This window comes from Fusarium coffeatum (genome assembly GCF_003316985.1).
Source record: "Fusarium coffeatum strain FIESC_28 chromosome Unknown BRIP53273_contig_154, whole genome shotgun sequence".
In the NCBI taxonomy this organism is placed as follows: Eukaryota; Fungi; Ascomycota; class Sordariomycetes; order Hypocreales; family Nectriaceae; genus Fusarium; species Fusarium coffeatum.
The window spans coordinates 1-50,690 of record NW_022157947.1 but is presented as its reverse complement, the minus strand read 5'-3'; the positions used below and the strand labels follow the sequence as shown (position 1 = coordinate 50,690).

The 50,690-nt window shown below is 48.8% G+C and overlaps 8 protein-coding genes across 8 annotated transcripts; 3 read left to right on the top strand and 5 right to left on the bottom strand.

Moving 5' to 3' along the window:
- Positions 1 to 22,710: 22,710 nt before the first annotated feature.
- Positions 22,711 to 24,491, bottom strand: FIESC28_07114 (uncharacterized protein; the record flags this gene model as incomplete). The annotated part of the gene is made up of 3 exons (XM_031161255.1): positions 22,711 to 23,874; positions 23,922 to 24,159; positions 24,214 to 24,491. The coding sequence occupies 3 exons, from the start codon at positions 24,489 to 24,491 to the stop codon at positions 22,711 to 22,713; spliced, it is 1,680 nt and encodes a 559-aa protein (XP_031014693.1).
- A 1,688-nt stretch (positions 24,492 to 26,179) lies between these two features.
- On the bottom strand, positions 26,180 to 27,722 carry FIESC28_07113 (uncharacterized protein; the record flags this gene model as incomplete). The annotated part of the gene is made up of 3 exons (XM_031161254.1): positions 26,180 to 26,490; positions 26,562 to 27,536; positions 27,632 to 27,722. 3 exons carry the CDS (start codon positions 27,720 to 27,722, stop codon positions 26,180 to 26,182), a joined length of 1,377 nt encoding a protein of 458 aa, XP_031014692.1.
- A 681-nt stretch (positions 27,723 to 28,403) lies between these two features.
- On the top strand, positions 28,404 to 29,290 carry FIESC28_07112 (uncharacterized protein; the record flags this gene model as incomplete). The annotated part of the gene is made up of 2 exons (XM_031161253.1): positions 28,404 to 28,846; positions 28,894 to 29,290. 2 exons carry the CDS (start codon positions 28,404 to 28,406, stop codon positions 29,288 to 29,290), a joined length of 840 nt encoding a protein of 279 aa, XP_031014691.1.
- Positions 29,291 to 29,544: 254 nt separating this feature from the next.
- On the bottom strand, positions 29,545 to 30,368 carry FIESC28_07111 (uncharacterized protein; the record flags this gene model as incomplete). The annotated part of the gene is made up of 4 exons (XM_031161252.1): positions 29,545 to 29,576; positions 29,628 to 30,068; positions 30,198 to 30,222; positions 30,270 to 30,368. 4 exons carry the CDS (start codon positions 30,366 to 30,368, stop codon positions 29,545 to 29,547), a joined length of 597 nt encoding a protein of 198 aa, XP_031014690.1.
- Positions 30,369 to 31,310: 942 nt separating this feature from the next.
- FIESC28_07110 (uncharacterized protein) lies at positions 31,311 to 38,539 on the bottom strand (the record flags this gene model as incomplete). Its single annotated transcript, XM_031161251.1, has 11 exons — positions 31,311 to 31,329; positions 31,369 to 32,084; positions 32,159 to 32,307; positions 32,881 to 33,001; positions 33,059 to 33,364; positions 33,418 to 34,561; positions 34,609 to 35,229; positions 35,277 to 35,617; positions 35,774 to 37,384; positions 37,449 to 38,286; positions 38,343 to 38,539. The coding sequence occupies 11 exons, from the start codon at positions 38,537 to 38,539 to the stop codon at positions 31,311 to 31,313; spliced, it is 6,063 nt and encodes a 2,020-aa protein (XP_031014689.1).
- An 863-nt stretch (positions 38,540 to 39,402) lies between these two features.
- Positions 39,403 to 40,468, bottom strand: FIESC28_07109 (uncharacterized protein; the record flags this gene model as incomplete). The annotated part of the gene is made up of 2 exons (XM_031161250.1): positions 39,403 to 39,692; positions 39,751 to 40,468. The coding sequence occupies 2 exons, from the start codon at positions 40,466 to 40,468 to the stop codon at positions 39,403 to 39,405; spliced, it is 1,008 nt and encodes a 335-aa protein (XP_031014688.1).
- Positions 40,469 to 43,521: 3,053 nt separating this feature from the next.
- FIESC28_07108 (uncharacterized protein) lies at positions 43,522 to 45,616 on the top strand (the record flags this gene model as incomplete). Its single annotated transcript, XM_031161249.1, has 4 exons — positions 43,522 to 43,971; positions 44,022 to 44,218; positions 44,265 to 44,769; positions 44,825 to 45,616. 4 exons carry the CDS (start codon positions 43,522 to 43,524, stop codon positions 45,614 to 45,616), a joined length of 1,944 nt encoding a protein of 647 aa, XP_031014687.1.
- Positions 45,617 to 46,439: 823 nt separating this feature from the next.
- FIESC28_07107 (uncharacterized protein) lies at positions 46,440 to 48,700 on the top strand (the record flags this gene model as incomplete). The annotated part of the gene is made up of 5 exons (XM_031161248.1): positions 46,440 to 46,907; positions 46,959 to 47,373; positions 47,426 to 47,533; positions 47,594 to 47,874; positions 47,924 to 48,700. The coding sequence occupies 5 exons, from the start codon at positions 46,440 to 46,442 to the stop codon at positions 48,698 to 48,700; spliced, it is 2,049 nt and encodes a 682-aa protein (XP_031014686.1).
- Between the last annotated feature and the right edge of the window lie 1,990 nt (positions 48,701 to 50,690).

Genomic DNA, 50,690 nt, shown 5'->3' with positions numbered 1-50,690 from the left:
AAAAAAAAAAAAAAAAAGGAAACAAAGTTAAGGTTAAGATTTAAAAAAGAAAATATATGAAAGGAAAAAAAAGTTAAAATAAGAAGACCTAAAAAAAAAGAGAAAAAAACGAAAATAAGGTTACAGTTCACAGAAGCGAAACCATCGAGCACAACGACGACCGGACATTGGGCCCAATCGAACCTACGAGCGAACCTTCGATCCTCCTCCTCCTACCTCCTGAACTAACTACCTCTTCTGAACAATCTTTACATACTAACCTTCTTAGGCGGATTCTTTTTGCTGAATGACACAAATATATATATACGAGCGTCCGTCAGCAATCGCCGCACAGAGGACGAGAGCATCGAAACCATTCCTCTCGTTTGCTTGACATCTCCTTTTTGCGCCCCTTGGGACTGATGGGAGCTTTTTATATATATCCCACTCAAGGCCCGAGACCGAGACGGTGATCTTTGTCGCCAATGCACAAGCAATGAACGCGGGCGTGGAATTGCACGAGGCATGCCATGCTGTGGTCTATCTCGACAGGCATTGGAATGTAATCGTCGTCGACCAGACTTTTGATCGGATCGCAACTTGTACAAAAGCTGGCGTTATTTGTCTCTTCTGGAGACGTCTCCCTACCATACAAGAGCACCACAGCTACCAATGTGGTTCGTGGTACGGCTTCGATCTGAACGTGCCAGCCGATCCGTTTCATTTAACCTATACTTATATATATCGGCACGATGGAAAGGCCGAACGTCTTACGCCGGGCCTCTCCACGCTCAGAAGAAGAATTGGCTGTATAAACAGTGTCTCTATATAGATACCTGACGGGTCTCGTGTGGCCCAGAGGTTTCAGCACCAAGCACCTACGACCTGTTGGCGACTGGTAGCTCGCTCAGCCATGCAGTCGTGTTTTGGCGAGGAGACGACCTAAGTCGCGCGATAGGGTATATTTCACCAAATTCCATGCCTGTTTGAGACTTTACTGATACTTTTTTGTAGTCAGGCAGCACATTGCTCTTGCTCAACTCTTCATTGAATGGCACGATTAGGTGGTGAGATTCTGCGGACCAGTCCCGACCAGCCTTCTTCCGTTCATTTCTGCTTGGCAGCCCTTTCTTCGCTTGTCCGATAGCACAATTCGTCTGCGCACCTCGGCCAAGTTCTGGAAGACTTGTGATCAGAATGAACATACCCGATATACGTGCTTGCTTCTTGGGGAAATCTTCTGACTTGGGTCTATTCTAATTTAAGGAGGCCCTGAATGTTGCGCGACTGAACCAGTCAAGGTTCCCCCACAGAGGACATGGAAGATGAATCCAGTACATCCTCTGGTGGCCAAAACGTGCGACCAGCAGCGACGGCCCCCTCGTGGTTCGCCGTAAGGCAAGAGGAGTTGGGTGAGGTTCTGGCCTCCACTGCACATTTAACCTGGGGCGGGGAAGAATCGTTCGCGAGTTCCGAAAGCACCTGTCGCCGCAAGACCTCCCACGAAATGCCCATCCGTCCGTTCTCCGTGCTTTTCCACCGTCATCCAAAGGAGTATACTCACAACTACTTCCAAAAGTTCCTTTAAACTATATAAAATGAGACCGATGAAGTTCAACGAACATGAACAGAAGTCGATGATCACGGTCTTCGCGAGGTTCGCCACGTTCATTGCTCGAGGCTACGTATATCTTTTGGCGGCCCGAAAGTTTGCGCTCGAGAGATTCACTGCCTAGTATACCTATACACCACTAACAACTTCGAAAGTTCGACACTCCTCCGGCAATTCGCTGCTTCGCGTATATCAAGACATTTACTGTTGGTGCACACCCCTGAGAACTGGAAGCTGTCGCTAATATTTTCCATAGATGCTCAAGGAGAAGGAAGAGGACTTCGTCGAGGTGCCGACTTCTGGTCACCCCTTCGAGGAAGACGATCTTATCGCCCTATGAGCATGATCGGGGGCCAACTTACTCCAATACCACCCAAAGAAACAACACAGTCTCAGAACCACGAAAAGAAGAGACCTCTCACATCTGCTCTATATACCCCATCGCAAATAATGCAAGAGATCGGGGGCAAGACTAAACCCTTGTATTCAATAATCCAGAGAACAAGCGCCACGACGAGCAAATGCCCGACCCTCTCGATTTGCTGGGAAAATAGCCGCTTACAGCAGAGATGGTCAAGACAGCGAATTCCCAACGCCCTTTCGCTAGGGTGAATATTATATTGTTTCCACGTTTCCTTGCCACAAGCCACTGTGGCAAGTACAATCACCTGTTGGTAACCTCAATCTCCTAACTACAAAATGTTCAATGACTAACATTCTTGAAACGCAATCAGCTCGCGTGGAATATATATATAGATATCCATGGGACTTTCGGCGGTGCGAAACCATAAACAACCACATCGCACAAGTCATCAACCACGCGGATCAGTTACCGTACAACTACCAGAACCCGAGCAGCATTAAGTGATCATCAAGCGAGTTCACGCATCATGCTTGCCTCCTGCTCTTTTTAACGGGCGACATAGGTCGAAGGATAATGCTCCCTCTCCTTCAGGTGAGCGGATTCGTCAATTGCTTTCAAACCTCGAACGACGCTTTCTCGACCTCAAGGATTACTGAGAGAAGAATGAGCGCAACAATGACCAACGAGAAACATGGGGGCAAAATGCCATTGCAGAGAAGCTCATGAGCAACAAACCTAGCGAATGCCACGTCGCACGAAGACTAGTGGTCGAACAAAACACGTCTTCCGCACCCAGGATCTAGTTGCCATCCATCGCAAAAGCCGGCCAACTGACCTCTGAGTTACCAGTGCGGATTCATATATACAAGGCCTCGCTATATAGAGAAAAGCTCTGGTCGAAACCACTGATCCACCTTCCTCCCCCAAAGCCAGATCAGAGACCCTGCCGTTCTGCTGGAGACTCGGATGTCAGCAAAGGGTGGAGGCGGCCCTACCCTATACCCCGAGATCTGTCCATGCGAGATGATGAAGGCAGAGGGGAACAAACTTTTCACATATCTGCCCAATGGTGCCGCAATCATCGCGACGAAGCTCAGTTGCGCGACGTAGCCTGATAGCACGTGGATGGCATCTCCCTCCAAATGGCACCATCACCTATTCCCGCTGCCGCAGAGGGAGACCCTAACCATCCTCAACCACCTGCCGGGATACTACCACCACTGAACGAACTTGTCGCATTTGTGAAGATAGAAGACATATCCGTCCGAAAAACGGATGCTACAATGTTTGTTTGCTCCCTCTCAACATTTTAACTTGCCGTGCTCAATCAGCATTATGGCCTCCTCTGTATACACCTGGAGAGATTGTGAACTCGTTCGCTGTCGCCGGACATCAACGCAAGTTACCAACATAGCGACCCAGGACCATTGTCCCAAATGCGCTCAGGTCCTGTTCAAGATGAGCGACACGCCCACGCGTGCGTCTTCGGTAGCGTAGAGGCAACTCAACCCAACCCAGCAAACAGGTCCGAACCTGACATATCAAGGAGAGGAGAACGATTCGTACTATTATATACTGACGGCCACTTGAGAAATTCTCAATCAAGTCACACTCGTTTGGATGTGCGGCGTCGAGCATTCGTCGTCTATTTCCCGCACATGCTCAAATTCGTCGAATTGTCAAAACTGAAAGCTCTTATCGATCCAATGGCGTGGGCCTTATAGATTCTATTGATATATTAGAGTTCTGTCAATTGTGGTCTCGTCTGCTGACAGCAATCAAGTCACAACCTACAGCTGGCCGTATTTGCAGAAGGTGTGGGCAACCTGTTTGGCCTATACTTCAACCAACCCAGCAAACCTTTCATGCCGAGATCAACAAGCTCGGTATCAACCTCGTCCTGCTCATCTTACCCAACAACCAACATGCAGCCGTGGCACATCTGTTGGGTCGCGGTGACTAGGTGAAGACAGGCTCCCAAGAGCGCTGTAGGTGAGAAATGTAAGTTCAACATATATATACTCTTATCTCTGACAATATAAAGAGACCAGAACACAAAAGGATCGACGAAATGTGTCTGCTGCTTTTACAGGTACGTCGAGGCCATCGTCTTCACATTATTTGGAGAAGAGAAAAAACTGACAACGTCATAGTGCTATCTATATATTATATTGCTTTTCAACGGGAAGAGAAACTCACCTGTACAAGCACCCGAACCAAGCACTTCTTTATCGAGTTGAAGCTGCATGAAAGGCTCATAGCCGTTGAAGTCCGGTCTGGTTTCAGGTTTGCTGCAAGCCACCATACAGCTTTGGTTCGTGTCCTCATGAATGGGGAGACTATCTTCAGCAAATGTCACTCGAAGAGCAAATCGCCCCAGCGAGTCACATATCATTCTTGACTACCAGCCCAGGAAAACATGTTCACCGTCTCGCCAGTGACGCAGTGTACGGTAAGCTACTTACTGTTTGGGGAATCCTTACTCACGATATCCACAGATGAGACATACTATAAAGAGCGTATAGGTTGAGAAGCCTTGCTCGTCGCGTCTCGGGAGCAGTTGAAGTCATCACACAAAGTGAATGGCCGCGAAAGGAAAACGATGTACAAGCAATGGCCATGTAAAGCACAGAATGTCGCTGCGACCAAACAGCTGTGCAAAGCGTATGACCGAAGAATGGATGCCAATTGGATCTCGGTCCTGCAAGGTTCAGATCATCTACAGGCCCTGTACCACGTACAGACACATCTGACGATGCTGTTCGACCCGAGTGCACACATACCGGAACATAGCCTTCGCCGGATAGCACGAAGAGTCACCATGGTCTACCTGCTGGAGTCTTCTCAACCTCTTACGCTCGCACCATCGAAGTCCTTCAAAGCCCGACGAGGGAATTTAAAGGTCCAACCTCTTTCTAGTACCTGCTAGAGAGATTCCAGTGCCACACCGCAGTCAAGAATTACCTGGCCGTACATCTGTGCCTTCCGATACAACGTGGAATTTATATGGCTTATAGGACCTCGACGCTGAGACGATATCGCATGAAGCGAGCCACACCTACCCGCAGACTTGGACCCGAGCTTCTCGGGTCCTGGTGCTGTCTGCCGCGCCCGTCTATGGAGATCCGCATTGCAGCTGGAAGTAAAGTTCCCAGTTCTATACCTTGATGCGACAATCACACCGACAAGAAGAAGGATGCCAGCCCCAGGGTGCCGGAGTGGAAGCAAGTCTTCTCGCTTTCGATTCTGCTCACCTGAAGATACGGTCGCTGATAGAATGACTGGACCCTCAAGTAAATCGCCTTCCGAGTGAGATAACCGAGAGAGCTTCTCCTTTCATGGCAAGCATATTGCAGAGCAGCGGCTCATCCACCCTGGAGCCACTGCTCCTGCTGCGCCAGATTCTGTTTCTGGCCTCTTCCTCGCCGTCTCCTGCCGCTCCGTCTCCGGATTGTCTTCATGCCCTTGCTCTCTCGGTTCCTGGAGTGTCTCGTACTTTCTTCAACTGACACACGGCTGTGCGACAACCGCTTTGCAAGAAGACACAGCAACATCTTATATACAATTCGCCATCTCAAGTGTTGGCGTCCTGTACAAAGCCTCGGCGAAACTCAGATTGTGGCGCTTGCGTTTTCCCAGTCAGGCTTCAGTCAAACTAGCATCTCCGAACCACTATATATACACCTTTGTACTCGGGGCACATGTCTGTTCGCGGTCCCTTGTTGCTTCCCCACGTCAAATCTTCACTGCCGGTCACTTCATGACTACATCAGTGTAAACCAACTACCTGCGTCTTTTTGGTATTGCGGTAGTGCAACTACCGAGACACGGTGCTGGAAGTATAGCCAAAGGTCCACTACTAGATCAAGTGGATCTATTTTCTGTGATTCATGCACAATCAGCTCCAGTCTAATACGCTCGAAGACGGCAAAGCCAATCCAACGGTGTCTGTCTTTCTATATATTGCCAAGGCTCCCATGAGTCCTTCGTTGCGTCCTAATCCTAAGGTCGATATTCCGGACACAAAGCTTATATACAACAGTGGACAGAGTGAGCCCTTGATGTTACTCGGCAACGCGTGAAGCACTGCTGACGGTAAAGGCACAGAAGTACTAAGATCCACCCCAATGCCTTGTCTCAAGCCCGAAGGCAATGCTTTCTTCAGATCTTGGATTCACATCCAGAAGCGGTGGCGCCGACTGAACCACGTTCCAGATGTCGCATCTTGACACCTTACAGAAGCCGAATCCACTCATTTATCCGGGCATCAGCCTTCGATAGCGCAATCGCGGCGATTAAAAGTTTCCGTGTCCTTTTGAGACCTGCAGAGACGCCATCACCCTGGGTTTTGACTTGACTCTGCAAGAAAGCCGGATTGGAATCTTCCGCTGTGGGCGGACGCCTGATGGCACGAGAATGCTAGGGAAACACGATGCTCAATATGTTCGACAGTCCTGCGTTTCGTGGTTCTCAGAACCCCGCCGGAGCCGAATGATCCAAGTGCACCACCCAATGGAGGGACATCGATCGGCCACACTTTGGCCTATAACCTACACTATCAGCCCTTAGACTGATCTTATGTCTCCTGTCATGGTTACCTCCTTTCCAGAATCAGTTTGATTCGCTTTCGTCCCTGGCTCTTGAGTCATAAGACCCTAGTGGATTCAGAAGCGACTTCACCGACCGGAGACAGAGTAAGACTCGAAGCAATGCTGTAAGCATCTACTACAACATTAAAGGTTCTATACTATATATATATATATATTAGATACGAAGCTATCCGAGCCTGGTACCTGGCAGCGAACGGAACCGAGACCAGTCGCGAAAGTCGGTGTTCGGCCTGCACTCAAAGCATTGTCCTACAACGGAATGCTTTCGTCTGCTTTCTTCTTGAACTATGACGCTTACCAGTACAAATACTTCCTCAAGTATCATATTAAAAGCAGACCCTGACTCCTTGGGTTATTGTTGCCCCTCAGTGGTCTTCGTTCCTGACGGCAGCCAGGGCGAGAGGTAGGTATAACGATTTACTTATGCATATTCACAACGTGCCATCTATATGTTATACGCAGCCCCTTTCTACCCCAACCTGAAGCGGCTCTTAGTCACTCTTGACGTCGAGGCTTCGTTTTGAGATGTCATACTTATACAATACCGTCAAATGACGAGATCAGAGCAGTCCCACTTCGCACTTGGCTATCAATGGTATCTAACAGCAGAGACAAGTTCGTGGAAGAGTTCAAGGCCAGCATTAGAACCATGATCCCCTCTCACCTCAACTGTCTCGGGCGCGGGAACTACCGACTCAATTTCCCCAAGCTCGACAAACTCGATTTACAGCCTACCCACCTATTCTCTAGACATCATCGATGGGAGTGGCGCTTTCTTACAGAACGCTGTCTTGGAGACCTTCGTTAGTATCATTCTATTTAACCTCCGTTGTCAACGTGGTGATAGAATACCACGGAGTTGGGAACAGACGAATCGTTCCCTAAACAAGGAGGGGACATACTCCATTTTCTCAGCACTACAGCAGGCTATGCTCGCCATGGGCCATGATTGCCGAAGCATTATTAAGAAGATGCTGAAAATGATGTACTATAACTACCAGTATGAGACGATGTTTCGCTTCTTCGAAGCATTTCTGTCAATACTCCGGGGGTAATCGTGGACCCCAGATATGCTCTGGAAGCGATATTCGATCTCCCAAGAACACTTCTTCAGTCGCGTCTGACGCACAGGGCCAAAATGCCTGACGAAGATAACTTACTTCTATACTATATAAGCCCAGGAGTCTGAGACACCATGTGGAAAACCACCACGCGTCGGATATGGATATATGCAAATGCTCCGATTGGGTCAATTGTCTATACAAGGGCGATCGCGACACCTATTCCTGACAGATCATGAACAGCCATCCCTCGACGAATTGGATCCTCAAAACTATATAGAACGCCCCTGCTGCGGGAGCGGTTCTCAAGTACTAGCGTGAGGAAGACCAACTAGCCAAGGCTGTTAGATGCCTTTCGGAGCCGGCCCTGGATGTGATGCCAAGACCCAGACTCGAATCGGTCTCATCCCTAGATCCCAATCTCCCAGTTGAAACGAAAAGAAGTGCTAAAACGGAAGCTAAAACGGAACACATCAGCATCTTGTTGAGTTATATGAGTGTTACCTCTGCAGGGGAAAGTCTTCCCTGTGTACTACGCTAGACAGACACGTCAAATTTGTCCAGGCAGTTGTACTGGGTGCGAAGGGCTGCGTTGGAAGGACCAGCAAAGGCCTTTCCTCATCGTCTATATATATAAACCCTTTGCCAACGGGTGCCAGTATGTACCATTGTTGGTATATCGGCATCTTATTGATTGACATCACAACATGAAACAAACTGGCAATACTGTGGTCGGTTCGATCATGACTTTGGTGAAAACCCAGTGCGGTGGGTGGTTGTCTTTGGGTTGTTCTGTGGTAGACTTGTTGCTTTTCCTTTGCCTGCTGTGGATATGTCTCGAGCAGACTTCTATATCTCTCTTCTCTCCTTTCACTCCCCATCTCGCGTCAATGCAGACCATGCAATCGCCTCTATCTGTCTGTTTTTATTCAAGATTAATTCGCGTCACTGCAACGGTTGAAGACACCCACGACAGCACCCTAGTCCTGCCCAGATATTATATTTTCACTACGACGACCGGAACATACAACACTCTGTCCGGCTATCATTATGTACAGAGAGCCACAGTACACCAATCTCAAACATGCCCCAGTCAACGTCATTCCTTCGAAGGAGGATATGCGACTGATCAACTGGCCATCAGCTGCAGCATGTAATGGTGCGGTGCCAAAATATGCGCCGCAAGTTGCCATTTGAAGACCCCTTATATCACCCACACGAACATACAGTTTCCAATGTTCGAGTGGCCTAGGCCAGACAGATGATGATCAGTCACGTCAGCAGTTCAACAAGCCAAGATACAGAGTCATCTGGATGGTAGAAATGAGCAACCAAACGTTCAGCTTCTGTGTGCATCACGTCTTGGAGAAACGAAGTCACGAAGTCAAACAGACCAGAGACAGGGGAAGATGTGACAAGCCAATGTCACATATGGATTTCCCATCCAAGGATCTATACTATATACTCATGGGGGACCTCGGCTGGATTGTTCATATAGGACACCAGGTTGTCAAACAAATCTACAAAGACATGCACATACGTCGTGTCTGGTTAGTCTCTTTTAGCTGCAATACAACGTCAGGCAATCAGTCGAGATGCCGCTGCAGAGGATGAAAGATCCAGCATGTGGCCTCAAATTCAACAAGCATTGTGATTGAAGCAGCTTCATTGACAAACCTTTTCCCTGTTGACCTGCGAGGAACAGACCAAACTCAACAACGGAAAGTACAATCAAGCCGTCATCGGCAAGAATAACGGCATGTACCTTGAGGGGTACGAGTAGGAGACCATGTTTCTGTTCTTCTCAGGGTACAACGCGAAGGCTTTGAGATCTTCCAAGTGAGGTGTAGACGTGAAGCTCACACTTCTCCGGAAACATCCAACCAAGGAATATTATATATAAATGCCCAACAGGTCCGACTAGTCGGCTGTTGTCAGACTCGACACTCGAGCGCGTTTCATTATGGGGTATCCTTCCATATCCTCTTGACCAACAGAGTGCTCTTCATCATACACGATCGAGATGGACCTTCTCTCACACAGAGAACTCGATAAGCAGCTCAAACATTACCAGGAAGCTGCCAACACAAGCTATTATAAATCTGATCTACCAGCGGGGCCGTTACTCCCCGGTGGCAGATGCCACAAATGTTGGAGTTACTTCCACAAATGGGGGCGAGGAAAGGCAGTTTGATGAAAGGCAACATGGTACAACACAAGAAAGTGAAGCGAGGTTGAGATGCCATCAAGAGTCAACAAGGAGATCATGTCGGCCAAGAATATATGAGTTAAATTCGAGAGCTTACAGGGCCTGCGATCAAGATTTCGCAGACGACATTTCACGATGGAAAAACGAAATTCAGGACCTGATCGACAAAGCCCAAGGCCGCTATGAAATCCGTCCCGCCAGCCTTTCCAATATATACATTTGTCGTCGTCTCTCTCTTTGGACCGACTCAGTCTATTACTCATACCCTTCACACAAGGACGTGCTGGGAAGGTACAGCAGCCCCTACCAGCAGAAGTACTACAGCTCTAGCAGCCGACAGACGATAACGATGCTGGACTAGGTCCGCGACTACACAGTCGTCTGCATGGCATCCTCCATTGGTCCTGGCTCTTCCACACCCCTGCATCATTTCGCAGCGCTATATGTTCATCTTTATATAAAGGCTCTTACCCCTCTCTACCATCCCAATGGGCTTTCCTGCGACATAGGCACGCGATGGAGGCCCAAATGGCTGGGGTTTGCAATATATATGGATGGGAGCAGAAATACCAGACTCCCAGGACTCTCAGGCTATGCGACCATGAGAAAGTGGGGTTTATGATCGCCAAAAGAATGAGAGGTTACAACATTGCAAAGACCTTTAGTGTCTTTGTTACTGACAAAGATAGATCAAAAGGCACGCCTGGGTCTTCTTTGAGGATGAGAAAGTCTTTTCACTCTTCACTTGCAAAGATCAAGATAGATCTCAAAGTGAAAGTACAATCAGTCAGTCATCGATAAGATGAGCGCAGTAACTTTCATCGATTTTGAAAAGGAGTTGATGTTTAAGTTCTTTGCGCGGGAGAGTGCGCGGATCGACGTGGAGGTTGGGCCATCGCCTCCGTGCCGCGTCGACTACTATAGCCGCGAGACGCACACCCCTATGCGCTTAGCAAGCCATCAGTGCAAACAGGATATACATATCCTTCCTCACATGAACTTCACTATATTATACTCCGAGCATTGACGTCAAGAAGGTAGAGTCGCCTCCTCGCTCGATAGATGTCAAAGTGCCGTTGCCCAGTAAACCACACGTCGAGCAATGTCACAGAGCCGTTCTATGGCTTGGAAACACAGCTGCACCGATCGGGAGACGGTTTTATCTGCACAATGTACTCGGCTTCAGGAGAGACTTATAGTCATTGTAATGTCCATCAGACTCGGCGACGATGAAATCGCTGCGGATATCGCCTCAAAGGTGATAAGCTCAATTGAGACAATGGAGGTAAGCAGTTCCTGAAAGTATTGTACAAGACAAGTACTAATATCAAGTTTAGACATGCCTGTTTGGTGGCCTCAGGACATCCAAAACGCCTCCACCGCTGGCATCTCCAAGCAGGACTATTAACCCTGACTTTAAATACGTTGTTCGCTATGCAACACCAGATACATGTTGACGCAATTTTCGAGGTCAAGTTGCGGATTCGCGTTGACTCTTTCTTCGATACGACCACTAAACATTATGTTCCACTATATAACAACGACCTACGGCATACTTAGGTAGCGAGTACAAATTCAGGCTCTTCGATCTTGATGATCCGAAGCTACCAACTTTCATTGATGTTTTCATTTCCCTATCGCTATACAACGGAATAGAATTATTGGGTTGACAGCAAACCCTTTTCTACATTCTCCCCACCATTTACGATCTCGACTATGGCTCAGATAAAGCTTTTTACAACAGAGGAGGAGCAGTTGCTGGCCGACAGCCTTTACACCGAGACACTCGCCGAGACAATAAATCGAGTTTAAACTATATATAGTTGTTGCCATGGCGCGAATTCCATCACAGCAACTCGTATGGGTTGTTCAGCGCCACAGCCATCTTTTCGGACGAAGGACCCGAGCAGTTCATCGCTTGACGGGCTATGACACCGATAAATCCAATTTGGATGTACTGGTGGCTTCGGTTCGTGGGAGGGCTTACAACATCGGGTTTCTGTCGAGGTCGTACACATACCCGAATCATGGTCTGATGATACCTATCACATCACTTCTTCCATCAGGTTTCGACGCGACGCAAGCCAGAAGCCACCTATATGTATAAAGCGCTTCAAGAGTCCAGGGGATGTTATCGATGATAGGCCTCCTTGTCGTTGACTCTATTTACTGAAGCGAACATATCGCTCTTGAGGACAGTGTGATCAATCCTATGACTGAGGTCACACGGCCAACGTGGGTGTCTCGGTAGTTGCAGTCAATGCTACTCTTGCCGAACTCCTTATATAGACTCTTCACAAAGGTCCGCCTTGTCTTCCCGGCAATCTACATCCATCCTGGAAGAAGAAACTTTACTATATACACAAGCATCCCATATTCGTTTTTTGCCAATGATATGGGAACCGGCAAGACTGTTGTGTGCCTGTCTGCCGTCTCATCGGCCGAAGATTGTAAATATTGGACATGTCAAGATTGGGCACGTCGAGAGAGTGTTCACATCCGAAGCACGACAGCGGCCTTCAAACGGAGTAGCCCACGTCGAAGAACTTACCTCACTTCCACCGCTCTTGTTTTCTTATATATGGCAAGCTCAGGTTAAGGAGTCACCTGACAAAAATGCTGCATTCGTAAGCTTCCCGAACATATCGAAGAAAGACATATCGAACCACTCTACTGGATGCTGATCCGTCCTTTTATATAAAGAGATACAGTCAGACTCTCATGATGACCCTCGGGAATTGTAGGGGAAACGTAGCATCTCCTCCTGCCTGCCCCTTCAATGGCACTGTATACGTGGATATGACTAGAATCTTCTGGTTCTGGGGTGTGTTATGCCCCGGACATCATACGTCTCTACCCTCTACTCACTTGACGGCGAAGTGCGGTCCAGTTCCCATCATGCCAACTCTGGGCTGAGACATAAGCAAGCAAAGTGTTGCACGCGTGCCTTGCAGATACCTGGTATACGATCTGACCATCCTTCTATTAGGGGCAACAGCTCATCGGCAATGATTTCTAAGTCGGTCGCTACCGTTTCGCGGCACATCCTTCTTGGAGAAGATCTCATTGCCTTCTGGGGTCTACGACATTCGCTTCAGGATTTAGAAGAGTTACCGTTGCGCTGGGTCATACTATCCGGCCGTCCCGAACCATTGCCAGACATAAATTCCACCTGATGGTCTTAGTGCTAAATCAAGTCACTTGTTCGAAGGTGTTGCAATGTCAATCTTGCCGGGTCCAATCGCATTTTACTCCTGTCTCCTAACACATCAACACCAAGATCCCTTTAGGGTTGCCTCCAAGCTTCGGTTCACGTTAGACGTGGAAGATCGCCTCCATTCATATAAACTATATACTTCCCAAGGCTTGGCTCAGCTAGACTGGATGAGAGAGAATTCAACCGGTTCATCATCTGCAGAAAAGCGGGAATGGAATCACACGACGTCTTCCTGGGGAGACGGATGACAAGGGCAACGACTATACCAACCCAGCGACAGCGCACTTGTCCGCCGCCGCCGCCATTCACATTGACCTTCAAGGTAACATATATAATATATGCCAAAGACACAGAGTTGGATCAGCAAGGTCTAATCGGGTCGATTTTCCGACTGTGAGGCATACGATCGTTACACAGCATCAGCATTCAAGCCATTACCTTTTTTCTCGCTATGCTATCTATATTTACGGGTTCACTCTCAGACGGATGAACCATACCTAGATGCCGACCGCATCTCCCGCCAAGGATGAGCAAACCGGCTTTGGCTCATGGGAATGCTGTGAATGGTCGCATACCTTTTCACGTTCAAGATCCAACAGACGAAGCGCCTGTCTCGTTGTCCTCGTCACCTGGTGTGGCGAAAGAACGCGACTCCAACGGTTCATTCTGTGTCTTGTTCGCCGCCGATTAGCTTCTCCTACACTCCTTCAAGTTACACCTTTTTCGGAGATAACATGATTGTCTTCTAGACAAGGGAGCAGATGTCGTCAATTGGGAGTGTAGTCAAGTTACAAGCTATCTTTCTTATACTCAAGTAATGTTTTCTCGCAAGAGAAGGCTCAGTAAAGCGGATTATTAGCACTTTGACTGCATGCACGAGATAATTATACGACGCGCCGCCAACAACCACAGGAATATCACTCTTGTCGTAACGGTTATACAATTGGCAGAGCTTCACAGGAGACGAAAAGATTGCAACCGCCCATCCAACGCCGTTTACCAAGGTACTTTTCCAAAAGGTCGATCTGCGAAGAGACAGACGAGCATCAGCATCCTATATTATACTGCTCTGCGAGCGCCACGTTTGGAACGGCGGATGGGAGATAGCGTTTCTGTAGATGGCTTAGAAAGGCAAAGAACGCGGTACCAGACGGCCCATCTCGGCAACAGACATGCGCGATCGACTTTCGGAACAAATCGCCTTCAAATTGGTACACAATCGCTTCCACAGGTTGGGGTCGAATACGATGAGAGCCCGACCCAAGGGTTGATACGCCACCTGAAGCATCTGGGGTGCTCGGAAGAGCCTTTCAGTTATCAGTACAAGGGCAAGACGCTGATGTGTTGGGATTGGCAAGCCTGGGACCATTACGTCCACGTCCTGGAGCGTCGCATGATTGGATTCCATACAACGGCTGACCGATCGTTCTGTGAAGGGCAGGTCCAAGTCGACATTCAGGACAAGCTGGCGCAGAAGTGCAAAGCGGACTTGAACACAATCATTGCCATTTGCGACGACTGGGCCTCAGTATTTGGGGGACCATACTGTGAGGTTTGTTGTGGCAACCAGGGTTCCGAACAGCCAGCGAAACGAACAAATGTCGACACTCGACAGCAATACAATACTATTTTACTCGTCCTGAGAATAGTTCCACGGTTCAGTGAGCAACTCCAACCCTCACAATGAGGTGTCGAAGTGTTCGTTGCGAATGGCAATGCCATGAGTGCCGGCATCAACTTATATATAGCCTGCTGGTGGAATATTCTTCAGATGTCATCCTCCCGCCAGGACTATGGGATAGGCCACTCCCCACCGTCTCCATCGAAGTAGAAGGAGAAATATTTTCTATCTTCACGGAACTCAAACAGGTCAAACTGCGCCGGCGTCAGCACACTCCAGCCATCATTAACAAGCTGGGTGTCATGGGATTCCGATAATTCCAATTCGAAAGCAACTTTAGCTGCTTTTGGTGGTTCCCTCAAATGATTTGACGGCGCTGGGCCCCCAATACCATTCACCGATTCTGCCGTGCAAAGAGTAAGAAATAAGGAGTGGCTGTGGCATCCAGTTCCATATATATCTATAACAACAACATGTGCATAAAATGTATAGGGCCGTGTCAGCTCGTTGTGGTTATACTATATCTGCCGTATCTGTTGCGGTCTCGTCTTTTTCTGCGAATCGATAAAGAAGTGATGTTGTCGGGTGAATGATGGCAGGGTGTCGAGTTGGACAGCCAGTGTTTAGAAGAAGCTACGATGTGAAAGGACCTAAGCTTATTCCAGACAGGCCTCCGGACAATGAAGTTTCACTAGGCTCTCTCTGGTCTGGAAAATATGTACGTGTGTTCTACGTATTTCATGAGGTTATACTAATTTCCCGACAGATATAAAGTTATTGGCTATAGTCAGATTACTGACACTATCGCTCGGCTACAAAGAAACTGTACTTCCCATGCGGTGGGCCGTTACGAATATCTCAAGGACTATATACCGCTGGCCCTTGAGCTACATCGCACAGCGACTGTACCCTGGTGCTCCTCAGGGCCTATGAACACCACCATCAGCTTTCCACATGTTGCCTTCAATCTCTATACAGCTATTGCGGCCGCAATCATCTACCGTCCTCTATATAAAGCTCAATAGCCTCTAACTTAGTATATTGGGGACATGATGCTGTATCTTCGCTTATAACTGCTTATCTGGACTTCCATACGGCCATGCTAACAGCTCCCTTCTTCGATCACGAGGAGATCACCGGTTTAACGATATTTATTATTTAACCAGCTGCACAACACAGGTCGAGATGTGAATCTCTTGCCTAAGCTTCCATCGCTGCTGCCTTTCATCCTTCGTTCTCCTCTGCAATCTCCTTTATTCCTGACAACCACTGGATCGTTGACATTCTGTCGCGAGGGAGCCTTTCTTGAAGCGTTAACTGCGCGGAGCATAACACGACCTCACACTCAACCTTTTGTTTACAAATCCTACCAAACTATCGCAGCGATACCTACCGCGCGTGACGGCTGCGTAGACCTCTCTATACGTACTGGCTAGCGTGTGAGAGACCAGTTTCACGGTTAACAAGACAATGGGCGAGGGTCATTGTGTCATATAATATATGCCCATCGCCATTCCATCAGCCGCTTTCTTGTCATCCTTAGAGCAACGAAGAGGTCTGGACTGAATTGAGAATACACCCGCTCTCCAGGGACAACTCGCTGGTGAGTAGGACGCCAATGAGGAGTTCTGACGCTTTCGGAGCATATACTGCTGCAATGAACCCAAACTTTCAACACTCTAGAGAGCAGGGGACTAATAACTCTCTGATACCCACCATACCAACCTGGATGTAGAAGCCAACGAAGACGGTCTATCTCATGCGGGGTCTTTCATCTGCAGAGACACACGGAACATGCTGTGCCTGAACAAGCGTCGTCTGTTCGGTCGTCTCTTCTGATATATCAAGTATTCATTCTTATACTATCGATATACTGTAGCGCGCTCGATGCAGAAAAAGCGTCTACACAGTCTGTGGACCAATCACTCTCCCAGACGGTCCACGAGACGATCTTGGCTAAAGCCAACTATAGAGAAGACCTAAAATGTCACTTCTACTCTGTATATCGGGGGCCTTTAGCATATTGCGGCAATGCAACTGGCTTATTTGATCTCCTGGGCCGAGCCTGTTTCAAGTTCAGATCCTGAGTCCACAAACTCCTATATCAACTTGGCTTACATCCAGACCGCTGCAGCCTTTATCTACTATACTACTATCCCCTTCTATCAGTGGACGCGAGGGGTCTGAAAAGCGGTCAGCAGGATCTGGATTGTGAACCAACCACCCTTCCCTTCCCATCTGCATCGGAGCATACTTCTTCTTTCAACGGCACTACTGCGGCGAACATCTGGGTCGATCTCAACAGACCTTCGCTTTCGACAAGGTATGCAGAAAATGCAAAACGAGTTCTTTGTCGGTTATATATAAACCTGGTCTGCTACCGACAGCTACACCCCACTGGTGGGCGCATGTTAGTAGGCTCTCATTCGAGTTTGGGCATTTCCCATTTCGGAACAGAGATCGCTGCGATTCGTCGTCGACGCACGAGGTACAATACCTCCTGTGCTACGCTACGCAATGGCGCTCGATGCACGAACACTAACAGACACAACACGTCGGGGTTTGGGAAGCAAAAACTCCCGATGGTTTGTCACCAGACAGCCCACACGCAGAGGACCCCGAGTCCGTCGCGGGTCGCCGTTCTGAATCACATGGGTATGGCAGATCTCATGAAACTTCTGGGAAACTCGGTCGACTTCGCCAAAGCAACATCGCTCTTCGAGCAACTGGGTGGTCTTCATGGTACCCAATATGGAATCATTACTCAATTGATCACCCAAAGCTTCCAGATGTAGACCTGTCAGTAACACTGAACGCTCATTGTCGGGAACAAAGCATCGGTGACAAGGAGAATATTAAACTTGATATTCAGCAACGCAAGCGCGCCTGCGTCAAACGGCAAAAGGTAAACAGGGCAAAATTGCCGAACGTCGACAACTCCGTTGTCTCGGCGGGGGCAAAAGGATATGCACGAGTCGAGATGGCTATCCGCCCATGTTAGACCGAAATCAGCGGACGAGTAGCAGAACAATTTCAAGCCTGCGAAGAAGCCAGGTGGTCTGCTTCGCTTCATCATATTACAGTCTTCCAAAAGTCACATTGGGAAACATGTGCCCCAACAGACTTCCTTGCCGTGCGTTCGGTGATAACAGCGATGGCACCGGACCCCAAAACGCGTTCCACAATATATATACATATCCATTTATATGCTGGCATTATCACGACCTCCGTCGCTTGATACGAATGCGGAATGGCGGCGCAGTTGGTCGTTTATCATATCGCCGTATTGACCTTCTGCCCGCAAATGAACCCCATCAACAGCATATTGAAGTCGATCACAAAGCGATCTGACTTATTTGAAAGGCTAATTTAGCCAATGCTGGAAGATGGCTTAGAAACGAATGCCTCGGTCCTGTGACCCTGAGGGGAACATTCCAGATTCTCGGGAAGAAGAACAGCCACGGGGTCTGATCTTTGACAAAAGGCTGGCAGACTCTTCGCCCACGAAATACAACTATCGAAGTCTATCAATAGTATGACTGAAGATTTGGCGGGATAACCGGAAATCCCGCAATATATATAAATAAATCAGGATATGGAAGCAGGACACGGAGCTGTCTCATTGTCGCTATCCTTGCAGAGTGCTAAATGGGCTTCCATCGCAGTAAGTATAGTCCTTCGATCTCCTATGTTTTCAGTCTGAATCAAGTACTAACCTTCTTCGAGGAAGCCTTTCCAGATCGTACTCTGGAAGCGCTCAAGCAGACGTCTTATACTAGATCCATCAGCAAATGGAGGCAAGGTACAGGTACTGACATTCCTTGTCGCAGCATGGCTTCTAAGCTTCGTTTTTGTTCCTGTTCTTTCTCAACTCGGCATTTCTACAACCAGAAGAGCTGGTCTGAGAGATTCTCGCCCACATTGGCTCTGATGATTATCGATGCTGCGCTAGAGTATGCTAGAAATGGAAAGATACTTGGAGACAAGAGGCAGTACTCACCAAAGCGCCGAATCGCGGTCGACGACACGACCATGTCAGCAAGAGGTTCTTATCAGATGGAGAGATTCCCGTCCCTCCCTTGCAGTCTTCGTCGCAAACATCAACGAAATCAGCGTGGGCGCCGATCGACATCTTCGTCTCTTCAAGGGCATCTTTTTGCCATCGCATCACCTTTGGATGTTCTCTTAACGCCACGAACAAGACGAGTTATTCACCCTATGGCTGCAGTCTCATTTGACTTAGAGTCCACAAGCCACAATTTGAACAACCTCCTATATATATATATTATGAATGATGACAGCATGACCTGAGCCTCTGACCGTTAGACCATAAGGTCCAACCGTCCCAAATGTGTCTATTGGGAATTTCAACCACCTGTCCTGAGATTGTCGCAATGGCCCTGGCATTATGGCCATCGTGGGCGGTGGTGGTCCCTTCTCTCTGGTGACTCTTGTCAAATGGGCTACCTCCTCCTCCTCCTCCTTCCACAATACCTCCCGGGTTACGAAGAGCCAGAAGAACAAGAAGGGCAATAAGGGCAAGGGTGGGGGTGCGGCTGAGCTAACCGTCCTTACTGGTACAAGGCCTATGTATGTTCTCGTACTTACACTGAGGACATCTGTACGACAGACCAACACTTCAAGGAAGGCTTGCCAGTTTCTTGAGTTCATTCAACGGTCATTCTGGCCGACCAGCCCGGATTCGGCAAAACCTTGTTGTCGCTCTACACACAGTGGAGATGATCCATTTCGTCGAGACGACATAGATATATTATACGATACCGACAACCCCAAGAGTGTCTACCCAGTCTCTTGTCTTCTTGAACCCGTCAAGAGGCGGCACATGTTCCGGTCTCTACATCAAAGGAGAAATGGACAGCAACTCCTCGACGAAGAAGATTCCTGACTTCCGCTCTCGTCGGAATAATCAAGAGCAAATGATCAGGAGTGGCTTATTATGTTGATGTCGAATGGTGATTGGAGAGTCAAGCCACTGGTACACGTACAAATGCATCATTCCAATCTTGCTTTTTCGACTTGATCAACATATAGCCTTACACGCTCGAGGCCCTTGAGCGCCAAACGAAAGAAGGCCTTTAGTTGCAAACCCACCTGAAGCAATGCAGAAAACGAAGGCAGAGATTCTGCATCACTTTTGTAACAGATTCGCAACAAGCTATATACTTCTTATCTCCTCGTCTAGTACAACGAAACTGCCGGCGCCATTAGGGTGTACATTGGCAAGACTTTGTCTCAAAAGGCGACTGCAAGCACACGTCTGGTGCCTATCAGCCTCGAAGATTTCGCTGCATTACGGAATGGCCTCCCTGTCGGACCGGGATTGTCGACTATAACAGGGCAAGATACTGTGCCACTATTCCATATCAGCATTGAGGCTCAACTTCTACATCCCCTTTCACCACAACTCTGTATCTCCAACAAGCCTATTCGATCTCCAAAATATCTTTGGCTGCTGAGAAGATGTCAACCAGCGGAAATGACATTTTCTGGTGATCTCCCGGCACTATATATATTGCAATAACTCTATAGACTCCTCTACAACGGTGTCTCTATTATATCCTCACTTTATACACTTGGGTGGACTGGACTGATTCCTCAATCGATAGTGCATGCCATGCTCTCTCCACAGAAGAGCTAGTTCTATCTCCGATTGAAGGTTCCAGAGGCTACCCGTGGAGGTAGCCTAACACCTAAACGCCATCAACCTAAGATCAGCTGCATCTACATCACGAAGAATCAACGGTGCTATATTTTACAAAACTTTCTACCGAAATCAACGATCATAGATAGATTCACAAAACCGCTCACCTACGACATCGTGAGTCACGACAGCCTGGCGGCAACTGTGACGGAACACCTGGCTTCGAAGCTTATCCTGACTTGGCACACATCTCTCATGTCTGGTGCGAAGGACAAGACATTCGTCGACATGGAACTTCTTTTTTTTTCTCTCTCCTCCAAGCTTACACTCGACAAACCCTTATTATGAGCCAGTGGGAGCAAGATGAATATGAGGAAGGGGATGAGAAACAGTCTACTGGTCTTCCCCAGTTATATTCTATATCCTGATCGCGCTAGTATCACTGACTACCTCATTACACTCTTGGAAAGGCAGTGGCCTGGACCCCTCGCTGACAGTACCATCGAGTTGGTGCCGGTATTATCTATATATCGTAACAGCTTCGACCAGCAGGTGCTCGATCCACCTTGGCATCCCTCTTATACTTCTATTCTACATTGGCTGGCCCCCTTGGCTGCACAGTAAGTAGTCGGGATGCGACATGCTTCCCGTCAGAGGATGGGCCGGCGATCCACATTCAAGAGTAGCGGTTTGCAACGAGACGTGGCCGTACAAACTGTCCCGGTATACATGAAATGGTACCCCAAAGCCTTACAAAAGGGTCAATTTGAACTCAAAGTTAACTTACTCGGTATCAATAAACGGATGCATTCTTAGCTTAATATGGGGCTCTGGATGTTCAAGCCCCTTGGCATATACCAATCTGGAACCCAGTATTGTGCTCGCATGGCCCTATACTGGTTACCAGCATGCAGTGGGGAGGCCGCCATTTATTAAGCGTCCGACTGCCCAGGCCCCCGTTACTACAGTTCCAGCTCCTCGCGCCCCTGCCTGCTCCTGCCGCAGCAGCCCAGCCAGTCTGACGCATCTTCCGCGATCCCATTCCTCTCAATCTTACCCCTGTGCAGAGTGGTAGTGCTACTACTGCTACTGTACCATCATCATATACAAGTCTAGGACATGGAGATTCTTCGTATAGGAAGATTGGAACCACCCAATTTTACACTGCTCCAAAGTTCACCACAGGCGTAGTCGCCCAGTCGAGGAGCTTTTCACTTGCGCCCTGTGGGGGCCACTCTACAAATAGAAACAGTAAGCTTCCAAGCTAAACCTGCTGGGCCGTACCACCTTGTATATATCTCTGGGCCACACCTTGGGTCAAGAACATGTCAGCTCCTGAACCAAACTCCTGGGAGCAAGTGAGGTGTTTGGTGAATATCACAGACTTCCAGTACATCAATGGCGAGGATATGACATCAAGTGCCAACCGGGCCACTGCAAAAGTATATACAGACACCTTATTTCCTACGTGCCCTCATGCGGACTACCTAGCTAGCAAGGATGGCGGGGATGACGATGGGCTTGCCCTCCGTCCCCTTCCCTCCTTTCCAAGGAGAAGAAAGTCCATACGCCAATACCATTTGCGCAGAGACCTTGCTCGCCGCAAAGACAGCAAGGACCAATGTCTTGACCTTGGTGATATACCGATCCCTCGTTCCGAGACAACACATTGTGTCTTATAATTATCGGCGGCAGCAGTACTATAGTTCTCGACCTTGGTGGACTGCTTGTGCGCTTGATTCAAGCCATTCAAGACCCCGCTACCTCAACCAATATGGATGCCGAACAATACTGCAGAGCTCAATGCGATGATTTCACTTTCCGGCAACGCAGTATCGAACATTGATGTCTTTGTCGCTACGTTTCAGTCGACAAAAGGGCTACTGGCAAACCAGGCCTGCCGAAATGGTATCCTCCTACAATATCTGAGAGGCTGGGAGATGCAATTGAAGAGTGTCAAAGTTCATATAATAAAAGGGATCCACTTCGAGGCACGAATGTTCCAGCGGGTACACGAATACTTCCAGTCTCAGATTAAGGCTGGAGTCAATCGAGACGGAATTAATGGTATCTTTAAAGGGTCTCCGTCAGAGGTATGTTCTCCTCAAGTATGGGCTAGCCTATCATTATACTAACATGCATTAAGACACCTCATCGGACGAACATGTACGTACAAGAGTCAGTATTGGGACACACAAAAAGCATCAAAGTGTAAGAGATTATGAGGATACAATGCTATTAATAGCGAAACTTTCACTTAGAAGGATGGAGAAAACTTAAATGTATCATAATGAATAAAATTTTACTTATTCATGCGTTCATAGAATTCATGACTATATACCAGGACCGTTATGGTAATTTACCAATTTTTGACTCTAAGCCTCCTGCTTGCGCTGACCCTCAATCTCAACACCAGTAGCATGGCTCTCCTCAACATAGCGCTGCTTCTCGTCGCGGGCCTGGTCAAGCTCCTCGACGTGCTTGTTACCGTGAAGACCGATCTTGTACCAGGGAAGCTCGAAGAGCTCATCCATGCTCTCAAGGCTGCGACCGCTAGTCTCGGGAACGGAGAACCAGACCCAGACACCACCGACAAAGGTGACAGCGGCGAAGCACCAGAAAGTTCCCTTGGGGGAGATACCACCCTTGGAAACGGAGAGAAGCATGTTGGGCACAGCGCGGGAGTTGCCGTACTGGTTGGCGAAGTGAAGAGTCATAGCCCAAGAGGTAGCGAGAGCTCGGATTCGGAGGGGGAAGAGTTCGGCAGTGAGGAGGTACTGCATGGAGTTCCAGCCGAGAGCCCAACCGAAACCAGAGACGTAGATCATGGCGATAGCACCGCGAGAAGCACCCTTGTCAGCGGCGGGAAGCACGAAGTCCTCATCAACACCAAGCTGGGGAATCTTGGTGAGGAAAGCAGCGACGTAGACCATGGCAATGGTCTGCAGAGAGATACCGATGAGAAGAGCGCGCTTTCGGCCGATGACATCGACGAGGAAGAGAGCGCAAATAATAGCGGCGCAAAGCTTGACGATACCGAAGACAGCGGTGACGAGAAGACCCTCCTCCTTACCAACGATGCCCATGATCTTGAACAGATCGGGGGCATAGAGGGTGATGGAACCAGCGCCAGACCACTGAGAGAGGAACTGGACCATGGAGGACATGTAGAGACGGTAGAGGTTGGAGGGGACAAAGATGAGCTCCTTGACCTTTCCGAGGAAACCAACACCCTTGGTAGCCTCGAGCTCGTGGTCAAGAGCGGCCTGGATCTCGGAAACTTGGCGGATGATGTAGTCGCTCTCGGGGGATTGTTGACGAAGACGGCCGAGAACACGAGCTGCTTCATCGGGCTTGCCTTCTTTGACGAGGTATCGGGGGGACTCGGATTGGAAGAACATGAGGAGGAAGATGAGACCGGACATCATGATGTGAAGACTGGTAGGGACGAGCCATTGGTTGTGGGTGTGGTCGGACATGTTGAGATGGCAGCCGTAGTTTGTGAAGTAAGCGAGGACGATACCGATGTAAACAGCACCCTGAAAAGTTAGACATGAATAAGATGGGAGTGAGGATTGGAACGTACAGTGAACATGCAAGAGCAGAGACCACGAATGGCGGCGGGTGCAATCTCGGCGATGTAAACAGGTCCCACGACAGGAGTCTGTCCAACACCAAGACCACAGATGAAGCGACCAGCGTAGATGGCACCGAGGTTTCCGTTGACACCACCGATCATGAAGATGACAATACCAAGAGCCCAAAGGGAGCAGAGAACACGAGTAGCCCAAATACGGCCGATGCGATCACAGATCAAGAAAGCGCTGCGCAAGTCAGTAACCACATCCCATCTACCAAAGAGGGGGCAAAGAACTTACATTAAGGCACCACCAACAGAACCAATCTGCACCATAGCAGAAACATTGGCCTTGATGTTGGCCTGTTCCACCTCGGAATAACTCTCATAGTTAATCTTCTCCTGGAAATCCTTGCTGTTGAAAGATCCAGAGATGAGACCCTCATCAATACCTCGTGCGGCACCGAGGAGAGCAAAAGACACAACAGCGAACCAGAGTCTCCAGTTGAAGACACCGGCTGGCTCGCCTAGGTCCTTGAGCTTGAAGATGTTGACGGGTTTCTTGACGCCTCCTGCCATTGTTGCGGATGTGGTATAAGGATGAGGGGATGAGTTGAGACCGAAGAAGTGGTGAGGGTCGAAGGTCTTTATACAAAGATGGGTGCTACTCTAGACATGAGATGGACGCTACTCTAGAAATGGGGAATGGTATGTGCAGTCTCTTCCCCATGGGTTCCCCCACGAGTTTCCCCCCGTTACACCGACTATCACTCAGTTCCCCAGACGCAAAAACAAGTTACAACGATGATCTTTACTCTCCTCCTCCAATAGCGGAGACGCCATTTCAAGTGTGCTCCTCCACCTTCCACGTTAAAAACGGTGGTAGCCCCGTGGAGAAGATGGGGAAAAGCTCTGACTAAAATTGATCCTGGATCTCAAATTTGTTCGCCGAAAGCCTCCTCTTCCCTGCATCAGGCTAGTCCTCCGTTAGGGTGTCAGAAGAAATAACCGCTAGGAGCATAAGAGATGAAATAATTCGATCACCTTATGCAAGCCCAGACTAGTAGTTGGTCTACATTATTCATGTAGCCCAAACTTGAGAGGACATCTCTCTTGTTACCCACCTAGCACACCTCCCACTTGCCTTCGACGTCAACTTGCACTTGTAAAGGTGCCGCGCCAAGTACACCCATAGGGCGCCCTGCCCAGCCACTACAGCGCAAAAACACGTTCTGCCAAGAGCCAAGGGCGATCAAAGCCGGCTGGGCATTCGCCATTAATTGGAGAGATCATTTAATTCCCGTCATTAAATCCCCAAGCCAAGAAAATTGAACCTCCAAAACAAAAAAACACTACATCTTTAAAATAAAGGCACAGGAAGAAGCATGAAAACAACCATAAATCCTAAGCGACGCTTAAACAACGGGTCTAGATCTCATCTCCGCAATCATGCCACTTTGCTCTGGTGAGACACGTCCCCAGAAAAGTTCCCCGCGTGCTGATCTTGGTGCGCAAAAGTCCGTGAAAAGCAGAACAAACAATTAAGCTTGAACTTGTAAGCTTAAACTTGCCATGGGGGTGTGAATCGGACCGGTTTATTCTCTCGCGACCGAGGTATTTCTCCACTAGATGATGAGAGGGGACGAAGGGTCATGGTAGTAAGTAGGTGGATACAAGGCGTGGGTGACCAGAGACGGATGACATTTCAGAGACTTTTCGCTGGTGCCTAGTCGAGAACACTTGGATACGACCCTTGTCCAAGAGGTTTAATAATAATTCCGATTACATGAACATGATCCATGGGGATTGCTACGTTGTATGGATACTCGTATATTGGTCAGAATACTTCGCATAGCATCGAATGAGACTCTATACTCAGATGAACAAGACGTCAGAGAACAGTAAAACTCCATCTTCTGTTGTTCACAATGTTCATTAAAATATTGTACAATATGAGTCTCGGTACCAAAAGTCCCGAACGTCACTCGGAAGATCTTTTAACCCCCGAGGAGATATCTACCCCAGACACCTTCTCACAGTGAGTGAACTAATTAGACAGCGTGGGAACGGACCCCGTCTTGCCTGTCCAGACTAACTAAAAACTCGCTTCCGTACGATGCAACTTTGCTTCGCTTCGCCTTCCCCAATATGGCCATGAGGAGGCGACTTGAACCTCAAATGCCCCATTAAGAAAAAAAGATTTTGGAGCAAAGCAAATTTGCATGATGAGGAGCAATTGCATGATACTCCGCCAAGATGGGGATCGTCTACGTCCAGTATCGTCCCCAGATTCGATACTCCTCCTCCGTACCACGAAACTGGAACTGGACTTCTGTAATATCCTCGAATCCTTCTTTGACTTGTGGTGCTTTAAACCTGCTTGCAAAACCTGTAAATGCCATCTTGGGTAAGACAGGTCTGGCTTCGGGGTTCAGCGATTCATTTAGCGCCCGCACAGCGTTGTTGTGCTCGCACACTTGGAGAGGCGTCCTGAACCACACGCAACGGATAGAAATGCCGAATTTCTTGGCAAGCTCTACCCAAACGGTCCTGGTCTCTGGATCGGCGTTGGTGTTGTCTGCAAGCATCCTTGTTTAGCGCCGTGAGGGGTGGTGGGATGGGGTAATCTAAAGATTTGGGGAAACGCACCTATCGCGACCGAGGTTCCCTCTTGGAGATGCTCCTTTGCCGCCTGCACGCACTTGTCGCGAGTCTTGAGCTGGTCCTGGTTGATTCGCGCGTACCCCAACGGCTTGAGGGATTTCCAGTAGAAAGTGCTCTTACCAGCACCCGGTGGCCCACAGAATAAGATGATGTCCTTGTCGTTAGTTTTGGTGAATACCACCGCGGAGCTCCCCGATTGAGCATCGTCGTTGAAGGGATGCTCGGCGAGGTCGAATTCACGAGCGTAGCTCCGAGCTTCCTCGCCCAGAAAGAACTCCTCGGGGGTGAGATACTTGATCCCCACGTTGTGAGCAAAGTTTCGATCCGAGCAGCTAAAGTCTTTGGCGGCGGCTGCACCCTTCCCCAAACTTGCGGTGCGTCCCCCTGCATCGCCAACGAAAATGCTATTCTCCAAATCGACGTCGGTCTCCGAGATGTCGTAGTCGTCGCAGACCTCCTTCCACATACCAGTTCTCGGCTTTCGAAAGATATCGTGCTCGGTCGCCGCGTAGACGCAGGTCGGAAGGTTGAGGCTATTGAGGACGGCGCTACACTTTTGTTTGAACTCGGTAACTCGTTTCTGCGCGTTGCCTTTGGGGCCCTTGTACTTTGCGTCAAAGTGTAATGTCAATCCTGCCTGGTTCGATAATATCACGACCCGGTATCCATCTTGATACAGCTCTCGTAGTTTGGTGGGGACGGAGTTGTGCCACCATTTCCAATCTGTACCGCTGCTCGCGTGCTTCTTGCCTGAGGATGTAGAGATAAGGGTTGAATCGAGATCAAAAGCAGCTATCTTCCTTCTCTTTATCGTCCTGTCTTCTTTCTTCTCTGGTTCGAATCGGCCGACGAGTAACGTCCCGGGGATATCATCGTTATTGTAGGGGCTTCGTTCAGACCAAACAGTAGGGTCCTTGGGCTTCTGTGACGCGGGCGTGAAGAAGTTCGCTACAGCAGTCTCTAAGTAGCCATGTTAGTAAAAGCTCAATCGTATCCACCATGTCGTAGCCTTGATAGCTCGCAGACGGTGGTGTTGTGCAGGATCGCGCACTCACTGGTTGTGCCGCTCTGCACCTTGCGCTTGAGGGGCGGAGGAGACACAGGCGCATCAGAGGCCTTGCGCTTTGTTTGCTCGTCTGAAGGCATCTTGATCCTATAGTGATCGACAGGGGCTGCATCGGGGTAAGTCGTGGTTATCTGATGCGATAAGCATCTCCAGTGTTGTCACGGTAAAGTGCATGCAGGGTCGGACCTGACTAAGGAGCCAAGGCTGGCTTGGCCGCGGCAGTCCACCTAACCTAAACCATTCTTTGTTCAAGATGAGAATTGGTAAAAGGGTAGGAATTTCATGAAAATTGATGCACAGAAAACAAGATATACAATTGTAATTTTATCTACTCCGTTCGGCATTTTCCCCGGAACTTTCCCGGAAACTTCTGGCCCTGTCCGCGTTCACCAACTCCTCACATTCAACGTAGGTCAATGTAAATATGGCGAGATTCTTAGTATCGCGTACTAACGCGGCAACGATCGCGAGGTCACGTGCGATATCTGGAGCGGAAGACGAGTTGTTCCGTTATGTGGATCTATCTCAGCTGCAGACCCAATCATATAGCTTCCTACTTGTTCCCATCCATCTCGTTTCGCAAGCAAGCTTTGGTGGGGTAGCTTTCACCACTCACCTTCAGTTATCGCTACGGAGTACACCAAGTACAAACTTACAAGCTTATCGTTCATCATATTTCATGCCTTTAACTTTCCAGCATGTCATTGGATTAGTATCCTCCTCCCAGCTTTGAAGAGAAAAAACATCCCCCCGAATCCACAATGCACGAAATCTTCCTCACAGCCCTCATAGAGGACAAAGACTTCAGCTCAGCATGCTCCATCCTAGGCGGTCTCACTAACATGGATCCCTGGAAATCCATCCAACGAGTCCTCTACTTCCAAGGTCCTCCGCGCCCGACGGGCATCTCCAACCAGGCCTCCATAGAAAAGCCCATACGGCCCGGCACGGGCTTCTTGTGGAAAGACCTGCATCAGAACTTGAAGCGGCAGTCGTTCATACTGCAGACGAGGTATGATGTGGTTCAGGAGCGTGATATGGGACCTGGTGCGCCGCCGATGGATCTTGATGCGACGCAGGGGATTCTGAAGTGGACGGATTTTCCGGATCCGCCTAGAAAGCAGCCTTTGCTTACGCAGAGGAAGATGGTGGAGCTTTGGGAGCAGAAGAGATTGCCTTCGTTGATGCGCGACAATGACCACACGTGAGTGCAACCGCCGCGATTTTGTGATGCTTGCTGACAAAACGTAGGTTCAAGACGGAGACAATCGAGGAAATGTATCACTTCTACCGAGATGAAGTAGAGTTCTGTCTAATACGACACTACTTCCTGCACCCCATAGAGAACTACGTCCCCATGGAGACAAAGCAACAGCAATCCTTCCCACTAGGCAGTCTCCCCTCCTTTGACTCACTCACACCGGTGGATCAGCAAAAGCGATGGTTCCTTCACGTCAAGGCGCACGTTGTGCAAGACAACAAACCCGAGGAGCTGGTTAAAGTCCAGGAGAAGCTACTAGCGACTAGGAGAGAACTTGAGGGCGTGTTTGACTTCCGAGGGATTGATCGAAAGGTTCACGATACGAGAGTGATGCAGCAAGCGCAGGGAGTGCAACAGTTGCCGCAGAAGGTGACGATTGGGAAGTAGGAGCAACTTACGAGCCAATTCTGCCCGGCTTGCGAGAGGAAAAGGGAAGCCTGTAGCTGCGATAATGATGCATTCATTGAACTAGAGTAATAGATGATACCCATTAGGACAACCTCAATTGCCTTTTTACTATTCCTTTCCGACCGTACGAGGTCTCCCTGTCATACGAAGAACGCGCCTCGTCTTCTCTCTGCTCAGTCAGCAATACATCCTCTTGCCTCCTGATCGCACGTTTTGGTCCATTTTAGTCCTCTTCAATTGCTCTTCTTCCAAGCTTGATCCGCATCTACAATCTGTTAGCACGACCTCATCAACAGAGGTACAGAAGAATACTCACCCTCATGAATAACCGGCTCTGGAATATCCTTCCTCGCCTCCTTCTTAACCTTATAATCCGTTCCAAACCGTCTATCTCTCTCGCCAACATGCTTCTCAAAGTCAAACTGTCCATCCGCCGTAAAACTCGTCATCAACTTCGGCGGTCCAAGCGGCAGTCTATCCCCACGGTCCGTCTGCCACAAATGGTATACCTTTCCGTACAACTCCACTACCTGGTCCATCTCGTAGTTCTCGGCGACTTGCCATGCGCTTTCAGGGACTGCGCGGTTCGGCATGATGAGCATACCGGATTTCACTTCGTAGACGTGCGAGTGCCAGAGTTGACGCTCTTCTTTGTCGAGAGTTTCGTAGAGTTTGGGTGTGATCATGTATTCGATGCCTATGAGGCGCGCGTTGGGCTCGTCGGAGTCGTAGAGGAGACATTGGCGGACGTCTTCGTCTGATGGGTGTTAGTAGGTGCAAGTGGATGAAGCTGGTAGGAAGGTACTCAAGTGCGCGCAGTAGTGGTTCGCTTCCACAAAGCGCGAGGGATCATCGGCGTAGGCATGAAAAGCATTAAGATGCGCACAAATATTCTTCACAGGTCGAAACTCCTACCACAAGTCAACACTGCTCATGACCATCCCAAGCTTCAACGTACCTGCGTCACAGCAGCACCAGCAGTAAGAACCTTGTTCTTCCCCGAAAGAGGCTCCCCCATGCTATCGTTAGTAACGGGAATATCCTTATTATCAGCCATAGCGTCGATGTAGTCAAGTTAAGATTTGCGATCGTCGTTGTCTAAATTGAGTGACGTGCTTCGAGAAGCTGTAGCTGTTTAAATACCCAACGAGACACTGCAAAAGATTACGTCATGGACTCGCACTTTCCACGTTATGGCATTTCTGTTTTTCGATGCGATGTCGGATGCCGAAATGGATTGATTCAACTATTGCAATTGATGTTTCTCTTTGAGCGTCAGTATGACGCTGCCATGACTTCCGGGCTGGACTCGGAGTCGCGGGGTCCACTTTGCCGGATGACAAGCGGCTTCGGAACCGGTCAGTGGGGCGCGTTTCTTTCATGCTCCGGCAGCGTGTTTGCGCGTCTCTAGCGTCAGTCAATTAACTAAATAAGTGGGCATATATCAATAAAGCATTGGTTCAGAAGAACGCATCCGCTCTCATCTCTTGAGCCAACTAATTGGTGGTGAGGATGGGTACACGAAACGAAACAGATACCCTGTAGTCATCCCTTTATTAACCACTGGTTCTCATTCTTCCATCGTATTAGCTTGTTCGGACTGCAGAACAATCGACATGATTTATTCTAAGAGGTCTAGGCTGTTCTTTCTTATCTGCATATCCAAAATGAAGCTAAGCATGACAAGACACGACCGCATGATTGTACATGGTCAGTCGAACATCGAAGGAAAATGTTTAGTTAGACGGGAAGTTTAGGATAATTCACGTAAATATGAGATGATTTAATTTAGTCAAGAGAATGTGTTCAAGGATACAAAGCTATCGCTATCTCGCTATAATGCTAGACCTAGATGGTCTAATCGCAGATGTTCAAAACAAAAGAAATGCAGTCAATGCTGTTTCCGATCCAATAATCTGTCGGACAAAATCCCCTGTCGAGATGTCAGAGTGTGGTATGTCGCAGCAGATCCCTTCTTGGGATATCAGAGTGTAGTCAGTCAGTCGCAGAAACCCCCTCTAGAGATGTCAGTTAGTCAGTCGCAATCTGTCCCTTACTTCTCAGAGTTCTGGCGAGAATGAGAGTGCTTGCCGAATCGCTGGCGTCGCTCCTCAAGCTCCTTCTGTTCCTTCTCCTTGCGCAGATCCTCAGCAGACCAGTCAACGTGCTGGTCCCAGATGTAAGAGCTGAAAGCATCTTCGCGGTCACGCTCGTCCTCGATCTCGCTGATCTTGCGGTAGTTACCCGTACGTTCATTCTCAAGATACTGGGCGTAGGTGGTGAAGCTGCTGTCGCCCTGCTGGGAGGACTGGGAGGGAGAGGCGCTGTTTACCTTTCGCTGCTGCGATACCACATCGTCATATTGATGCTGGAAAGGCGCGACGGTAGGGTCAAGAGGCTTGCCGTTACGAGTAGGGGGTCGGGAAGCAGGAGTCGATCCTCTAGACAATCCAGGGAGTTCCAGACGTTCGGGGGAGCTGCGAGTAGAAGGACCTCGTGCCTTCTCAGGAGTAGAGTCGGCAGAGTTACTGCCACGGACAAGAATATGATACTTGGGCTGGCCATCATCCTGGTTCTGGCCACGAAGGTTGATAACCTTACTGTCGGACATCTTGGCGGTGTTGTACTTGGGCTGACCGTTATCCTGGTTCTGGCCACGAAGGTTCAAAGATCGGTTATCGGACATGATGTCGATAGTGTCGAGTAAGACAGTTGAGTAGGGTGTAAAAAGATTGAGTATCGTAGAGATGCTATTGAGATGTGAGTAGTGCTGCTGGAGTGCAATAGTGTATGGCAGTGCCAAAGAAAGAAAGCTTGATGAGATAGAGAAGAGGAAAATGTTTGAACCATGGCAGCGGTAGGGACTAAATAAATTTGTAGAGCGGCGGGAAGGAACTGACCGTCATAGTGTCCGAAATGCTCATCTTTGGTGTTCTTGGGAATGAGCGGCCCAGTGCCCGGAACAAGGCGATGTCCAGTCTTTGTTTGTCGTGTTCCTGTCGATAACTGGGACGGTTTCACTTGAATGGGGTGAACGTTCGAACCAGGCAGCCTTTGTTTCTTTGTATTGAACACGCGAACTACTCATTGTTCTTCGGTGAACTGATGAACGGTCTTTTGGGTTCTTTTGGGTGATTGAGATTTGACTGGTTAAGTGGGCGAACTCGAAAGTTGAACACGTCGCACTGATGACTGTATGAGTGTCTGTGGTTTCGATGAAAGGAAGAGAAACTGACCTGAGGGAAGCAAGCAAAGAAAAGTATCTTGCCTCAATGAAAACCTTATGCTAGGGCGGCGGCCTTGCGCAAGCACGTCGTGATGCTTCAAATGTGAACATTGGTCGAAGAAAACCTTAAATATCATTATACCGAGCCAATAGGGCGAAGGATCCCAAATATGGGTCAATTACAGAGAAATCTTGAATATATTATAGTATATGGTATGTGATTAAAGGAAGGTGCCTTGAGATGACTGAAATGACCACGAACATCCAAATCAACGTGTTCCAGTTCCAGGAACAACCGACCACGTATCAGGCGTGAAGAACAACGACCCCTGCTGACGCATACTCTCTGGGTCGACATATAGCTTCAAGTCTATACTAGACTTATCGACGTTGGACACCCGGGCGATCATGTAAATGTTAGGCGCAGTGCAGCGCAGTTGGCGATCGGAACGGTTCTCTTGCATCTATACATGGTGACTCGTCAGCAGAACGTCCGAAACATAGGTACAGACAATACTCACCCTTTGGTATTGTCGCTTGCTCACGTAGAACGGAGTGCGGCTGTGTCCTGTTGTTGACTTGACTTCGATGAAGTATAAAGGCTTCTTGTCTAACCAGCTATCGGAAAGGTAGCGCTCTTCTACTAAATACTTTGTCAGAACGCACTTTTGATCGCGGTATACGATGTCGGCTGTTTCTTGGCCTGTCCATGGTTGTATGTCGGAGTATTTCGGATGGCTCTTGATGAAACGCCGCATATGACTTGGCCAATGGTCTATGCCAAATCGCGGGAGCGAGGGAGCCATCCCCAGAAGAAGCTCAAATACCTAATTCATATGTTAGGCAAGTGTTCTGGATACAGGGATCAAGATTGTCTTACGTATAGTTCACCAAGAGCCCCAATACGCATGTCAGACAGGAGGCGTTGCGATCGTTCGACTCTCTCGTCCTCAATTTCTGGTAGCGAACTGAATAGGCCGGAGGTGCCGTGAGTGTCCCTACTAAGGAGCGTTCTCTTACTCGCGATAGTAATGACATTATCAATTAGACCCAAGTAGTATTTCTCGTCTTCAATCGTAGAGGGTAGTGAGGCACCGCCTGGACCCTCGAACTGGAAGGCAGAGCTTGATAACACGCCAGGCGAAGACCCGAAGACAAAAGCCGGGTGATTAGGTGTCCCGGATGGTGTTTGCTCGGCGAAGAGCCCCCCGAACGGTCCGGCAAAGCCTTTTGACTTTGGCGTGCGATGCGCAGATGTTCCTCTATCCCGGTCGAAGTAGTCGGTCGTTAACGATGTTGGTGTGAAGACTTGCCCAGCGACAGAAGAATTCGATGTGACGGGACTTATTTGCCGAATTGTTAGGTCCAAAAAGGTTGGGGCTGATCTCATGTCGGCGAACTGTTGTATGATTGAGCCCTCGCGGCTAGAAATATCGTCTTCACGTATTTCTGGTTGTGTCGGAAGCTGAGAAGCTGTTTCATCCGCCTCGTCGCTAGAGCCCGGCTTGTCATGGCTCTGTCCCTCTTCATTGCAGACTCCGGACTCTTCAACCTCTTCAGTATCGTCCGTTTGCGAAATGTTGTTCTTTTTATCCCGGTTCGTGCCAGACTCTGTTGGAATGGGAACATCAACAATTCCCTCCGCCTCCAAAATCTGCGCGACATTAATGAGGGGCGAATTCAAAATTGCCGTCACAATCTGAACCGCCTTCGACCCAGCGCGTTTGACTTGTAGTGTAATCGGATCCGTCATCATCCACTCCAGCAAGCGTCGTGGAAGAGTAGAGAAGTAACAAAACCCTTGAGTCTCCGGATCTCGGGGGACATATAATTTGAGGGTATCGTCATCTTCTCGTATGTGTAGCTCACTTCGGTCCTGAACATGGACTATGCCGTGGCCGTCTTGAGATAGATGGAGTTCGGATGAGATACCGTCCGTTTCGTAGACCTTAGCGCTGTCGAGAAGCCAGTACAGATCGGGGTTGTCGTTTTGTGTTCGGGGACTGTTGAAATGGACTGCGATTCTGTAACATAGGTTAGCTAGGCAATTGATGACATTTAGGTGAAATACCTGTAGAGGCCCTCGGCTCTCTGGTCTATCTCCCGGATCGGAGACTGCAGTTTGCCCATACTTCCACCTGCCACAGTAGAGATCTCGCGAACAGAAGTAGAGAGATATCTGGACTCCAGATTGAGCCACGAGAGAAATGGTCGTAATCGTCGAACTTCATCGAGTGTGAAGTCCAACATCCTCGCCTGTGAACCGAATATGTCGCCCAAAGTCTTGCGGTCGGCGATCGCGAATTGTGTACGTCCCGACTGCAGCTTCACCGACCCATTTGGGTACTTGACAGGGAAGATTGTTCCTCGGAAGACTGGTTCTTCGTTAGGATGATGCTCTGCCGATGATAACAAAGAGTTGAGTGCCCAGATAGTCTCCTTGACAGCAGCAATAGGAGGAGACGGAACTCTGGTACTCATCTCTTTCAGCTCGTCATATGCCATATCGAGTGTGAGTTCTTGTACGCCGAGAAAATCAACGAAGAATTCATCCAAGTCGGGATAGAGATCATTGAGAGCTACCCTGCCTTGAATCTGGGTGGCACTGGACCATAGACATTCGCCGACTGTGTACCAGCGGCTGAAGTTGCCGTGGTTGAAGTAAATCAACTTCTCCTCCACGAATGCCTTCCTAGGTGATTGTTAGTTGGATCATATAGAACAACAGTGGACCCGTACCTGAGCTTTGCAATGTCATTACTCGTCAAGCTTGCTCTCTCTAGATCCACACACTCGTATATGTCGCTCACCCAGTCGAAGTCCTCACTTGCCACAACCTTCAACTTCCGGATCTCGTCCAGGTAGTGCTCCCAGGAACAATCGCCGATACCTAAGGTCGTCCTGAAGAACTGCCGCAATATGTCGAGGTCTTCTTCGGACCTATTGAAGACTGTTCGGTAGAGATGGGCAAGAGGGTATGCTGTCTGCATGTCCTTTCTCGCGTTCCAAAGGCATCTGTCGGGCGGTACCCACGACGCGGATTGCGACTCGTATGCAGGGATGTATACAAGGTTACCATCCTTCACCGCTTCCCTACGTCTGTTAGCAATGGTGGTCCGATATCCTCATGTATTATCTTGCCTTGTCTCAGCCTGTGCGTCGAGGAAATTGTCGGCCTCCCGACATCGAGCATGTATAGCCTCGTAGACATCCAAAATCCTAGCATGTCGACGAACTCCAGCTGCTGCATTGCTAAATCGGATCGTCTTGAGGATACTGAGGTAAAATCGAAGGTCATCAGTATGGCCGACACCAAGGTGGTCAACCAAGAAGCCCCATTTGGCTGTGTAGGTACTCGATGTAATAGGCTCGCCCAAGTCTAGGAAAAGGAAACCCTCATCCTCGACATAGCGGGAAAGCTTCCCTTTAAGTTCCGGCAAAGGTAAGTAGGTCGTTGTAAGAGGATCTCCTAATGAGAAGTCGTCCCTCCCGTTACACGGAACCTCGAGTGCGCGCAGTCCTTCAAGCACATCGGCAGACTTTACAGCCTTGGTGCCTTCAATCTCCCAAGCTCGCTGCAAGGCGCCCAGAAGGCGCTCGGGTCGATGGCGTTCAAGATAGCGGAATTCAAGGGATACGAGCAACCGCTTTTGTGAATCTCGCGTTATAAGTTTCACGTGACGGAACAAACGGAGTCGCGATGGTAGCCATTCTTCCCAACCATAGATTTGACCAAGTGGTGTCGCCGGTATGTCGGCTAAGTAACCATAGTTGAGGAACGATGCATTAAAGCGGGGAGCTTTACCATTTGCTGTGAGCGTTTGAAGTGGTCCGTATTCATCACTCGTCGGTATATAGACGCGGCTTTTTGTTGGTAGGTATGCTTGTAGGTACTGGTCGTAGATACGAAAACCCTTCATATCCGCCTGAACTTCCTCATTATCTACCAGACCCTCAGAAAGGTACAGGAACTTGAGGCAGGTAACAGAAGCAAGGAGAGCATCTTGGGTTCCAACTGGATCCAACGGTTTCTGCAATACCAGAGACCGAACGTCTTTGACAAGCGCCTCTGTAACACCAAGCTTGTCAAATAAAGCGCGCCGATCGGAATTATTCGCTGCATCTGTGTCGACCAGTTTCAGACCGAGGCAATCAGGAATAGCAAGCTGCTCAGACTGGGAGTAGTAAAGCGGACTACTAGTCGCTGACACCCATTTTCCATTTCCTAGCGGGACCAACTTCAGTTCCTTGAAGCGTTCGTTGGTTGACGGAGAAGAGGCGGATAACTCCTCCAGTTTTATAAGCGCCTGTGCTGCGAGGGAGTGCCACTGATTATCTGTAAGGGGGTTCCTCATCCTACATGGTCTGAAGCTGCAAGCGAGATCACTCTCAACGCGATCGATCACGGCATGCGTGCCGGCACTACATAGGCCATATGGCCCCAAAGAATCCAGGTCTTCTTCGGTGTACTCCTTAGCGAGGTAGATCTCGGTAGCAAGATCGAAGAAGAGAGGATCGCCATTTTCATCGCGCAGCCATGGCTGAAGTCGAGAAACATTGGTTATGTATTTCAGCTGCCCAGAGACGAGTGTGCGGAGTACCTTGACGTTGGATATTCCTTTTTCGATCCATTCAAGGAGACTTAACCAGAACTCGTCCCAAGGGTAGGTGTTTCGCTGGGGCAACCATCGCATCCACTGGTATTGGAGGGTCGGATGCTGGCAGAACTCTTCAATGGCTTTGATGAAGCAGTCCGCGATACCTTCCAGTAGCGCGCGGTTTCGGAGAGAGCTGATGACTATGCCTTGACGGCTTGCTTCGGTGACGAAATCGGTGTGGATAAGAAACTGTGAGGCACAACCTGTTAGTGATTATATCCATGAAATATGCTTCAGAGACACTGTTGATTACCTTGAACCCCATCGGTCGCATGGGAAGAAACGCAAAAACATCCTGATTCTCAACAATCGGGGTACCCTCCTCTGACAGAGGGAACGCCAGCACGACTTCAGTGGAGGAGTCAGCGCGCTCCTCTTCTTCAGAATATGTCCGATTCTCGCTCCGGGGGATATTCTCTGCGACATGCTTGGTAACATGGTACTGCCGTTCCTCAACACCTTCCGAAGTCTCCTTCCGGATGGTGGCGGGGTTACTGCCATGAAGAGAATATGCAGTGACCGATGATTCCACGTCGTTTGTGTCAAAGAAAGAGACCTGTACCTTACGTAGCTTCCGCAAGAAGAGTAAAATCGTGTGTTGAAGATCCTGGAACTGGAGGCGAATAGTCTCGCGCCGCCTTTCATCCTCGTCTGGGTCCTCACTCGTATGAAGCAGCAGTGTGATGCGAGTCAACGACTCAGCAATGGGCTCTTCTGTCTCCTCCCACACAGGAGTAACCATCCCAAGACCAGAGTCGCCTTTCCGATGTGTGAAGGAGAAAGAAAAGTCGTTTGACTGAATATGCACTTTCCAGGCAGCCATGAAGACAGACTTGAACCCGATGCCTTTCTCTCCAATGTAGCCGGCGGCGCCAACCTTCGAACTCTTGCCGATAGCGCAGATTGCCTTCAAGTTCTCGGGTGTGAAGCCATTCTCGTTGCATTCAATTGTGACCTTGCTGGGAAATACCTTGAAAGAGACACACGGGTCCTGGCCTTGCGAGATGGCAGTGCTGTAATCATTGTCATCTGCGTTCTGAAGGAGTTCGAAAACAAATCTTGCGTTGCTTGTGTAAAGGTTTTTGGCAAGTCTAGTATTGATGTGAGCATGCCTGTCAACAAGCTTGGATACACCTCTGATACGTACGTCAAGACCGCCGAACCGATCATCTCATCTTTCTTGAGTAGCGCTTCCTCAATATCACGTCGTAGTTCAGGGTCGAAGTCGCCAAGCCGCGCGAGCTTCTCTTCTCCAAGATACCCGCGTTCTTTCGCGATCTCCTTCACCAGATCCCGAGCCGTACGCTGGCCCGTCTCTGGCGTCTGGGCGTCATCGGCGGACATTATTGCATGCAGGCCAAATCCTCACGTTGTTGACGCTCTGGTGGAGGAGTATGCCAGTGGACCCTGGACCCTGGACCCTGGACCCTGGACCCTGGACCCTGAAGTTGTCGGAGTGCCGAGATCTGCAGTGGGGGAGAAGCAAAGGCACAAGATCGATGACTTCAAGAAAAAACCGGTCGGGGAATAAAAGTTCTTTTTTTGCCAAGGAAAATAATTTGCCTGCCCAGTGTGACTCGTACGAGTTCGGGAAGTTGCAGTGGGAGCGGGATGCAGGGGCTCAGCTTGAGACGTGAAGGTGCGGGAGTGATTGGCTCAGATCACCGCCAGGGTGTCAGGTCTCCCACGTCAACACTGGCTCGGTGGTCACTTGGCCTTTGCTGTTAAATACGAAGCGCAACTAGATAAATTGTTAATTAACTTGCCTCAGATTAATACGTCTTATTCTGGTGAGGTATGCAACTGATGTTTACTGTTGTTGAAGGTGGATGGAGGCTGAATGTTGTAAATATTGAAGCACCAGGACGATAGGTGCATTGGTAAAGCCAGCTTATTTCCGCATACTGACTGAGACCGAGTTCATTTTGACGACAACGACCTATCCTCGCTGTTGTGCTGCTGGAAGACACGAGGACTCCATTAGCTCACCTTGCAACATGGCCTCACGATTGTTCACAGTTGGGATCCGCATTGTTCAGCACTCCTTGAGATTGACTTGCTATGTGCTCGCGGACCATCTCTCATAGTCTTCCACAAGTCTACATCCTATATCCTTCCATTTAATGGCACACCGATTTTAGTTCTCGTCTTCATTCCTCCAATCTCTCCATATCAGTCAGACACTTTCTCGATGTCAATTGATCTGATTAGGCCTTTCCGGCAAGGAAGGACTTCAAAGAAGCAAACTTCTCGGTATGTTCGCGCCGCTTCTCAGCAGTCTCAGCGCTGAAGGAGAAGTTGACAGGGCGTCGGGAGACATGCGCGCCACCGGGACTCTGGCCTTCCTCGACCTTCTGAGCATCCTCAACATGCTGGAACTCCTCGATGTGCTGGACCTCCTGAGTTTGTCCATCGCTCTGTTCGGGAGTCTTGGGTACCTGGGAATTCCAGCGGCTGGTCTCAATACCGACCTCCCTTTCGAGTCCGTTCTTGACAGCTATAAGGAGAAAGTCAGTATGGCGAGAATTGTCAAAAGATGGAACTCGTATTCTTACAAGTGTCAGAACTAGTCTCGATAGTAGCCTCGTCCTCGCGATGATAGTCCTTGGCAGGAGTAGAGTCGATACCAGGAGTAGAGTCAATGCCAGGAGTCTCGGCAGTGATAGCCTCACCAGTCCAGGGGTCGACACAGGGGCCGGAGCCAGCCTCGGTATGTATAGAGGCATCGTTAGCGGCTTGATCAAGGGAATGATCCTTGTCGATAGCCACTTCGACGAAAGAAGTGTCGACAGGGACAGACTCGGCAGTGGGCTTGGTGACACCCTCGACCCAAACATGCTCCTTGGCAGGCTCTTCGGCAGTTGCCTTGACCATGATGACAGAAGTGTCGGAGTGGTAGGGGCAAGTGTTCTTCGAGTGCCAGAGCTTCTTAAGAAACGAAAAGTGCTCCTCCCAAGCGGCGTCGGGAATAGCAGGTCGCTGCAAGAGGGCGGACTCAAGGATCTCTCGGTCTTGACGACGATCTCTAACGTTGTCCTCTCGAGTGGTGCAAGAGGCGCATCGAACCTTGGTAACAGAGCTGAGATCAACTCCATCGGTAGGGACGACGCGGGTGACGGTACCGCAAGTGCCGAAGAAGCAGATGCAGGTGCCGCGAGAGAGATCACAGACCACGCGGTCGTGGGCGATCATGTGGAGCTTGCCACAAGTAAAAGACATCTCGGGAGCGCTCATAGGAGCGCACTGTGCGATGGTGATAGTTTCAACACACATTTTGTTGTCGTTGTCAAAAATCAACAAAGAGTGTGGTGTTTGCAAGGTGCTGCAACGACGCGATGATGTGAGTAAAGGAGACGATGAAGGGGGAAAGGAGTGGTAGAGTGAAAGACCACTTACCTACAAAAGCTTGGGGTGCAAGAGATGGAAAGAAGGAGTGGTTGCCCCGGAGCTGTGTGGCAGTTGTTGTTTGGAAAGGAAGGAAGATTGGAGGTGGAGTGGGAGAGGAGAGGGAAGGTAGACGAAAGTGCTGGCCCGAGGAATCAGGCAGCCGTGGGGTGAATCGAAGCAGCAAGAACGAGGGGGAAGTTGAGAAGTCCGGCACCGGCTCTAAACAGAAGGCTCAGGTCCCATGTGCAATAAATAATAGGGGAAATGTCCAATAGAAGTTAGGGGCTTGACCAGTAAACGAGTGTGAGTTAGAGGAAGAAGGTGCCCTGGAGAGCCGGGTTAATGGAGAATTGAGGTTGGAGGATATTCACTCCACTGAGATGGAAACAAGAGAAGGAAAAGCGCCTAGGTGACTGAGTGCAAATTGATTAAACTTATGCCTGCCTAATCTCCTTTATTTGGTGGGCCTCGGCCTGCTTGGGAGGATAACAGCAGGCGAGGCAAACAACTGCTGAATTAAATCTAAGTATCTCTTAAAGACAATGGATGATTGGAATTCATATAAGTAGGTCTACCGAAACATAATTATATCGTAGGCACATGTGTGTGGTAGTATACTAGACCACTCGGTCATGCACCAGGTGCCCTTCTCGCTTCGCTCCTTCCATTCCTTTCTTCTTTCCAAAAATAAAACATGAACGATTCAAAAGCCACGCTTCTTTCCGATTATCGTCAAGAAGCCTTTTATTAAACCATGACCTTAGATATGGCTAGGCTTTGTTTACTCTTCCAAGCTATGGAGGTAAGACGAAAAGGACGCGCCGACAGAGAGGCCAGTTAACTCCAACAAACTTAGGCCGCAGTGATTTTTCAGTACTGAGTTATTAACTCGTCCGAGTGAAGATTCATAGCTGCCCCCGTTGGTAACTCTTGCTCTTTGACCGTCAAGAAAACTCTGAGTGACATAGCTCATGGCCATGGCAAACAACAAACCGAATTTGGGACGAGGCAAGCAACATCCTTCCAGCACCGTACTTATCGTTCATAGGTAAGAAGAAGTATCCGCTCTTGCCAAATGTTTGATACGTCATACTGACTGATTGTCCCCTGGGCGGGAGCACAGCAGCTGCCATCCCAAACTTAGCCGACGATTGAGCAAATCGCATCGTTTACGGACGTGAAGAACACACACCTCCGAAAGATCGACGACGTTCTAGAAGCAGACCGCATTCTCTCGAATCGCAGGAGTCAAGTATCCGAAATGCAAGGCAGTCGACGCCGTATGATAAAAAGGGCTGTTCTGCTGAGTGCGCATTGCGAGCATTCTCACATGTGTCACCATCAAAGTCTAACTAGCGAGGGAGTCGAAGAGCGATCGATGTCCCGAATTGGAACTCTCATCTTCACACGGTCTCATGTCCAAATCACCGCTGGACACAAGGACTCACATGATCCAAGCATTCGAAGTTTCTACAGCATCTTGGCTGGCATCTAGGGTCAATATCCCCTCCTCCGAGCAAACTCTGTGGGTTACCCTAATCGGCATACGACATTCCCCCGTTATAGCCAAGCCAACAGCTTATTTTACTTCTAGGATCGAACATTCATCTGATCAGAGGCTCAGACCTTGGCGAAAGGACGAGCGCGGCCAAGAGAACAGGCAACAGAATTAAAGATTGGGTCTTTCTCCATACCAAGACCGACCGAAGCTGGGGGACGCGTTTGCGGTACTTCTTGTCGGGGTAAATTGGGTCAAGTTCCACTGTTTCGAGATTAAAGTGTCGGCCTGTTTTGATGATCGGTTGAGTTTATTTGGACATCATCAATCACATCGAATATCAGCGGAGAACGGATGATGCAGATTGCCATTGGTGTCGTGTTGATCAGACTGGGACTCAATGGTTGGCCATGGAGATAAGCTTGTTCCACGTGCGTAACGAGATCCGGGGTTTGTCCAAGACAGTGACCATCGAAACACAAGCAGATGCCCGATGTCATTCCCGCAAACGAAAAGACGAAAGACACACATAAACTTGCAAAAAGAAAGTTGACGTCAAGCGCTATGTTCGCTCGGCAGACTGTGACGCACGCCCAGACTAGCGCCAAGCTACCCTTGTCGCGTGAGGGTCACCCATTTAAGCTTATTCAAGTCAACTTACAGTGGCTCCATCAGCAAGGGTCTGGCTCCTCGGGCTTCTACTGATCGCAGTACCGGAGAGACATTTACACACTTGGCGGGTAGGCGGGTTTAAGGTTTCGGAAAGCCGGTGACTGTAAGTCGATCAATTGACTTTCAATAGAACTCAATTCTAACGACTCCACGATAGTGCTTTGAGGTTTGAGCGTCTGAGATGGCTCATCGGCGGTGGCCTTTGGAGGTGAAGCTCAAAACTCCAGCAGTGATTTTACACTTCACCGCAAAGAAAACACCAAAAAGCCGCATCTACTGTCACACCACATAACGCTTCCCCTTTCATCCTCCGTTACATCCGCCGCGTCATCAACATTAAACGAAATCAGCAAAAAAGACAATGAGCACTTCTTTCTTACAATTTCTCGGCCAACGTCATAAACCGGGTTGCCCAGACAGGGATACACCGAGACTTGAGCCGCGCCCAGCCAAAGAAAACGGAATTCAATACGGCGATCATACTTGGCGAACTCTCCACTCCTCCAGTATCAAACGGCTTGCCCAGTGTGGAGAAAAGCTTGGAATCCTTTGAGAAAATCCATATAATAAGTGATGGATAGTCCACTGATCTTTCCTCTGCTTGTTTTCCTCGTTACATTCGACACCAAGGAAAGATCCATCAGAATCCGGGGCCCCAAGATCTTCCCCAGACGTCCAAAGCTTGTCAGTAACTGCCGACCTGCTTGAGCCGGTCGTCCTTTATCTGCTCTGTCTCACTTGAACTCGAGTGCACTGCTCAATCGGCATCATGCCGCCTCCAAGAGCAGACGATGAAGCTCCTCGCCAGGATGATTACATCAATGAAAGCCATCGCAACTCCAGCAGCAATGGCACCTTCGTCAATGACAATCCCAACATTGGCGGCGAGCGTCGTATCTCCAAGGCGACCCTTCTTCGCAACCCTCTGGCGGGCATGACTCGAGCGGAGATCCTTGCTGACGTCGACGCTTTTGTCGACCAAAGGGGTCTTCAGGAGCATCGCGAGGATTTCCGCAAGGGAGCTCTCGTCGCTCAGGTGAATAACACACCGGGCGCATATGAGAGAATCGATATTCTCACCGAGGATGAAAAGGCTATCCTCCGGAAGGAAGAGACACATCGATGGCATCAACCCTTTGCTTTGTACTTCCTTTGCACTCTTTGTGCTGGATCGGCTATCGTGCAAGGCATGGATCAAACCGCCGTCAATGGTGCTCAGGTATGTTTCTCACCAAGTCGAATCGGTTCATACTCCTGACAGTGGTCTAGGTATTTTACTTTGCAGAGTTCGATATCACGAACGTATGGATGCAAGGTTTCCTCAACGGAGCACCATATCTCTGCTCTGCTCTCATCGGCTGCTGGACCAGTCCCATTCTCAATAAGTATACCGGTCGTCGCGGAACTATCTTCATCTCGTGTGCTATGTCTGGCATCACTGGCTTCTGGATGGCTGCCTCTACCTCGTATGTTTCTTTCTCCGGACCAAGTTAGTTGCTAACATAAGAACAGTGTCTGGAACCTCCTCGTAGCTCGCTTCATGCTTGGTTTTGCCGTTGGCGCCAAGTCCAGCACCACTCCTGTCTACTCTGCCGAATCAACACCAAAGAACATTCGAGGTGCCCTTACAATGATGTGGCAGATGTGGACTGCTTTCGGTATCGCCCTCGGTTTCATAGTCTGTGTCGCTTTCGAAAAGGTCACATTCATTGGCGGCCCCAATTCCCCCTGGCGATGGATGATGGCATCCACCTCTGTTCCTCCGCTTCTTGTCATGATTCAAGTCTACTTTTGCCCCGAAAGCCCCCGATGGTATATGGAACGCGGCAACTATAGCAAGGCCTTCCGATCTGTCCGTAGACTTCGCTTCTCCCCTGTTCAGGCAACCCGAGATATGTATTACGCATACAAATTGCTCGAACTTGAGCGTGGTGAAAGAGAGGGGCGAAACTTGCTCAAGGAGTTCTTCACTGTCCGCCGAAACCGACGTGCTGCTCAGAGTGCCTGGTTCTGCATGGTAAGTACATCAGTTATGTTGCTCGATTTGGACTAAAAGCTAACCAATTCAATAGTTCATGCAACAATTCTGTGGCGTAAATGTCATCGCATATTACTCAACTACCATCTTTCAGAACGCTGGCTACTCCCTTTCCGAAGCTCTCCTAGTCTCAATGGGGGGCGGCCTAATCAATTTCCTCTTCGCTATCCCAGCTATCTATACCATTGATACTTTCGGACGCCGAAACCTTCTACTCGTTACTTTCCCTCTCATGGCAGCCTGTCTGTTTTTCACCGGCGGTGTTTTCAACATTGAAAACGAACAAGCTCTCATTGGCACTGTAACTACAGGCCTCTACCTCTTTATGGCTGTCTACTCCCCCGGTCTTGGCCCCGTGCCCTTCACCTACAGTGCTGAAGCGTTCCCCTTGCACATCCGAGACATTGGAATGGCATCCAGTACTGCTATTACATGGGGCTTCAACTTCATCATCAGTTTCACTTGGCCTGCCCTGGAAGACGCATATGGTATCACTGGTGCTTTCTGCTGGTACGCTGGATGGAACATCTTTGGTTGGGTCTTTTGTTACTTCTTCCTTCCTGAGACTAAGAACTTGACGCTTGAGGAACTCGATAGTGTGTTTGGTGTCGGTAACAAGGAGCATGCTTCTTACTACGCGAGGAAGTTGCCTTGGTACTTGAAGAAGTATATCCTTCGCACCGATGTCCCACCATTCCCTCCTCTGTATGAGTTTGCGGCGAATGATGGTCATTATCCTCAGGAGAAGCCTGACACTAGGCACATCGAGGGCAACAACCTTACTCCTGATGCTGGGGATAAGGAGCTTATCAGTGAGCGCAGATGAGTGCATCAATGCATTAAGGTTCTCAACAACAGTGTCTGGCAAGTTGCCAGAGATTAAAGGCTATCGCATGGTTATTGACGGAGGAATGAAGGATAATGATATCAAATAATTGTATACTTAGGTTTCTGCTAAGCCGTAACGGGACATGAATTTCATTGTAACTATCATCTATTTTTGAATGCCAGCTGTGCTATTTATCATTCTTTGCAGACATAAGAATGCTGGGAGAATCTTGATGTGAAGATGTCAGGATGGTACCTTCCCAATTGGGATACGAGTCCAGCTGGGCAAGCATTATCCCGCGCTGCTGCCAATCTCTGGTACAAGCTGGAAAAGCTCCGTGATCACTGCAGATCTTTCGATTTTCAATCTCTCGCACAATACTCAGCCACAATAAGCACAGCGACCTTGCATTAATTGTGTTGCAATCGCCCCCAAAACAGCGTCATCTTTCACAGGGACATAAACAATTTGAGCTTGATTTGTGTTTGCATCCGATGATTGGTGGCAATCATGGGTCCGGACGTCAGCAATCCTTTCCAGGATCCCGCTCGGGGCTTCTGTGCCGTACCCATGGATCGCTTATCGCAAGGCCTGTATTCCCCGCAACTGCCGACTTGGTTCTGTCCTTAATCATTGTCGCTGATGATTGACTGAGCACTTTATCTCGCGTCCAACATCCAGTCCCACCGAGTTCGAATTGCGGCGGTTTGTCCACGAGGATTGCCTCTCAGATGGGATCAGCTAAGCGAGGCACCGAAAAACGTTACTCGCGACTTTTGACCCAAGCTAGACGAATATCTTTCAACGTCGGGCCCCCAAAATGTCCGTTTCCGCCAAAAAGCTGTTCGGCTCTCCCTCAGAAGTTGAGCTAGACTCGCTATCTAGCTCACCGACCCTACGAACGACCTGGCTGTCCGACAAATTCGTGAAGTCTTCTTCAGGTTCTACCTCAATCAAGATCGCCTTAATTGACGCGTGGCGCGATATAAGCTCTCTCGAACGAGTCGATTCGTCTCGCTGTTGTCGTGTTGGCTGGCAGTTTCTGGCTATCATCTGGATCTCGTTTTTATTAACTTTGTTGGCATTTCTTCCGATTGGGCCGGCAAGTAGGAACGCTACTCCTTGCCGGCCGGACGGAGATTTTCAAATGGATGCAAATGAAATCTTTTATGGAGATTTCTACTACAGTATTGACTGGTGGGCGGCTGAAAGCTTCTTTCAAGTCACCCTCAGCTGGGGCAAGCTCACCTTTACGTCTGCTAAACTCATCGATGTGGTGTGGGACTTGGTAAGGGCAACTCTCTGGAGCTTTCATGGTCGTGCTGACGAAAGCCTTTAGGTCGTTGGTAGGGGAGGTCAGTTTATCATGTCTTTCGTGACCTGGCAGGTATTTACCCAATACCTGGAGGTATCTATTGCAAGCAAGCCGGCTACTTACGCCACGGTTTGGCTTGTAAGGTTTCGCCAAGATACATCTGTTCTATCTATGATCCGTCTGATCGCCCAATTCTTTCGACAGGGACTTGCATCGAAAGCTGCAATGTCTGTCATGATCATGACTTTGTCATTACTTCTCGCATTTCCCACTATTGCAGGCTCAATGACTGGATATACTACTTTTAACGATCCTTACATGACCTCTAGCAGTGGAAAGCTATTTCCCTTCGCCAAAGTACGTCCAGTAGCCTACATCATACACGACGGAAAGAGGACTTCGGAATTTGACGATGGCCACATTGTATATTGGATAGGAGGTAAAACAAAAACGATAGGGACTCTCGAGACTGAGACTGATTTATGACACAGGAGGTTCTTCTGGAAATATCTATCCCGGATCGAGGATGTTTGAACAATGCTTCAAGGAACGAAAAGCATTCAAAGATGAATGCCAGCTACAAGGGGATGTGTCGCAGTGTGAGTACAGGTTGCGACCGACTCACATATACCCAGCTAACCAGAGGCTATGATTGACAGACGTTCAGCAGTATGGCTTCAACGGCTCTAGTAACAACACAAGTGAGACCCATAACAAGACGACGACGTTCCGTGGACAGACCATAGATTGGCCACCCCTCAACATCTCTGCATACGATCTTCCAAATCCTTTCTATTGGGGCTGGACGGACAAAGAAGAGGGATATTACGACAACGGTCCATTCAGAGGTGGTCCCGAGACGCTATATCTCGTTGACAGCGACTTGTACACCCCATCTCAACTAGAACATAATGGCGTTTGTCAACCGACAACGGGAGAGGTAAGGGGATCCTAGAAAGGACCATATGCAGGAAGCTGACAGTTTGCAGGACTCAGGACAACTGTATCAATGGGGTTTCTCGTTTTTACAGCTGTACACTGTAGTAATTCTACTCCTACTATGGTCCCTGGCTCTCATGATCCTGTGGAAGAAAACGCATGAAACACTGAAATTGAACAGTCGTGAAACTGCATCTCGCCAATGGAAAGGCCTTCTGGAGCTGACCGATACCATCCGATGCCAACTGAAACAGGCTGACATAGACATCGACAATCTTTCAGACAATCAGCTCGAGAACGAAATTCAAACGGTCTTGAACGGCGGGTCTGTGTCTTCAGAGTACCTTTCTGTAAAGTCATTCAGTTTCTGGCGCTGGCTGGGAACGAAGAAGTGGTGGATTGTTCGAGTCTTCTTCATCGCGGGACTACTCGTAGAAGAGCACATGATCAGGCCTATAGGACCCCGCGACAACGAAGAATGGTTGAGCTACTTCCAAATACTGATATTCCCGCCATTGTATGCGACGATGTGCTTGATAGTGGCTCTTACGTTTGGCAACAGTTTGAAGCAGAAGGTGGTTCTATTCACAGTGGGATGTGTAGTTTGCATTCCTTTCTTCTTCTATAGTTACGTCCATCGGGACGCACTTCTACCTGGAATTGCTTTTGGATTATGTTTGGCGTTGGCACTGGGGTCTACAAATGGAAGTCGGTGGGTTTTATTTGGTGTGCCTTTTACTTGTAACTATATTGTTGTTTTCTTTTCGTTCTTTGCTGGATTCCATCTTCCGAAAGCTGTTGGCGGCTCTAGCTCTTCCTTTGCCTGACGTCTTCAATACTAGAGGCGCGTTTCATTTGCTTTTTGACCTTGGTACTTTCTACATATGTAGAATTAACTTGTGAATGAGCTGAAAATATTTGTTCGTAATTAACACATAAATACTTGGTAGTAGAATGAGCAGGGCGATTTCCATATCATTTTTGTAAACGAAGTCAGGAATGGCGAGCATGCTATCAGAGGTTAGCACGGAAATAATGAATGAAGTGGCTCAGATGCAGTCCAGCAGCTTCAGGTCGAGCGGTCGTCAATTTTTATACACGATCATTGTGTCATGTTGTGTGTTTGCCTTTGTGCCACAATACTGGCATCACCTTTAACGGCCACCGGGCTCCGGAACAGCCCATCACATAATATCCTTCTTAGTGGGTTGACTTGCGAATTAGCTTTCTGTAACGCAGGCTGTCGTTCTATTGAGCTACGACCCACTGTTGTCCGTGATATTGCCACAACACCATCGCGCCGATCAATCATGATCACGACACCACATGAAAAAGTTTCTACCCAAGAGTCAAAATCATCCCATCCGCTAAACCGGACCCGAAATCCGTTTTACCGCCTTTAATCTGATCCCTGCTAGCGTCTCTTATACAGAAGCTTAACATCGCAAATCTCGATGGCAAAAACGTAGGAACGATACCCTGAGCTTGTAAACCCTTCAATTGAGCTTCTGGTTGGTGGATGAAGAGTCTTGTGCGTCATTAACTGCTGTTTGAAGTCTTTCATTGGCTGAAATAGCTGAGTCATTATTTCTTATCAACCATCGGGGCAGTGCAACGTGTGAAGGCTGGTCTAGCGTGACATGGGTTCGTGAGAAAGCTGACAGAGCTCTGTCGAGAATTGTTAGAAAATGTAACGTCTTTGAGTTTTTATCTTTCTTCCCCTCTCCTGTCAAATTTCCTCTCATCAACTTGATATCTCGTCAAGAGAGATTTCAAAAATGCATTCGTTATATGTTGTTGCTCTTGCATTCGCAGCATTGGCAAAATGTGAATCGACATTCATCACTCCAGCACTAGATCTCACTGATACAAATTTTGACAACAACCCAGTCTATTCACTCGATGAGAATGTCAAGATAGAATGGAAGACAGACCGAAAAGGTGGATGCAATCTTTTCTTATGGCAGACCTGGCCACGGCCTTCTGTTGTGCAATATCAAAAAATACTTGGTACTGACATCTCTTGTTCCCGCAATGGTTCGTTGACTAACTCGTACTGCAGATAACACAACAGATACGAGTTATGTGTGGAACGCGAGCGCGTGGGACGTAACAACCAAACCATGGCTAATTAACGACACCGACATTCCTGTGTTTCACTTCGCGCTGTACGCGTCAGACCTTGATATTCAACTTGCCAACTCTGGTAACTTCAACATTTCCAAGACTACGACGGATGATTTGGAACCATCTGCAACATCTATATCAGCACCATCAGCAACTTCATCAGAAACAGAATCACCAACAAATTCACATCACTCAGATCCAACCCAAATACCAGCAAATGAGCCTGAGAAAGATGGATTGTCGACGGCTGCGCTAGTTGGAATTTCAGTAGGCGTCACGTTTGCTGGACTCTTGATATCCGGAATAATAGGCATCGTCTTATGGAGACATTTCCGTCGCAGCCGAGGAGGAAGCCGAGGAGGAAGTCAAACATCAGAGTCCAGCACAGACGAACCATCCTTTTCAAAAGCAGAGCTGGGAAATACACAGGTTTTGCAAATAGGAAGCTCAGAACTTGATTCGGAGAAAGAGCCGCAGGAGCTTTGGGATACACAAAAGATGGCTGAGCTGGGGGATGAAAATAAGGTACGAGTCGTTGTTGGACTTCATGAAGCGCCATAATCTATCGGTAGTTACCAAAAAGATATTTGTAAGTATTGGGAAGTGATGCAAAAAGAAAGGTCTCGGAGGGAGTCGAACCCTCGCTGGCGGAATCAGAATCCGCAGTCATAACCGTTAGACCACGAAACC